Source organism: Syzygium oleosum, unplaced genomic scaffold (genome assembly GCF_021117445.2).
Source record: "Syzygium oleosum isolate NSW1041296 unplaced genomic scaffold, Sole_v2.1 Sole_v2.18, whole genome shotgun sequence".
In the NCBI taxonomy this organism is placed as follows: Eukaryota; Viridiplantae; Streptophyta; class Magnoliopsida; order Myrtales; family Myrtaceae; genus Syzygium; species Syzygium oleosum.
This window is the reverse complement of record NW_026607502.1, coordinates 8,306,731-8,377,058: the sequence shown is the minus strand read 5'-3', so window position 1 is coordinate 8,377,058 and position 70,328 is coordinate 8,306,731. Positions and strand designations below refer to the sequence as shown.

The 70,328-nt window shown below is 38.3% G+C and overlaps 5 protein-coding genes and 1 long non-coding RNA gene across 12 annotated transcripts; 4 read left to right on the top strand and 2 right to left on the bottom strand.

Annotated features, from left to right (window-relative positions):
* Positions 1-10,701: 10,701 nt before the first annotated feature.
* Positions 10,702-12,298, bottom strand: LOC130140422 (uncharacterized). Its single transcript, XR_008818432.1, has 2 exons — positions 12,190-12,298; positions 10,702-11,017 (listed from the first exon to the last, which is right to left on the bottom strand). It is a non-coding gene; the product is annotated as an uncharacterized LOC130140422 (long non-coding RNA).
* Positions 12,299-12,718: 420 nt separating this feature from the next.
* Positions 12,719-20,329, top strand: LOC115689431 (uncharacterized). Of its 3 annotated transcripts, XM_056319771.1 has the most exons (8): positions 12,719-13,007; positions 16,130-16,282; positions 16,412-16,534; positions 16,629-16,722; positions 16,881-16,963; positions 18,602-18,755; positions 19,270-19,501; positions 19,713-19,801. In XM_056319771.1, the coding sequence occupies exons 1-8, from the start codon at positions 12,843-12,845 to the stop codon at positions 19,762-19,764; spliced, it is 1,056 nt and encodes a 351-aa protein (XP_056175746.1). In that variant the 5' UTR covers positions 12,719-12,842; the 3' UTR covers positions 19,765-19,801. The 3 variants fall into 3 exon arrangements, with proteins under 3 accessions (XP_056175746.1, XP_056175747.1, XP_030471316.2); XM_056319772.1 differs by lacking the exon at positions 16,412-16,534 and having other exon boundaries at positions 12,721-13,007; positions 19,790-20,329; XM_030615456.2 differs by lacking the exons at positions 16,412-16,534; positions 19,713-19,801 and having other exon boundaries at positions 12,729-13,007; positions 19,270-19,662.
* Positions 20,330-30,248: 9,919 nt separating this feature from the next.
* LOC115689419 (equilibrative nucleotide transporter 3-like) lies at positions 30,249-33,321 on the bottom strand. Its single transcript, XM_056319594.1, has 10 exons — positions 33,134-33,321; positions 32,979-33,030; positions 32,768-32,872; positions 32,127-32,282; positions 31,854-31,997; positions 31,629-31,734; positions 31,157-31,320; positions 30,907-31,061; positions 30,446-30,704; positions 30,249-30,359 (listed from the first exon to the last, which is right to left on the bottom strand). The coding sequence occupies exons 1-10, from the start codon at positions 33,319-33,321 to the stop codon at positions 30,249-30,251; spliced, it is 1,440 nt and encodes a 479-aa protein (XP_056175569.1).
* A 7,434-nt stretch (positions 33,322-40,755) lies between these two features.
* Positions 40,756-42,442, top strand: LOC115689439 (uncharacterized). Of its 2 annotated transcripts, none has more exons than XM_030615471.2 (2): positions 40,756-40,986; positions 41,948-42,442. In XM_030615471.2, the coding sequence occupies exons 1-2, from the start codon at positions 40,845-40,847 to the stop codon at positions 42,235-42,237; spliced, it is 432 nt and encodes a 143-aa protein (XP_030471331.1). In that variant the 5' UTR covers positions 40,756-40,844; the 3' UTR covers positions 42,238-42,442. The 2 variants fall into 2 exon arrangements, with proteins under 2 accessions (XP_030471331.1, XP_030471330.1); XM_030615470.2 differs by having other exon boundaries at positions 40,760-40,986; positions 41,945-42,442.
* A 7,100-nt stretch (positions 42,443-49,542) lies between these two features.
* Positions 49,543-58,111, top strand: LOC115689420 (alpha N-terminal protein methyltransferase 1). Of its 3 annotated transcripts, none has more exons than XM_030615446.2 (8): positions 49,543-49,857; positions 50,038-50,182; positions 51,265-51,323; positions 51,898-52,014; positions 52,539-52,640; positions 55,902-55,956; positions 57,119-57,216; positions 57,767-58,111. In XM_030615446.2, the coding sequence occupies exons 1-8, from the start codon at positions 49,723-49,725 to the stop codon at positions 57,890-57,892; spliced, it is 837 nt and encodes a 278-aa protein (XP_030471306.1). In that variant the 5' UTR covers positions 49,543-49,722; the 3' UTR covers positions 57,893-58,111. The 3 variants fall into 3 exon arrangements, with proteins under 3 accessions (XP_030471306.1, XP_056175681.1, XP_056175682.1); XM_056319706.1 differs by having other exon boundaries at positions 49,583-49,857; positions 50,038-50,164; XM_056319707.1 differs by having other exon boundaries at positions 49,723-49,857; positions 49,967-50,182.
* A 3,576-nt stretch (positions 58,112-61,687) lies between these two features.
* LOC115689415 (pentatricopeptide repeat-containing protein At5g57250, mitochondrial) lies at positions 61,688-67,605 on the top strand. Of its 2 annotated transcripts, XM_056319625.1 has the most exons (3): positions 61,688-65,183; positions 66,737-66,903; positions 67,299-67,605. In XM_056319625.1, the coding sequence occupies exon 1, from the start codon at positions 61,826-61,828 to the stop codon at positions 65,048-65,050; it is 3,225 nt and encodes a 1,074-aa protein (XP_056175600.1). In that variant the 5' UTR covers positions 61,688-61,825; the 3' UTR covers positions 65,051-65,183; positions 66,737-66,903; positions 67,299-67,605. The 2 variants fall into 2 exon arrangements, with proteins under 2 accessions (XP_056175600.1, XP_030471302.1); XM_030615442.2 differs by lacking the exon at positions 66,737-66,903.
* The last annotated feature ends 2,723 nt before the right edge of the window (positions 67,606-70,328 follow it).

Genomic DNA, 70,328 nt, shown 5'->3' with positions numbered 1-70,328 from the left:
TACTATTATGATCACTGAATCAAGAATATCACTTACGTTCATTTCTCTCGCAATTGTGTGCATGCATCTTATTGTGCTTGAACAAAATACAAACTCCGCGGGCTCAAATCAGAAATCCGTAATGAGAGCACCGGGCATGACTCCGACAATGAGTTGCCCACATTTTTTTAGAATCGCGTGTATGTTGTTTCGAGCATTGATACAGCATCCGACGAAATTGATTGAATGTACTGGCCGAACACTCACAATGGCTCGAGGGCAAGTATTCTCAACGACAAGGTCAGAAACTTGGTGCGAGGGAGTGGGACTCCATTCAACTCATTTAGCCGGTGCCCATAACAGTTTCGATGCTTTTCTTCTAGAGCCTTATGTCATCCCGATGAGCAATTCCATAAAATGGATTCATTCCTAAGGCTCCGTTCGTTTGGCTAAAAATATTCTCCTTTTGGAAAATATTTTTCCGGAAGTCATTTTTCTGGAAAATATTTTCCCGGAACATAATTTTCCGGTGTTCGGCGATCAATATGAAAAAGTTTCGGAAAATATTTTTCGCCGGCGACCGGCGGCGGCGGCCGGGCGCCGCGGCGGCGGCCGGCGGGCGCGCAGCCGGGCGGCGGCGGGCGGCATCCGGCGGCTGGCGGGCGGCGGCGGGCGGCGGCCAACAGCGGTGACCGGCGATCAACTTCCTCTCCCGCGGAAAACATTTTCCCTCTCATGGGCAATTTTGTCTTCAATTTGGGGGAAAATGATTTCCTCAAAACAATGAAGGATTTTGCCCCCGAACACCGGAAAACGCGGAAAATGTTTTCCGGAAAAATATTTTTCCGCAAACGAACACAGCCTAGTCTCGCAAACACGGGCAAGGATAAAAATAATGCACATGGGCCAAGATATTCAGGCCCAATAGGCTCGTTGAGTCAGTATTTCTTTGAATAATGGATCATGAAATGGACCGGGTTGCAATTTCTTCATTGTCGGCCCATTTTGTCTGTGCGACCCGAATTGTCGGCCCAAATTACAACCAACCTTTTTAGTGTTAGTGTGTCTTGCCGCGGTCACCACTCAAAACATCATACTTGACTACTTTGACCGACAAAACATCCAACTTTGCTCCTCCAATCGCTGTTGTCCACCATTTCACTCTGAACACTCGCCACTTGCTCACCGATGAAATGGAATAGCCACGTCAAGAGCCACCACCGGTGAGGGTTACGTTACCGCTCGCTTTAACATTTCGGATCGCCGACATCTTGTAGAATCTGAATGTGTACCTAAGAATCCGACCTCTTAGAAGGAGGAGGAAGCAACAGTTGAGCAGCAAGATGTGTTTTGCTGTGAACGATGCCATGTCAGTGACCTGGACGCTCTCTGGTAGCTCTGCAGGGGATCTAAGAGGATCGATCTAATTCCTCATAGGTTTTGCTCTCATTTTGATTGTTTAATAGAATCAAGAAGGAATATGAATTTATCTTCACTTCAATAGACATTGGTAGTTAAATTCATGATACCAAACCTGCTCTCGGCAATGACTCATGTAGTACAACGAAAATGGAGTTCGAAGCAAACATGGCAGAGCATATCATTACATTGCTATCTTAGATGATTTTTTTTGTCTGTCTCACTCTAACCTTCAATTCACACTCAGACTTTTGTCACGTCTCCTTGCAGAGTGTAAGAGTTGAAACCCACATCTGAAACTAAATGTCCTCATCTATAGCTTCTTGAGAAGGTGGATAATTGAACTCTTCACCTCCTCCTTTCCAAATAAAAAGAATGACCACCGGAGCAAATTTAGTAGTTTCTTGGATGATATTGGAATGTGGGAATTTTAACTCGTGACAATTACATCATAGTTTGGGTTTCATTTCAATTTTTTTTTGCTATTTAATCTCTTGTGGAATATCTCTTGACTTGCTGTAGGATGAAGTGTATCAAAACATGTTGAAGGCCTTGCGAATAATCTTTTGAGGGGTATAAGTGAAAAACTAGCTACCCTAGGGCGTAGTGGCTCTGGCAAGACTCGTATAGTTATCAGGACTCCCAGAGACCCAGGCATGGTATTCTGAGACAGAGTTTTGATCGGTCTAAGAGAGGAATCATTAAGTCCGAGGTAAAATCTGAATATTTCTTATGGGATGTGATAAAGTGGCTTCGAAAATAATCTTTTAAAAATTTTGGTTTTGATCGTCCTGATTGTTCATTCTAGCTAACACAAGATCTTTCCAGGTCATTCTTACTTTCAATGTTTGAGACATGCTCAGGACGAGGCAAAGGTGAGAAGCCGTTTGATTTGTCTAATGGCTCTGAGTTTTCTATGCATCAGTGGACATTGACAGGTGGTGATTGTTGATATTTATTTATGCTTTCAGTAAATTGGCATTTCTTCTTTTCTGCTTAATTTGCAGGTGTTTTTGATAAGATATGATGCCTTAAATTTATCAATTGAAGCAGGTCATCATTACTGACTTGGAACAGGTAGAATCCTTAACAGCCTGTGGAATGTTGAAGCGTGCCACTGCCATAATGATTGTGGCTCATAACACATCATTCATGATTAAAATGTAGTTCATACCAATAAATAGACTCTTCACATTTTGATCCCGTCGAGATTAATGCGAAGTGTGATGTTGCCGTGGTTTCTCTTGAAGGTGTTCCATGTACTTATGAGTGCGCCCTTGGCCTTGAATGCATTTCTACCTAAGGATCGTGACTGTTGACATCTAAATTTTGGCGTATCATTTAGTGTAATTTGTATAGAAAATTAGGGATTAAATTTTTAACCCCTAAACAAAAATATTTAGGTTGCATAACATATAGTTTAAATTCATTTTAGATTTAATTGCATTTTTTGCATCAGATTGGCAGTGGCGAATGAGCTTAAAATTTCATCGAACGAGACTCGGCTCGCTCGGAAGGCAATGGCCGAGAATTACAAGTCAAACGGGCTCGGTTGTTTTAATTTGAGTTTAATTCAGCCCATTATGATTAATTAAATAAAAGCCCAAGTTAAATCAGCCCATTTAAATTAAATTAAATCTAAGCCCAAGCCTAAGCCCATTAGGACTAGAGAGCCCATCTAATTGACCTAGATTAGTATTATATATACATCATTAGGTCAGGATTTTAGGGGGCTCTCACAATTTTCAGAACACGATTTTTGAGAGACACACGTGAGCAAGAGTAAGAGTAAGGGGGAGAGAGAGAAAGGAGCATCGCGGCTGAGTCCCTTCGCGGCTGAGTCTCTTCACGGCCGTCACCCCGCCGAGCTTCACCCTACGCGACGACGGTCCTGCTGCTGCCCGTCGTTGCTGCTTCACGTCTCCACCTGTTGCTCTTGCTGTGACGAGCCTTGCTGAATCACGAAGCAGCAGCCCCGCATCTAACTCTGCCGACGTCTTTGTCCACGGTGTCGCTGGTCTTTCGCTGCACTTGTCGTTTAGCAATACTCCAACGGATCCTGACATTCCCGCTTGGCATCCAACAACGTTTCAACAGCAGAGGCTCCTCCAGACTTGCACCGTTTGAAACCTGTCCTCGCTGCAGCTTGTTCAATCTTTAATTTTGCCAAGGCCACTCACGAATAGCAAATTCCCAGCAAACTTTCAATGGACTCAAGCTTGACCAGACGAAAGCCCACAAATCTATACTGAACTTTCGATCCCAGCAAGCCTTAGACGATTCTCCAGCGTTGTTCCTTGATTCTGTCGTTGCTGTTAAGCAAAACCAAGAGCACTCTTCTGCCGAGTCAAGTACATTGCTGAGGAGTCCTCACTGCGACACCGATGCCGATGAGCTGCTCGTGATCCACCGAGAGAAAGATGCTCGTGATCCACCGCGCGCTCCACCGCGCCCGTCGCCGTACGCCATCGTGAGCCACCGCGCCGACGCCGCGTCGCCCGTCGTCCGAGTCCGCCGCGTCGCCCGTCGTCCGAGTCCGATCCCGATCCGCAAACTCGATCCCGAGTCGATTTGAATTTGGGAATTATCTGCAAATTAGGTAATTCAACATTATCCGATATTTTCAGAATATTTAATTTCCTAATATGGGTGTTTGAATATTTCGTGAATATCATGTGGATATTTAGAAATCTTAGGATAATGTTCGATATATCCGTAATATTTTTAAATATTCAAAATTAGGAAAACTTCCTAATTTAGCAACGTATCTGGACGACTATCCGACCTTATCCCTAAGGTTCGATACGCGGCGATACGGAAAATTATTATCCTATCCATAACCACTTGGGTACGATAATGATTTTTATCCGCTTTCCAAATTTGAATAATCGGCTTTCCGTCGATATTTATAACCCTATAGATATGACCGATAGTTTGATTTTTGTGCCTAATCCGAGTTTGAAACAAATATGGCGGATCCCGTGGACGTTTTGAATGTGGTTGCTATCCTTGTTTATTTAATTGCTTTCCTTTTTCAAATAAACAAAAAATTCAAAAAAATATTAATTAGATTTGAATTAGAGTTTTTGCATGTCTAGGAATCCTAAATATATCTAGAAGATAGAGTAGTTATTTAATTTAAATTAGGACTTGAGATGATTTATTTCCTAGTTTAAATTAAGTAATATTCTAATCTTAATAGATTATTCAGGTTATTTTATTATTTCGAATTTCCATGAAAATCCCAAGAAAAGAAGAATGAATTGTTTTAGGATAGATTAGGATAGATTGTATTCTTAATTTAAGTAATTCATTATTTCGAATTTTAACAAAAATCCTAAAGAGAAATCATGCTAGGGTAGATTAAGTCATCATAGTTTGCATGTTAATTTAGGCACTTTTATTATTCCGAATTTAAATTGAGAAAATACCAAAAATAATCATTCGTCCTGTCATTAGAAATAGGTCACGTCGTCGCACGACATATAGTTTGCATGCTAGGTTGCATTAATCGCATGTCATTTTCGCATGTCATTGCATATAGGCTAGATTTCATTTAAATAAGTGAAAATCCAAAAAAGAAATTGAGTGAATTGCTTGTTAATTAGAAATCATATTAGGGTGTCAATGTGATTTTCTAGCTAACAATGCAGATGCTTACGTTGCTTCCAAGTAAGTAATTCTTCCAAACTTGCAATTTATTTAATGCTTTCTGGGTGTTAAATTGGTGGTTTGCGCACTCGCATGAACACCTCACATGTTAGTAACTAAGTTGAAATGGATCCAAACTGCCTGCCAAAACATTTTTGAAAAGAAAAGGTACCGAAAGGGCGTTAGACCAGATCTAGTGTAATCAAGTCCCCGGGCTTAGAATCTCTGGTTCGTAGGAATAAAACATATCTCCCTATGTTTTATTTAGGTTTCTAATCAACCTACCATAAATTGATTAGTGGCGACTCCGAGCATAAAAACTTTTGCATGTTAAAAACTTAAACTCTAAGTTGCGAATTGGTAGGGCTTGGGAGGGCCCGAGTTAGGCTTAGTCTTAACAATCCATTAGCCTGAGAGAAATTTTAGGTTGCGACAGCGACTCAACTTACTAATTGTCTTTTTGACTCATCTTATGCTTTTTATGGGCAGATAAGTTTAACTAATCAGTTTCTGTGAGGAAACATAAGATAGTAAATAATAAGCATTTGTAGATGTGCACAAGCATGCGATAACACGCACTATGAAGTAGGAGGTCTTAACTTCGATGATTTGACTTTGGCTTATAGGTACATGGTGCCCTGCTATTTTCCTCTTATTTTCAGATTTGTCAACTATTGTAACAATATTAATTTCATCGAACTTGGACCTGCCGTTTCAGGGGCATTGATTTTTGTCACCTCTTTTATGATGAAAGAGTTGCTAGTTGGAACTTGGATATATGCTACTCCACCTGTTAATTATGGCACTTATGTTGCTTTAGTTTGCAGAACTTGTTACACACAGAAGTTCTTCCGTGTTTGTAGCCAATCCCAATGCCTGATAAAGATCCGTAATGTGACATCCTGAAAATTGGTCCATTTGAGATTTATGAAATACTGGATTTTATGAATGTACTCGTAGTTAGTTCTCGCCCGGAACTGATCATTCCTGGGATATTAACCATTAGGGAAAGGCTAATGGGGGATTTAAATTCGTGCGACGAAGAGAAAATTCGATCGTGAATTGATTTTCGACCATAAAATCGCCGAGGTGATATTTGGAGCCACTGTTGGCCGATCTGAGGATAACTAGGGGTTAGTTCGCCACTGTCATAGTAGTGGATCGCGGGTGATTCCGCTGGACCACGAAATGAATTGACGAACGGTCCTGAACTTATACCAAACGATCGTGCCCCTCGGATCTAGTGATTGATCCTCACGATTTAAATGACAACCGAAATCGTCACGAACCGAATGAACTTGCACGTGACTCGATTTATTATCAGTCACGGGTCGAATATGCGAATTTCCCCAACGAGCCACCCGTTAGTTTGAGAAACACTCGAGTTACGTTTAATAAAATTTAATTATTTAATTGAGCCCAAATTGGACATCGGAAAATTAGGAAGTCACAATGGGACGTTAGGACGACGTTGTGGTTGAAACGTGTAATTTTGGATTGTCCCGATTCCTTCAGAAAAATTCGATTTCAATGAGAAATGAGGAAAGTGACCATTTTACCCCTAAGAATTTCTAAAGGGCTAGTTTTATGGAGCAAGGACATTTTGGTAATTTTGCCCCAAAATTTGGAAAAGACACTTTTGCCCTTGGACTTTTTGAGAAATTCCAAGATTACCCTTGGATATTTTGGATGAGATTCGATCTGGGCCGTCGGTTTCAAGATAAGATGGAATCTGGGCCATCGGATGAAAAGTAGAGAGAAGGGCATTTTGGTCATTTGGCAAAAAGTTGGTCAAAGCTTGGTTTTTAAGCCAAGACCTCTCTCTCTCTCTCCTCATTTCCTCTCTCTCTCATCTCACGGCATCTCTCTCCCTCTCCCTCCCCTCGCCGAGCAGTCGCACGCCGGTCACCGCCCGACCGGATCACCACCGCTGTTTGCCGTCGCCACCGCCAAGCCGCGCCGCCGCGCCGATTGCACCCGTTTCACTCTAGCCGCGTGAGTCTAGAGTCGGGTAAGTCGCAATCTAACCCTTGCCTAGGACATCGGGTATTATCGGACTCGTTTAAACACGGTTTAGTGTAGTTTTAGGGGCTGTTCGTGAGTTGGATTAGGGGCCGATTGTGATGGGATTAAGTGCTGGAATTGTGGACTGATCATGGCTGAAAAGTGGGCTGGATTATGGTGATCTAGAGACCAATTTAGGGGCTAGTTAAGGCTGATTTATGAGCTGGGTTAGAGCTAGAACTTGAATTTTTGAAGTTCGGTGTGAATATCGGATTCGCGGTTACTGTACCCGTCCGGTTTGCTATTTTTGTAGAGAATTTTGTGGGCTGAATTTGAGGAAGTTTTATCATGAAAGTTGCTCCCAACATCTTGAAGTATAACATATTTTAAATTTGGAATTTTTGGAGGCCATTTGAGTAGCACGAAAACCCATTTTCAGACCGTATTAGAACTGCCCGGAACACTGTTCATCCCGACCTTCGTGTCTTGTCGAATTTTTATAAAATTTTCCAGATCTATTTTCAACAAAATTCCTACACAAAAATTGTTGGGGACATTTGTGACTGACATATAAAAATTTCAAGGCTTTCCAAGGTGATTTGGGTACTGGATGAGATGCATTTTTATGGTCGGGCGGCCGATCGAGACAAAGTTGATTTTCATCTGACTTCAAGTGACCAAAAGAGGTGTTTACAGTTGAACGGTTTCAAGTTCTCACGAAAAATGTTTATCAAGATGTTTTACGCAACATATCCAAATTTCAGAATTTTTGGAGTTCGTTTACTATTTATTTGAATGGGATTTCGGTCACTGTGTAAACTGCCCAATTTTACCCCGATTCTTTGGATGTTCGTTTTTATGAGCGGAATGGTGGGGGTGTCGAGGTTGAATAGTTGCTGCTCTTGTGACGGGAATTGATCCTGAATGTGTGTTTGTATGTGGATGGTGTGTTTGTAAAGTGGTTGTAGTTGTTGGTTGATTTCGAATGATTGTTGGGCTGAATATTGAGTGGCCGTGTGCCCGTGTGTATGGCCGTGAGGTGTGTGGTGTGATTGCGAAATGAGCTCACGTGTCAAACATGTGTGATTGTGTGGTGTTTGTGTGGCAAGGATGTGCATTTGCGAAGTGAGTGTGAGGCGTGAGATTGTGTGTGGCCGTGTGTACGTGTGGCCGTGTGATACGTGTGAAATGAGTGGAACGAAGGTACGGGAATGTAGGATTGATTGGAAAAGTGATACCCTGAGGCGTGTTCGTTTACGCGGGGTAAGTTCCGTCCTGAGGCGTGTTCGTTTACGCGGACGATGCTGTCCTTGACGAGGTGACGATGCCCCCGACGGGGTGACGATGCCTCGACGAGGTCGAAGACCGTTGGCCTGATGCGTTTTACGCGGGCGCGTAGAGAAGGAAAGTTGAGAATGTAGGATTCCGTCCGAGGCGTGTTCGTTTACGCGGGACGATGCCGTCCCGACGAGGTGACGATGCCGGCCCGACGGGTGACGATGCCGACGAGGTCGAAGACCGTTGGCCGATGCGTTTACGCGGCGCGGTAGTGGTGGAAAAGTTGGGAGTGAGCCGGATTTGGTTTGACGCGTGAGGTTTGTGAAAGTCGACGCATGGCGTGAGTTAGTGTGTGAGTGTGGTTTGCCTCGCGTGATATGGTGCTTTGGATGAGTATGGATATAAATGAATTGGTGTATTATTATTTGACATGCGGGGATGTGTATGATGGATCCCGGTAGGATCGCATGTGATTGTTAGTACGATTGTGTGGATGTTGTTTGTGTGTTGCTTGATTTGGTGTCTGGACTTGGCTGGAATACGTGGTAGCCTAGATAAGGGTTAGGTTGTGTACTTATTGAGAAGTGTTTCATGGTTGTATCAACCAAACCATTTCGATCAACCGCCCGAGCCATGAACCTTCTGCGGCCTCGCCGCCACCGCGTATTTGGGATTGTTATGCATACTTATCATGATGTGGTAGAATTCCGATCGAGTTGAGGCCGATTTGGAGTCGTCGGATGAAGCCGTGCTCGATGAGGATTCGGACGAGGATTCCGAAGGGAGTGAGTCGAGTGGACGCCATCTAGAGGGCGTAGGGATTAGTTGGAGCTGAGGAAGAGTCTGAAAGTGTCCCATTTTGGTGTAGCGTTACCCAGGCTACTAATATTTTATGATATCGATGGTTTGCAGTTTAGTAGTTCAATATGTATATTTTGCTTTGTGGTTTCGGAATTGGCGGTTGTGGCATAAGTTTATGTTGTAATTGATATTGTGCTTAAATTGAGGTATAGTATATGATTTAGTGGTTTGGCAATTTATTCTCCATAGCACCCCAGGTAAATTATGGTTTGGGTGTTTGATGTTTCTGCCGCGATTAAACTCTGATGGGTTCGTTTGGGTCGGCGACGTTTCCTGGGATGTCGCACTAATTCGACCGAAGAGGGATGTCGCGTGCTCGATGGGGTTCGGGACGTGACACGTAATGTGTCTACAAAACATGGTGGAGAAGATCGATCTAATGCTGCCATTATGACAATTGCTGACCTTGTTGGAGCTGAAAGAGAGCTGAAAGAGAGAGAACTGGAAATCAGGTTTTACAGGCTACTACTTTCCTTGGAGCTGAAAGAGAGAGAGAAGATCGATCTAATGCTCAAGGAAATTAGGTTTTACAGGCTACTACTTTCCTTGGAGCTGAAAGAGAGAGAGAAGATCGATCTAATGCTCAAAGAATTGAAAGAGAGAGAACTGGAAATCAGGTTTCACAGGCTACTACTTTCCTAGAAGCTGAAAGAGAGAGAGAAGATCGATCTAATGCTCAAAGAATTGAAAGAGAGAGAACTGGAAATTATTGTACGAAAGATTGTATGTGGGCTTCAAAGAATTGAAAAAGGGTTTTCTAGCAGGCTATGGATGAGTAATTGGATTGGATGGATGCTTCACGAAGACTATAATCAAAGGGTTGTTGCTTTGTGCTCCTGGCAGAGATGGAAATAACCAAATATTTCCATTTGCTTGCTGAAGCTGAGATAAAGTATCTAGGACTTGGTTTCTCAAGCTAGTATTGAAAGACTTGAAAGCGACCAACAAAAAGTAAGATCATGAATAAATTTTATTAAGAGAAGTACTTTCTTGTTCATAGACTGACTAGTTTGCACGTCAATTAGGTGTTGCAGGGCCCTCTTAATGCAGTTTGTAAACTCTCTTCGCAAGCAGAGCATGGGAATAGTGCTCAGCACATTTATGCTAAATGGAAAAAAACTATATAAGGCAGAAACCTTATGAGTTGCTTCTGGATTGCTGCATACTTGACATATAAGGCCGATTTCAACACGGCACCAAAAGATATGAAGGAGGAGTTTGTTCATGCATGTGAAGACTTCATGAGACAATGTCCGAAGAACTTTCATAACATTTACCAAATCTGGACAATTGCGATCTGGACAATTGCGATGCATCGATAACAATTTGAGCACGTTCAATGCATAATAAATAAATATATATATATATGCAAAGAAAGGGAACGTCCCATTGTTAATATGTTAGAGGTCATAAGAAAATCACTTATGGTGAAAATGTACGAGAAAAGTTAATTGATGGTGGGTTCAAGAGATGAAATTTGTCCAAGAATCAAAGTGAAGATTGAGGAGGAAAAAAAATGAAGTCTAGGTTTTGCTTCCACATTTGAGGTTGAAGTAAACGATGACATGTTTGTGGTTGATATGAGCGAGAATACATGTACTTGCAAACAATGGGATTGGATACCGAGTAGCCATGCTATCTCTTGCATCAATTACATGAAGTGTAACATAAATAATTACGTAGCCGATTGTTTCAAGAAAGATACTCATAAACGTTGCTACCAATTTGCATTACGAGCCTTGAATCGAAAGAAAATGTGGCCAGTGATCAATGAAGCCTTTATAGCCACCACCATCTAAAAAGCTTCAAAGGGTGCCACAGATCACTGCAAACATCAACATGGTGTCACAATTAAAAAAAAACCAAATCTGAATGATACTAGCAGACAAGATGCAGACAATAGCAAAAACCAACTGCCAATGCAAATGCCTCAACATGTCTTTGCCTGTACAGACAACGCCACGAAACACATTTAGCACAGTTTGAATTGTTTCGATGTCCAAAATTCATTTTATTTGTTTCCTCATTTGCCATGCACACCCATAAGACAAGAAGCGCAAGCAACGCTACTTGGTGCAAAGAACCAGAAAAGCCGTGAACAACGATGCGCTCGACAAGAAAATCGCTACCCGAGACATAGGAGCAGAAGAGTGAATCGATAAACAATAAGCACCAAATCAAATGCGCTGACTCATTAATAATTCATCTATTGCAGACAACCAATCAAATGCAATAACTCATAACCATGACGTCCCATAACGACCAATGTAAAATCTCCTTCCGTGATTTCTAGTTCTCGAAGAAGTGTGGCGGTTCACGTACCGACCATGTTTGCATAATAGGAGATGAACTTCATTGATAGAGTTGGAGGAGAATGTGCTTCTCTTCACAACATTTTCAATTGAAGCCATGGAAAATCCTAATTTGGTAATTTGGATGAGATATAAAGTGTGAGAGCTCTAACTATTTCGCCATCAAACGAATAGAAAAGCAAATGATCTTCCCCTCCTCAAAATACTATTTTGCCCCACACGAACTTACATTACAAGAGAAACGTATTTCTATACACGTGCTAGCAAACATGAAAGACAATCATACGAGTAGGAAATTAGGAATGGTAAGAGAAAACACACAATTCGTAAACAAAAAATTGGACTCTCACAAACAACTAGCAAATCTGAAACACAAAGTCATAAAACACAAAAGGACATGACCAAGATGGTGTTTTCCTTTGGCATTTCACACTATAATGGTATTTTGCCTTAAATTCCGTAACCTCACCGGTCAGATCAAGCATAAAGAGTCCGACAAACAAACTCAAGAAAAAATTTTTTATAAAAAATGAGAAGACTACTGGAGACCTGTGAGGAAAATCGAAGAAGATCGATATGTGATTTTCTAATTATTTCTGAAAGAATGAGCCTCAGCACTGTCCTAAAGCAATAGGGAGAAAGAGAAAGAAAGTAAAGATTACCAGAGAAGATCGACAAGGATTACCAAACATTTGGAGGAAGACCGATGAAGATAATTGGAGATTTAGGATTTTTCTAATCATTTTTGAAGAATGAGCAGCACTGAAGAGAAAGAAAAAGGAATAAGAAGAAGAGAGAGAGAGTGAGTGAGAGTGGAGTAGTCCACATCATCTTAGTAGGTTGCATGTAATTCTATATCACCAACTAAAAGGAAAAATTTCCGTGTCATCTGATTAGGCCACATGTAATTTCATATTAGCTACTAAATGGAAAAATTTGATGTAAACCAGCATATACCAATTTACGATTTTTGGTGGTATCAATTTGAAATCTTATGATACATGGAAATTGCTTAAAATTGGTAATGTTAGATAACATTATCACGAGCTCTGACTTTTGAAATTGACATCACGATGAATTTTCACTATTTGTGCATTGACTCAATGCACGGGCATCCAACTTACACGTGAGACAGAACTTTGAATGAATGGTGGAAGCTTTCGAAATCAAACGGGGGGAGTTTCTTCGTGGACAGTACGTGGATGAAGCTGAGCCATTTCTTTCATCCTGCTTGAACTTGTTCGTTTCACAACCCCCAACTCTTCCTCAACAACGACAGAGCCTACCCTGCTATGAGCCTCCGGGAGAGAGAAAGGGAGGGAGTGGAGTCCGTAGAGAATGAAACCGCTTGCGTTTGCCAAGCACGCATCTATGGCATTTTCCCGTTGTCTTCGCCCGGTGCTGTCGGCAACGATTCGATCTTCTTCTTCTTCTGATGCTGTGAAATGGGATGGTGGGGTTTCCATGGTGCAGGGCGCCTCCAGGGGAATCGGGCTTGAATTCGTGAGCATTTTTTCTTCTTCTAGTTGTGCAATGTAGCTTATAATTGGATGGTTTCTGATTGATTGGGGTCTTCATTTTTATTGGGTTTCGCCTCAGTTCTTTATTCTTGCCCTTGATTCGTTATACGACGTGCTATCTCGTCGGAATTTCTCATTTGTGTGATATATAATTCTGGTTAATCTTCTGGGTTCGCTGACGCTTGTGTAAGTGCAAGTTCACTGCTGGATCAAGTCGTGGGGAACTATCTTAAGTTTCGGAAATGATAGCGGTGGAGAGACCTTGTTAGTGGTTTGGCAGTGCATAGGGTAGGAGATAGGATTATTCGATTGTTCGGGGCAATGACATAATGAGGCAAGAAGATTTTGAGTTTAAATGAGTATCTCTTCTTTTCATGTTTTCGTGGACAGGACATACATGATTAAAGCAAATACCTTCTTGAACTTCTACAGAAGGCTACAAAAATTGGATGCATAACGAAAGTCGGGAAGAAGAGATACAAAATAATCAGTCTTGCAAAGCCCTTTGTGCGTTTTTGCATCTAGAGGGTTGTACATTGTTACTTTATCATCACTACTTCACACATTTCTCATCATGAATCGGAAGACATAATTATCGCCTTTTAAAAACAACAGAAATAACAGAATAATTACCTCTTCCAATGCTTGTTGAGTTTACATGTCTAGAGGGATTATGACAGTGCTTCTTCACTATATATGCTTCGAAAGATTTTCATTTTTTTGGAGGGGGGTGGGGGTGTTCAAAGCAATGGAGCAGCTACTGCTAACTAACATGTCGATCCATATTAATCAAATGTGTTTTCTCTTAAAGTACATTACATCTTGTTTTGAAGCATCTGCTATCTTTTCGTCAATATGAGCTTTTCAAACTATTGCTTTTGCGATATTTGTGGGTCAAAGTTTGTGAATTACGATGGCTAGAAGGCCCAAATCCAAGGTTTCATCCAGCAGATAAATTTTCTTAGATGTATAATCAGATAAAATGTTTTTAAAGTTGAGTTGGCAATTTTCCTAGCCACTTATAACGTAGGCTGTGGTCAAATTATCCTCTGCAAAAAAAAAAAAAAAAAAACGAGAGCTTCGTATTGTGGTTTCTCTTTTAGTTTGGAGTCTTCTTTGGCTTCTTTGGCTGTCATGGCAACAGCTCTTGTAATAATTTTCTTCCATTCGGAGACTATCAGCATGGCAAAGTACAGCTAGGTGATTATGGATTTATGTTTCTGTACTTGCATTATGGCATGTGCAACTTAGCTGCACAGTACTTGCACCAACGGTGTATAGGTACATCAATAACATGTGCAACTTCATTTACATCTTAAGGGCCTATTTGATAGAAATGAAAATAAGTACCTTATATTTGTGTCCTAAAATTGTGACGCTTGATTCCCTTAAATGTTGAAAAAAGAAAACAAACTTTCGCCTGGTTAAATGTTGAAAGTGATTAGTTTTTACTAAACATGGATGTGGATATAAGCAACGAGTTTTAGATATATAATTTGTAGCTAAGTCTCACAATCTTACTTATCAAAATAGAAGTTGGCCAACTGTGGTTGAGTCCTACTTTGGATGAGGTGCACAAATGAGGTGATATATCAATCCGGGTTCCACAAAGTGAAAGCCTTCTAGACTCTCTTTTGTCGTGCTAACTCTATATGAACTGTCATCTCTATTTGTTGTCTTCCATCTGGACTTTCCTTTTTTGCATTCTGAGCTCTCTACCTACTCTCGAATTCCTCGCTCTACTTATGTGAGTATAGTCTCGCAATCTTTCTCCTTGAAAAGAGTAAGCCTGCGGTGCCCGAATTCCACACCAGATGGGTGTTAAAAATTGAGGTGTTATATAAACCTGGTTCCAGGAAAGTGAAAGAATTAAGTATCCATTCTCACATCTATCCCTCATCTTCTAGTAAGCTTAGTTACACTATCGTATTTATCAAGATAAATTTACCATTCTAAGTGTCATCAAATGTGTTTCTGTTGATCAAATTAAGTAATCCCTTCCCTTATTTACATGCTTGGTGTACATTTTTTTTATAACTAAACTTAACCTTTTAAGTAAACGCTAGTTAGTATCATCAGACTCGGTCAATCTTAGTAAGTGCTGGTTTTTTCTTTAATTCAGCACTTAATTGAGCTAATTAAAAAGACAAAGTCTCTGCCTTTTATAACTCATTCAAATTGTTATACCAACCCTTATATTGATCATGTCGCTCTATTTGGCATGTTTCTTCTATTAGTGATATAATAGAGGTGCCTAAAAATAGGTAATTGGTAATTCACCTGACACCTATGAGATCCAAACTTTAGAATTTCTTTTTTTCTTTTAATTGTATGTTGATTTAGGTTTTTCTGTGCTGCATGTTAATGTGATTTGCACGGGTATGTTATCCCATGTGCAAGTAAGCAATTTGTCGTGGCTATCAGCAACGTGTAATATAGGCACTCTTGTGCTATACACATACGAAATCAGTGTTCAATTGTCACATTGTTAGTTTCGAGAAAAGAGTCTGAACTCTTGTGGCGGGCCTTCATGATTACAGGCATCATTGCCATCATCAGTTGCAAAAGAAATTACAAGAATGTCACCTGTTAACTTCTTCCATGGTACTCTGTTCTTTCACAATTCTTCAATTCGGTTTCTTCAAGTAGTCTACCCTGGTGATGCATAGCCAAACCAAACAACATAAGAAAGTCCTTGAACAATACTTGCTGTTCTTGCACTTTTTTTTGCTTTCTTATTTGCAGATAGATCCTACAGCTTCAACAGTTGACCTTACTGAAATGTTGATCCACTGCTTCATCTTGAACAACATTAATCTTGTTTCTCCAGATTTAGCTTTACTCAGATCCAAGTCCTCTTGATTTAATCCATTATTTTGCTGCCACCCTACGAAACCATTTGCACCGTCAATTAACAGAGGTGTAAATTAAAATGCTACAGCTATGAACACTGTCTTTCGATATATTGATTCATTTAGAAGTTATACCGATTTGATTTTCTGTTTCCTCTTATCTTCAAGTTGAGTGGAATTTTCAAATCTGCTGCAGCAGATCATTTGACTTAGCCTGTACAGGACTTTATTAATTTTGTTCCTGCTTCATTAGGTAGAGCAGCTGCTGCAAAAAAGTGAAAAAGGGCATGTCATTGCTACATGTCGCAAACCTAACGAGGCATCAGGGCTTCTTTCGCTCAAAAATATGTTTGCTGAACGCCTTAGCATTCTGCCGCTGGACGTGACCAATGAAAGTACCATAGAGGTCATTTTTCTCCATCTCAGCGTTAATTTCTCAGTGCAGCTTTGAAAAAATAAATCTGGGAGGTTTTGTCGATTATTGCAAGCATTTTGTAATTAGGTGTCTCGTTTTTTATTTTTGGGTCAAAATTAGGTGTCTCGTTCAGAGAAAATCAAAATCAATAAAGACTGTGATTCTTTGTTTCCCGGTTTCGAGGGCAAAGAAGTAAAGAAAGTTGTACCTTACCAATATCATATATCACGACAATCTGTGGAGGTCTTTTGGCATTGTGAACTGCAATTATATAAACTAATGAAGGAGCTGCTCATATGTATTCGACAGATTCATCTGACACAAAATTACTTTTTAGGCATCTGCAAAGTCCATAAGAGATAGATATGGCTCCTTGAACCTTCTGGTTAATGCATCTGGAATACTTTCAATACCTGATGTGCTCCAACCAGGTAAAGCGATCTAGACCAATTCGCTTTAGACTTATAAGCTCCTTGAAATTGAACAGCCTTGAGCTCAATGTATGCAGTGAGGATGGCTTACTTTATCGACCTCCCCCTTTTGCTGTTTTATGACTTATTAAATTTTTATTCATTGTTTTTCAGTGCAGAAACGACACTCCTCAAAGTAGAGAAGTCATCGTTGCTGAGCACGTATGAGGTCAATGCTGTGGGCCCTATCCTTGTCATCAAGGTACTTTTTTTGGGCTTTTACATTTGCCATTTTTTGGCTAATGAGTTGGCTTGACATTCTTAAGATATTCAAGTCATTGGGCCTCTAATTTCTCAAGGCATTTCTTTTCGTGGTGATGTTTGAATATTTCATCATGTGCTAATCATTTGATTAAAATGAATTGCTAGAGGGGCTGGTATCACTGGTTCACATATTGCCTTTGTTTTGTGGGTCTGAAATAGAAGACTTACATAGAATCTTCTGAAGTTACTGATAAATGTCAATGCATTTTAACCCATGCCCGACCGTCTTTACTTTTCTAGCATTACTTGTTCTTCAATCTAAGTTGGAGCTGTCCAATTCTTGGCCGTTACGTGTATACTCTTATAGTTTGCAACTGTCCGAACTCCTAGTTTCTTCAGACAATCAACCTAGCAATACTTAAGCACTTACAGCATTGTTTGCGGTTATTTGCAAAATATACGATGACACTGCACCTGCTGAAAAATGAGAATGTTGAAACTGCTATTTTCAACCTTCCCATTCAGGTGTATCTTCCTCTTTGTTTAGATAGAGTAAGTTATGCACGTGGCATGTCAAAGGACATGGTTTGAAGGTGACACTGGAAAGTGAACAAGTTGGATAGAGGTTTAACACTTTCTATAGTTTAACGTAGGCTCATTTCTATGTCTGAGAGTTTATTTATTTATTTTTCAAGTAATTATGGTGGGTCTTGTTTTTTCGAAAAAATCATTAAAGGTCTTGTTCACAGCCTTCAGGCTTCCGTTGGTCCCAAACTATGGCAACTGGGAATTGTCTTAATCAAGTTGCAGAAAATTCTCAAAATAATTAAAAACCTCTTTTCAGTTGGCAATGGAAGCACGTAGCCAATTCCATAGTAAACAACAGTTAGTAAAGTAAAACAATTCAAAGATAGAATATTCAGACTAGATATATAAAAGCTTGGACTTCCAAACTATGTCTCCATATAGTGGTTCTGGCCCAAATGTGGTTGTATCCCTTATTTACATCAACTGTCTTTTTGCTAAGGAAAGGAAACTGGGGATTCAGTCAACGGTAACAAAAGAACGTCCCTTGTACAGGCAAAACTTCTCTAGTTTCTCATAGAGTTCTACCTACTCATATTAATGTAAGAAGAATAAACCTCTGCAGTAACAAAACTTCCCTTGTACGGACAGAACTTCTCTAGTTTCTCATAGAGTTCTATCTTCTCTAGTTTCTGATGTTATGAACTTCAATGCTTTCCACTCTTTCGGAAATGCAAGGGCTCTGATGTTATTTAGTTAAAACTTGGGGAATTGTCAAAGTAATGTACTCCAAATTTTTATTTTCTTATGTCTTAAATGAGACTTTCATGCCACAATGTGTTTATTGAATGGAGCGTTACAACATTGACTCCCAATGGTGGGGCCATTCTGTACAATTGAAAGTTTGAGGGGTTGATTTTAGAAGTTAATCTTGTGATACGCAGAAATGACTGGATTCAAGGTCAAAGCCAATGAGTTTTCCTTTAAAACTGTGGCCACAAATAAAAATGTGTATCCTTCTCGATAAGAGAGTCAATCAGATGAGGTATCAGTTTGATGTCATGGTGAACTTCAATTATGTATCACTAACCCATATAATATGCCCTAGCAGCACATGTGGCCCCTTCTAAAGGCTGGTGGAGGCACTGGTACTGATAGAGATGTTGCTGTTGTGGCCAATATCAGTGCCCGGGTGGGTTCAATTGGGGACAATCGCCTTGGTGGGTGGCACTCTTATCGATCCTCCAAAGCCGCATTGAATCAGCGTAAAGTTTCTTCCTTTTCTGGCCTTCATGAAAGCACTGAAGTTTGTTTAGACAATTGGCTAATATGGTCTGAGGAAAATTGTCTAAACATCCGGTGTACTTTGGGGCATTTGCGAGCGATGTCCTGTGCTCTAGTTTTAGGAAGTTTAGGCCGTCTACTTTTTGTATGTGTAAAATAACCCTTCCTTTCATCTTTCTTTAGGTTTCTAATAGTAATCATCCTGTGGCTGACCTTAGAGCAGCCAGATGATGAGTCTGAGAATACCGACAGAAGATGAACAGAAACACTCTTTTCACTTCATGCTCTAAAATGCTGAAGTTAAAGTATGATAAATCACTTGGCTGAGTGAACCCAAAATCCAAGTGTCTGCACATTTTAGCGTATGGTTGGTATGCCCTGTTCTTTTGGCCAAAATGGTGTGTAGATCTACGCCCACTTTTCATAGAACTCTACAGAGAGGCAATCAATGTTCTTGTTTTTGCATGTTCCTAAACATCGAGTTGATTCTCGCAGTGACAAAAACAGTATCAGTAGAGTTTGCACGTAAGAAGGATCCGGTTATCTGCATTTTGCTGCACCCTGGCACAGTGGACACAGATCTCTCGAAGCCCTTTCAGAGAAATGTTCCTGAAGGCAAGCTTTTCACCAAGGAGTATTCGGTGCCGAAGCTCTTGGGAATTATCGACCACGCAACGATTCAAGACAATGGCAAGTTTTTCGCCTGGGATGGTCAAGAAATCCCATGGTAGGCTATACAATTACATTGCTTAATTGTTTATCTATCTTTTGAGAGAGAGTCTCCCTCTCCAAGGACATTTTCTCCTTCTGTTCTTTACTGTGATGATACTGTTCTCGTACCCTTTTTGGACAGGCGAATTTTTCGATAAGATTTTTTTTGTTCTTTTACTATAGGAGTTACTTATATTGCATCGTGAACCTTCCTGACTCTGTTGCAGTAGAGGAGCCTTGTTAGCTTCATTGTTAGTTGCTATATTGCAATTCATCTGACCTTTTAATTCCTTCTCCTTTGGAGGAAACCTGGGTCGCCGCCCGCCTGCGGGCAAGTGTGTTATTATCGAAACAGCAGCTCAATTCGTGTTCACTCAGGTTTCTTCTTCATTGATTCTGCAGTCCTTACAGCTGTTGTTGCCTCGATCGGAAGGTGTTGCAAAAAAGCTTCTCAAAGAACCGATAAAGAGACATGAGAAATATGGAGTCAATATTTTCTCTGAACTTCTTGGATTTGATCGAGCCAACATGTTTATCTTCCCCGTTCTTGTTCTTCTTCTTCTATCCACCCCTCAGTTATTCTCTCTCGAGTTTGACAGTTCGAAATCTATAATGGTCGGATTTTTGAAGAAGAATGCTTGTGACGAACTGGCCACGGTTCTTGGATGCGTCGCTCTTATGAGGTAGTGGAAGGGTGGTTCCGGACTTCTGTGAGATAGATTTTAGTTTACGGTTTCAGCTTAAGTACCTTTAATCGTTTTCTTATTTCCAAAAGGGCCGTGTTTTTTCCATTCCTAATTTGGTTAGAATAGTCCTCAACAAAGTATTATGACCATTTCACCCATTGTGGTCCCGCCTTTCATCTTAAACTTTCCCTTGGTGTATTTTTTTTCTTTTTTGGGGGGTCCTACTTTCATTCTTCTTCATCCCATCTTTCAGCATCTTTCTCTCTTTCTCTCTCTTGTAGAGAAAATGCCATCATAATCACCTTCGTAAAAGCATATAACTCATTCGAATGACGTTTTCTCGGTCTAATTGGTGGCCATGCAACATATGGAAGCCCTTCTCTATTCAAAACCAACCCAATATGATACAAAGGAGGGATCCAACTAGACTTTGCACTGACACCCAGACTTTACAATGTAATATAAAATATTGCAATTGACGTGCCCATTGGTTTTCCACTTTATCAAGAACTGGAAACAAAATGGTAAAAAGTTACCATAAACCTATTGAAATGAGAAGAAAATTGAAATTTATTAGATAAAAACCCTTCATTCTTTACTGAATGCGAATTATAACTAGACCAATATTATGGGAAGATATCAAAATGTGCATCTTGAAATTATTTCTGCCAAACAGATTGCAAGAGAGAAAGAGGTCGACGGAAACAGTCCGGGGAAATTTTCAATGAAAAGAATACTAAAAAAATCAAATACATGCTCTATCAGTAAGTTCAATCGGTAGAAGCTAATGGGATGATAAACCTTTTTCACTTGGTGAAAGCAAAACTCTTTAGGTTCGGACAAGACCCGCTTTTCTTCTTTCCAATCTTTTCCACAAAATTTCGAAAATTTCAACTAACAAAATCCCTAGAAGGAGAGAAACTTAGCAATGCCAAAAGGCCTCACTAAAGATCCTCAAAAGCATAAACTTTAATCAGATTCAACAGTAAACAAAAAATGAATCAATACGCACTTTTCTTAAACAAAAAAAAAAGAGATAAAAGAAGAAAAATCACCTTGAAACTTTATTGACCTGGACCCATCACAAGGAAAATTATTTAACATTAACCAACACTCCGAATTTAATCAATTCATCTAGCACCCACCATGAAAAACAATGCAAAAACCATCTCAAACATCAAAAAATAGGAAGTAAACGGAGAGAGAAACAGAGAAGGACCAAGATGAAGGAAAGTGAGACCTGCAAAAGAAGAAACCAAAAAGAGGACACAAAGAAAATGTAGAGGATGTCGAAAGGTGGGATCCATAATGGATAAAATGGTTATAACATTTTGTTGGGAGTGTTTTAGCCAAATTAGGAGTGGAAAAAGCGCGACCCTTTTCACAATCCAATAATTTAAAACATAAGGGGCAAGTAGGTAATTTAGGGTAAGGCACCAATGGGAAAGCCTCGACAGTGCACGAGTCAAACCAAGACTAATCAAATTATAATAAAATTTAGATTATGTTTGTTACGTGAAAAATGAATGATTTATAAAATATTTTCTTAAAAAGAATCCCATATATCTCATGTAATAATTAATCAATGAAATATATTTTCATTATCGACTATAATTTATGTTTAAACATTTACGTGTACAATGAAATTTTTTTTCGTTCATTCATTTATTAAGCAATACGAGAGATTTTTTTTGGAAATGTTTTCTAATTATTTTTCGCTAAACAAACGAAGTCTAAAAGTTTGATGTTAATGGGACAATTCTGGCTATTTGTATTTATGGTTTAGTCGAGCGAGTGAGGTGAGATTTTGTAATCAAGTAGTTTTTTTTTTAATAATTCTTCTCCTTTTTTGTCCAAGGATAATCATTCTCTTCTTTTTCATAATTCATAAACTGTAGGAAAAAAATTTCCATTTTGCTTAACGACGCCTCATATTCATTTCTGCTTACTCGATGCCTCATATCAGTGTTGATTTTTTTTCCTAAATTTGTATTGACGTAAAAGAATCGTGTCGAATGTAGATTTACCCAAAAATATCATTTAAAATCCAAACATAAGACATGTAAGGTGACTTACAAAGTAGCATGCAAGATTGCAAGAAATGTATTTAGATATTTATAAATGCATCTAAATGAGATACATCATGTCTTTTATTTTTTGGTATAAAGAGAGACATCATGTTGACATAATATATGCAAACATTTTCAAATAAGCTTTGAATGAATATTTAACATGACTAACAACGAATTTGACCACAATTGTAAATTCGCAAAGGAAAAAACCACCAAAATCCCAAACTATGTCACCTGTGACACATTTACCCCGAACTTTTTTGTGACACCAAAAACCCCAAACTATGCTATTTATGACACATTTACCCCAATGTACTTTAGTCCATGGGCATTTACGTCTTTTTTGCTTTTCTTTTTCCTTTCCAACAGGCGGCCCTCGCCGCGCACGGGCCGAGGCGGTCGCCATGCACAGGGCAGCGAGGCGGCCCTTGCTCGGGCGGCGACCCTCGCCGGCGTCGGGCGGGCGGCCTCAGCGGAAGGAAAAAAAAAAAAAGCAAAAACAAAGCTTGCCCATGGACTAAAACATTGAGGAATAAATGTAAATAACGTAGTTTGGGGTTTTTGGTGTCACAAAAAGTTCAGGTAAATGTCGCGGTGGTAGTTTGAGGTTTTGGTGGTCTTTCCCCTGGCAAAATATGGTTTGGTTTGTCACTTCAACTGAGCCAAAATAGCCGAAGCTTCTTTGAAACAAACTACTAATTTGAATAGTGTTTGAGCTCATTCAGTTTCGATGCTTTCTTCTCAAGCATTACGTTGTCCCGACGAGCAACACGTAAAATGTATTTATCCCTGGTCCCACAAACACGAGCAAGGGTGAAAATAGTGTACATGGGCAAAGATATTCAGGCCCAATAGGCTCGTTTAGTCAGTATTTCTTCGGATAATGGGCCATGAAATGAACCGGGTTGCAATTTCTTCATTGTCGGCCCATTTTGTCTGTTTGACCTGAGTTGTCGGCCCAAATTACAACTAACTTTTTAGTGCCATTGTGTCTTGTCGCGCTCAAAACACCATCCTCGACAAAACATCCAACTTCGATTTCACTCTAAAGAGTATCGCCGCCTGAAATGGAATATCCACGTGAAAAGCCACCACAGGTTACGATGCCCTCACCGCTGAGCGAGGTTCGTGCTACCAACGACCACTGTTGGCTTCGACATTTTGGAGAAACATCAGTTAGACATCTTGTAGAATGTGAAGGTGTACCCCGAATACGACCACTCAACGTGAGGAAGAAGTAGCAGCTGCACAGCAAGATCTGTATCGCTGTGAACGATGCCACGTCGGTGACCTTGATGCTATAGGGGTCTAGGAGGATCGAACCCAAGGTCTACAGGTTTTATTCTCGCCCGATTCCTAGCAGGTCTTGCTCTCATTTGATTTTTGGCTAGAATCACGAAAGAAATATGAATTTGTCTTCACTTCAATAGACGTACGTAGTTGAATTCATGATACTGAACTTGCTCATTGGAGTTCGAAACATGACAGAGCAGATCATTACATTGCTCACTGCATTCCTGTAATCTTGGAAGATATTAGGAATGTGGGAATTTTAACCTCTCACAATTACAGAATAGTTTGGGTTTTATTTGAATTTTTTTCTGTTTTATTAATCTTTTGTGAATTATCTCTTGACTTGCTGTAGGATGAAGTGTATGAAAGCATGGTGAAGCCCTTGTGGATGATTTTTTTGAGGGGTATAACTGAAAAACTGGCTGCCTGCCTGGGGCCTAGTGACTCTGGCAAGACTCATACAGTTTTTGGCACTCCTAGAGACCAGGCATGGTTTGGTGAGACAGATTTTTGTGCAATGAGGAATGATTAAGTCCCAGAGGTAAAATTTTAAATTTTTTTTCTGGGTTTCGATAAAGTGGTTTCAAAAATAATCTTTTAAAAAGTTTGGTTTTGATTGTCCAGAGCATGGTTGTTGATTCTGGCTAACACAAGATCTTTCAGGTCATTCTTACTTTCAATGTTTGAGATAGGCTCAGATAAGGCAAGGGGCAAAGGCGTTTGATTTTTCTAATAGCTCCCAGCTTTCTATGCAACAAGGGACTCTAAAAGGTCTCGAGGGTGATTGTTGATAGTTATTTATGCTTTCAGTAAATTGGCATTACTTATTTTCTGCTTAACTTGTATGTGTTATTGATAAGATGTGACGATTTATGTTTATCAATTGAAGGAGGTCAACTTAGAACAGGCAGAGTCCTTCATAGCCTGAAGCGTGCCACTGCCTTGACGAACACAAATAGTCAATCAAGGTGAATGCGAAGACCTCTCACTTTCAATACCAAAGGATGATCTATTTTGGGGTCTTCTGTGAAGAACAACTGATGTTTATAGTAATGCATATATGGCCACATTTGGTTTGCTTGATGAAGATATTTTATGAGTTACTAAGAGATAAGAACAAATAACCATGGTTAAAATAGTGATGACCTTGGTTAAAAGTGTAAAGAAAGAGATAAGTATTCCAATTCAAAAGCCACAAGTGCCTTAACGTGAGTAGCTTAAAAGGAGATATTTGATTCAAAAGAGAGAGCTTCATCGGCCAAGTAAAATGCAGAAATAAGCTTTTTCTAAATCGGTGATTTTTCAACCAAAAAAAAAAAATCGGTGATTTTATTGAATATGAATTTTGGTCAACTTGTTATCAGTGTCGGTATCTCGAAAAGAAAATGTTAACCTTTTTTCTGCCTCAATTATTGACTTAACTATGGCGCTTGACAATAAAGTAAAAGTATACCTTTTCTGTTTTAGCTTAGATTTAATTCTGAATGAGAGATCATATTTGAGTGAACAGAAAAAATTCAATGTTGTTTGGTGTTAGATTAATAATATGTTAAAGGATAATCAAAAAAATAAATTTCGAGAGAAAGTGCAAATTTATAAAAATTACATGGGCTCCATCTTAGCGTTTCATCCGGGAATTAGCCGAATTCCAATCAAAGCGCATCGATACCAAAAAAATATAATATTTCATACTTGAAATCAAAGTACAATAACCTATTTGCAAAATCCACTTTTAAGTGACCATAACTGAAGTTTATTCCTTAACTTTATTTTGCTTTTACGATTATATTTAATTTCCAAATAGTAATTAGATTATTCAAATATTAGTAAAATGAAATAACTCGATGATGTTCAAAGTTTTAACTAAAAATTATGATACAAAAATTACCAAAAGAAAAAACTAAATAAAAAGTTAAGATTGAAGCATAATTTTAAAGTAGGTGCATAAAAAAGAGAAACAAGTCGCTTTTCCAAAAAAAACCTTTGTTTTCCCTTTAAATTCAGTACGAGTAATTCGGTCATACATAAAGGAAATCATCAAATTTCGTTTGTGAATAACTCGATGTTAAGTGGATGCATCTCCGATTTTTGTCAAATGGGATCCTCCACCTTCCGAGTGGATTCAACTGAATATTTATGGGCCTTTAAAGGCAACCCAAGACTTGTTGGAGCAATGTGCTTATTCATAAGTGAAATGGGTGACTGGTTTGGTGGTTTTGCCTCATTTGTACGAATATGTTTGTCGACACGAGCAAAACTTTGGGTTTTGTAGTTGGGACTCAACTTCGCAAAACAACTTGGTTTTCATAAGATCATCAACGAGATTGACTTTAAAGCCTTCACTGATGTTTTTAGTCCATAATTTATGATTGATAATGCTGGTTTTGTTTTGCTTAAAGATATCATAAAATTGCTGTGCCATCACTTCGAGTTTAAAGCAAAACATAACTTTCGGTAAAGAAATCGTTTTGTTGATTAGTTTGCTAAACTTGGAGTTGATAAGTGCTTGGATACTAGATTCTTTTCATTACCTCATAGAGAGTTACTCCGTGTTTTATTATGTGATAAAATCGGAATAGTAGATTTACGAAGTTAAATTTTTGTATTCGACTTTAGCTATTTCCATACAAAAATAATAATAATAAGGACAAAACTTTAATGCATTGAATTAAATGACACAAAGAGATAATCAATGATTAGGTAGAAAGATATGGAGGAAAAATGAAAAAAAGAGAGAATGCCAAGAAAATGTCATACCGAATTGATACGATGAAAACAATACCGACCTACCTAACTAAAGCTTGTTGAAGAGCCATCGAAGCATAGATATTCATGCATCAAGAGACTCCTTGTAGACACCTAATATCGTTACCGAGGTTTGACCAAATTTGGACGAAAAGTCAACCTCATCAAAATTTCGATCGAATGGTACAATGGATCGTGCTCTGTGAGAGCTTTCCAAACGACACCCAATTTGACCAAATCAGACAATCAATTTGTCGAATATTGCAACTTTTAACTGGGAAGCCCAATCTTGAGAGTTTGGAAAAATCAGCTTTTAGCAATGGTTGATGAGATCACGTCAACCTGGTCAGACAATCGGTTTGTCGAATATTGCAACTTTTAATCGGGAAGCCCACTCTTGAGAGTTTGGAAAATCAGCTTTTAGCAATGGTTGATGAGATCACTGTCAACATGATCGCAAGCTTTCCAAGGCCTCAAGAATCACTTCTATCGTAGTTTTCTCCAAGGAAATATCATAACTTTTCTTGAGGCCCGGCCTGCGCAGGCATGGGTTCATTTCACATCATTTCTCTTATAGCATTCATCATTCCCCTCAAAATGTGCATCGTTTTCCTTTTGAGGCAAGATTTGCCAATAAATAGGCTTCAAGTTTCTCATTTCAAGCAGGGTTCAAGTTTCATCAAAATTCTCTCTTCTTGGTTTGTAGTGCTTGTTTTGCAAATGTTGAAGCTCTCCCGGTCAAGGTACGCTTCGGTCTCTCTCCTTAAAATTAGAAAATTTGCATGCATAGGTCATAAATAATATGTTGAAATAGTATTCAAATAGCATTTTTATGCTGCTGAAAAGAATTCAAATATTTATCAGAAAATAGGTCGTTATTCTGTTGAAATTGTGTGTATTTGTCGAAAATACGCTAACCCTAGGTTCTCATATAGAAGGAAATGGGCCGAAGGGTCCAAAGTGGAGGAGTCCCTTGAGGGTTGTCTATCCGTGAACACACCATGCATATATGGCTGTTTTACTATGTACGGTTAAAATTAAAAAATTCATGCCATGATTTTAAAGTAGTGAATTTGTATGTCTTGCGATTTGAATGCTTTGCACGCTGATTGATTTTGATTGGGTTTGAATACAAATACCAATTGCAATAGAATAATATGTTGAACGATTTGCAATATATCTTCTCGTAAATATGCATGAATAAATACTCAAAATTCATTCTAATTTGAAATTGCAAGCTGCCTTCGAATTACTTGTGGTATTGGTAGAATTGCATAAATTAAGCCCTGAATGAGACTACATGTTATGATTGTACAATGCACGCTGATGTGACAAAATCGCATGCATGTTGTCCACGAAGGAGAGGTCAGAGCATGTTGTAGAGAGAGAGAGCATTACTGCAATTCTTGAATGATGAATCCTCTAATGTCGTCCTTGCAAGCCATGTGTGGATCAAGTGCCATAAGGGCACGGTTTAGGGCCAAATGGCCCACGTCATAAGATGGAGGAACATTAGTAGAAGGGAAAATTCCAAATAAAAGCTTGAAGTGTCATCATTTTCTTAAATAAGGATATAACGTGAACCTTGTTTCAACTAAGGGTCTAAAATGCTCTTATTTTCTCAAATAAGGGTTTGAAGTGAACGTTCTACCAAATAAGAGCTTAAAGTGATCATGTCAGTCTCAAAGAAGGGGTTGACCTCACCGGCTGATCAAAGGTATTTTCGTTATTTGACTTTTCTTATTATTAATTTTCCTTTTTTTCTTTCTTTTTTCCTTTTTTTGTTTTTCTTTTCTTTTATTTTCGCCGATGGCCAGTCTCAGGCAATGGCCGGCCACTGACAAGGCAACCCTTGCTAGTGGCCAGCGAGGGCTTGCAGGCCCTTTGCTAACTCCGTCTAATTTGACTAACGAAAAATGCTGATATTTTATCCCTCCCACGGCGTCCTGCGTGGCATTAAGATTAACTCAAGCATTAAAACGACGTCGTTTTGATCAAAATCTTAATTTAGACACAAAATATTAATTAAATTAGGTTATAATATCCAAAATTTTTCTATAAAAAAGACAAACTCAAAAGAAAAAAGGCTGAAACTTTAAAAAAAAGAATACACACAAAAAAAAGAAAAAATCCAGGCAATCCACCTCAATTTTTTATTTTTTTAAAAAATTTAGTTTTCTTAATTATTAATCTAATTTAACTAAAATTGAAGTTAAAATTGTCTTTGGACAATAATGCTCTTAACCGGCCGGAGAATTTAGCTGGCCGGCGAGGTCAGGCCCTTATTTAAAATTGTCATGTCTACTTTAGGCCCTTATTTAAATCAGCTATGGCCACTTCATGCCTTTTTTTAAAACAAAATCCACTTTAAGCCCTCATTTGAGAAAATAAGGATGCTTCGTTCCCTTATTTGGAACTTTCCCTTAGTAAAACTGCCCGTAACTTACATTTGGATCTATAGGTCAAGAAGAAGTTTTTGGTGTTCTTGAAGCCCATAAAGTTCTCGAGATATGCTTCCAATGTGTCTAGATGTAACAAGCTATAGAGAGAGATGGTTCGATTGAAATGGCATGAGTTCCACGTGCTCTTGCAACACTTCCTAATGTTATCTTTCGCACACATTCGACTTGGGAACATTTTTCCGTTACTTGTGTGCAAAGACGGAAAAAGTATAAAAAAAGTCATGAACCTATTGCATTTTATCTTAAACATTTCAATTAGATCAATTTAGTCCTAAACCTTTTTACATCTTGCCAATTGAATCAATATGGCCAATTTTGACTGGAAATCACTGACATGGATGATGGCCATCTTACATGGCATAGTTGACACTGACTTGGATAATTTTTATAATTTTTTAAAAAATTGAATATCTAGTTATAATTTATTACTTTTTTCTTTTTCTTTTTCTTTCATTACCTTACGGCCTCAAATCTCACTATGTATTTTGGCCGAGAGGACTCAAAGTGATTCATTACTATGTATTTTGGCCGAGAGGACTCAAAGTGATTCATTCTCATTAAAAAGCTCCATCACTTGTACTTGTTATCAACTGCGACATTTTCCAAATCCTTCTTGTGCAAACTCAACCAGTAATCGTGATCAAGTTTCTCTTGTCGACAAGGTGATCTCTTTCCCGGTTATACCCTATTTTGATGAAGAAAAAAATCGAATGATATGTTCTAGATCAGGATAGAATCGATTCTATTCAAGTGTGTTACCAATTAGATACGTCTTAGGCTGATTTTGTTTGGATGCAATTTTTACTTTGACGGCCGGCGTCCACGTCAGTTATTTCGAGCCAAAATTAGCCGAATGGACTCAATTGGCAAATTGTCAAAAGGTTTAGGACTCAATTGGTAAACTTGAAAGTTTTAGGACTAAATTGGCAAAAGTGCAATAGGTTTGGGACTTTTTGGATAATTTTCCCTAAATACGTACCATTTACTTATGCCCCGTTGTTATTTTTGTTACATGGCAGAGGGTTATCTGCATCTTTATCTGCAATTTTGAGTCCAAAAACGAGAGGGGTGGCATTTCAAGATCGTAGACTTTTCTTTTTATCACCACTGTAGTTTTCTGCTGAAAGTTGAAGGTTTCAGCACCGAGCATATACATTGCTTGTCATGCTATATAACAAATTCTTTTGTCCCGCATTTTTATTTTATTTTTCGTGCCGATGCAAAACAAATAACGAACATTCGAAGTTCTACGAAAGTTAGCCTACAGAACACCCCCATATCGAATTAGATCAATTTGGTTCCAGTAGACAATAAGCTAGAATGTATAAACTTTTTCTGTTCATATGCGATTCATCTCAACTATAGGACAACTAAGAACGTTTGAAAAGTTTGTCATACATTGCATCTCCAAGTTCAAAGCACCTATAAAAATTTGAAAGATACCTCAACTGAGGCTTTCAAAGATAAGTACCACAATGTAGTGAGACTCAAGCGGTGACTGCTCTCTAAAACTTGCCGTTGCCTGTGATCCACAACCAGCCCAGAGCAACTCCCGAAAATATCCCACCCAAGAGAAAAAGCACAAGCAAGTTGCCCAAGGCATTTTGCTCTGGTCCCTGAAAAAACAAATCACCTCATGGTACATAGAAATTTTGCTCTAATTAACACAACTTCGACAAAAGAGATGATGTTCAAGTCAAACCTTGTATCCTTTGGGTGCTATTGTCATAACACAGACAGTGAGATAACCATTGCTCAAGCCCAAGAATGAAATGAGCATTATCATCCACCCCTGATCGCCATACTTTGCCGTGAAGTAGAATGCAGGGACAAGCAAGAAACGGGCAAGAATCGCGATCATGAGGCTCTTTCGGGACTCTAATTTGAGCCAGCCAATAAGGGGAATGTATCGAGATATGAGATCCCATACATTGTACATAACAATCAAAACCAACGGATACCTGAAACAAAACCGTTGAAGCAAGATCATAGCACACAAACCTTTGCAGAAGGTGACATACATAGTATATGATATGCATACAAGCAGCAGAAGTATATGATATTATCTTATAAATATAAGACCATCTTAAAAATATAAGATTATCTTGAGAAGTGTAACATTTACTTGAAGTAGAGAAATTGGCTTCTCTTATCAATACTCACCATGATCCCAACTGGTCTGTTCCGGTATTCTCATAGAGAAAGCCTGGGAAGATTGTAAATGTCAAAACATATATAAGATATATATCAATGGCATAATCTTTATTCTGAAACAACAGTTGTTTGTTGCTCAATCGATCTTCTTTAGAGTCTCCATCCTGCCAAAATTTCAAAATTTTCAAGGTTTCAGTTACATTAAAAGGAACACAAATTTTGCAACTACAATAGAGAAAGTTCCACTGCTACAATGCACCTGTGTTTGGATTCCAGCGGCAACAAGATCAGCTGAGACAGTTTTAGACCCTTCCGAGGCTGCCTTGGAGCGGTAGTACTTCACAACTGGAATCTTAGCGAACCAAGTCGCATACAAAATGATGCAGATGAACTCGAAGAATGTGGAGATTGCCAGAAACAACACTGAAAAACAAGTTTAAGATTCATGAGAAGAGTTCTACATATTGCTTTCACTTGACAAAGCTAATTATTGCACCACGATCTTTTCATGTGTATATGTAGGGCACGACATAGGAAGCTGGATTTTACCTACTTACCAATAATACCTTAAAATTTGAGATGAAACCATGTTATGACATAAAACTTAAGTCACTGTGCCACAGATGACTATTAAGACATACTAGACTTGTTTGACTGTTAAAGTTCCTTTAACAACAAGGGATAAATCTGGAAATTGAGAAGTTTTTTTATGACGACAAAGAATTACATACTAGCTCCCTTGCGAAGACCGTCATGAGCCTTCTCAAAGGCTGCTTTTGTGATCAGCCTCATACCAGATGTTAGAGCTCCTGATGCAGCTAAACCAGCAAAATACGACTGCACAAATGAAAATCCACCATAATTTGAGGAAGAAAGACCATGATCTGACTCGAAAGATATCTTTTAGGATATAAGTTGCGAAAAGAATGAAATAAAAACCGTAGGAGACCGCCCACCTGCATGAATTCAGGACACATGAAAGACAGATCGCCGACCATACCACCCTCAACATGGGCATCGGCCACTCCAAAACAAGCAACGAGCACACATAGACCGAAATAAGGCCCAACTCCCCCTTTCCCTGATGTTGCAAAGTCCAACTATCATGTGAGAAATTCAGCAATGGAGTTCATGTAAGATACTAGAATTAAGGGATAATAACTTAAATCAGACAAATGCACTAATAGGAGCATCGTGAATAGAGATATTTATGCCTTCGGATAACTTACAACTATGAGAAAGAGTGTACTTAGAGTGAAAAGAATGTATCCAGCTACATTCCTCTTTCTTGTATCGACTCTGGATTCGTGGTATGCTAAGATAGCCATCGTCCCAATTGCAAATGGTTGATAAATAAGGGTCAGCACTCTTGAAGGATGGTAATTCTTCAGCCAACACAAAACATATAATTAGTATAGCGCAATCAACCTGTGACTTCACATTACCATGAGCAAATTACGAGCCCAAATAAGAATAAGAGAAGAAAAGATATTGAAAGACTAGTAAATAGTTTGCGAATCCTAAAAGCACTTCTTAGATGATTATTTTAAGAACTCATCCGGATGTCACACACACAGCATAGTAATGGCAACCATATAGCAACAAACTCCTCCTGCGATGAAGAAAATGAACCATAGCCAAGATGACAATAATGAGAGTTTTGTACAACAGATCCACTTGACTAGCAAAATTCATTGGACACACTTGTTTTCTAGTCAGACAGAACTCAAACAGAGTCAAGACTCTTCCATATCAATATGAGACAGCTAAAGAGAACAAAGAGTTTACTAAATACAGAACATGAAACAGAGAAATTAGGGTATTTGCTTAAAAAATTGTGGGAAATTGGGAATAAACCCCAATTGATTACCGGGAACACTTCATAGTAATAATCTCCAATAGTCAGTACACTGTTCCAAGACACAAGAGTCCCAAGTCCAAGGAGCCAACAGAACACCATGGCCTTGAACTTCCCCTGAAAATTTTGGGAAATTGACTCTAAAATGTCATTAGTACCCCTGTACCGGTATTCCTGATAAAACCTTCAAGCAACACAAAAACAAGCGAATTGAGACAGAAACCTCAAGCCTAACTGGAACCCCAGTTTCATTAGCTTTGGTCATAGTTGCTTCCCTGCAAAACTCACCAAAGCAAACAAACTCAGCTCACAAAATATTTACTTTTGAGTCTGGTCAATCAAAAACTTAGGACGTAAGAGAAATTGTACAATGATTACTCAGGGTGCGAGATGGCTACACCGAACAGAAACAAAGACAAAATAAAGAATACTTGTTTCTCTGTATCAAGAAGAGCGCAGAGAAAGAGAAACTCAAGATGCAGAGACCCTTTATCTTGGTGATGCAAACTAGTGTGGGTTATTGAAGAATTAGGAGAAAATCTCAAAGGGAATTGTTTTATTTCCATGTATTTTATATCCTTTTATTTCTAAATCCTCATAATTAGGAAGTAGATCACTAGAATTATGAAGTAAATCATTACAATTAGGAAGTAGGAAATCTTTTATTATTTTTGCTCATAGTTTCTTGCTATCTTCTAGCTATCCTAGGCCCTATTTTATGTAATGTTCTCTATAAGAATTATGAAAATAAGAAATAAGAAGAAACCATTTTTCTTCTTAGAAATTTGCATGGTATCAGAGCTGAGGTTTTGAATCCGGCTCTTACTATGGTGAAAATGGCAATGACCGGATTCAAAAACTCTTCTTTAGGCGTCATGCCAAAGAGCAAATCAACCGATATCTCTGCACAACCGAGAAGTGTAGGAGAACAATTCTCCCAGAACTCCAACTTGCTATTAAGAGTTCACCGATTAAATGGCCAAAATTATCAAGAGTGGGCACAATCGGTGAAACTAGCAATTGATGGCAAAGGGAAGCTAGGTCACTTGACAGGTGAGGTGAAGGAACCGGTAGAAAGCAATCTGTCTTGGAAGACTCGGAGATCCGAGAAATCCGTCTTGGAAGACTTGAAGATCCGAGAACTCTTTAGTGATTACTGGCTAATCAATTCTATGGACCTGACAATTGGAATACTGCACCTATTCCTACTCCTATTCCTTCCGACTGCTAAAGACGTGTGGCACGTTGTGAGAGAAACATATCATGATTTGGAAAATTCTTCCCAAATATTTGAACTAAAGACAAATCTATGGAAATCAAGGCTAGGAGATCGTAGAGTCACTGTTTACTACAATGAAATGGTGACCTTTGTGGCAGGAATTAGATCATTGCTATAATGATAAATGGCAAAGTCCAGCTGATTGCAAGAGACAAATGAAAAGAGAAGAAAATGATAAAGTATACATGTTTCCAACAGGCCTTAATCGAAGCTTGGATGAGGTGAGAGGCAGAGTCCTTGGTCGAAAACCTCTACCATCCATCCATGAGGTTTTCTCTGAAGTTAGAAGGAGGAATCTCGGAGGCGAATCATGCTATGTGATTTGGAAACAAGTGTCAGCTCTATATCCAAAAATTCTGTACTGTATCTCAGGGGCTTGATTTTGAGGAAGACAGGAGGAAGAAACCATGGTGTGAACATTGCAAGAAACCATGGCATACCAAAGAGACTTGTTGGACATAATTGGAAGAAAGAGGGTTGGAAGAAAAGAAGCAATAGCGATAGTCGTGCGTTCCATGCAACAAATGAGGAAGAGCAAATCAAGTTAGATTCAGCTCCATTGACAAAGGAACAATTAGAGCACCTGTACAAAGTACAAACTCCTTCAACCTCCACAACCTTCTTTAAATCCATCCTGTTCTTTAGCCCAAAAAGGTAATTATCTTTCTACTGCTTTCCTCATAGAAAATCCACACCAAATTACTCCATGGATTCTCGATTTAGGAGCAACCGATCATATATCAGGTTATTCAAAACTCTTTTCTACCTATAGTTCATGTATAGGAAATAAAAAAATCAAAATTGTAGATGGTTCTCTTTTGGCTGCCTTCGAATTACTTGTGGTATTGGTAGAATTCCATAAAATTCAATCGTGAATGAGACTACATGTTATGAAGAAGTTTTTTAGTTCTTCAAGCCCATATAGGGCCCGCATGGTTCGGCTTTTCAAATGCAACTTGGGGAATGCAAATACCTTTAGGTGAAAGCCACTTAGGAAAATGCAAGTGGTGTTTGGTAAAAAAAAATTTGTGAAGCTACTTTGACCTAAGTAGTGGTTGGTAAATTTTTTTTTGCAAAGGGCTTTGGCAATTTTTATTTTTAATATTCCGGTTTTGCCCCTATTACTATTCATCTTCTTCACCGGCGAGGGTGGCCGGCGAGGGTGGCCGGCAATAAATTTGAGTGAGGGCAATTTGGGAAGGAAAAATAGACTTCGGCATTTCACAAATGCTGAAAGCCCAAAGTTGGTCTGAACCAGCTTTGGGCTTTCAGCATTCCAATGGCATTCCAAATGCTGGCTTTCGGCTTTTCGAGTCCGGAAAGCCGAACCAACGGTTCAGCATTTTGGGAAGGGGCTTTCGAGCCCGAAAGCCCCTTCCTAAAGCTGAACCAAACGGGGATAGTTCTCGGATGGATATGCTTTGAATGTGTTTTAAATATAACAAGCCACAGAGGGAGATAGTTCGATTGAAATGGCATGACTTCCACGTGCTCTTGCAAACACTTCCTAATGTTGTCTTCCATGCATATTCGAATTGGGAACATTTTGTCTAGTACTTTGAGTGAAGATGGGAAAAGTATCAAAAAAGTCATGAACGTATTGCATTGCGTCCTAAACCTTTCAATTGGAACAATTTAGTCATAAACCATTTCACTTTTTGCCAGTTGAGTCCATTCAATTAATTTTGACCGGAAATCGCTAACATGGATGCCGGCCATCCTATATGGCATGGCCGATACTAATGTGAATAATTTTTACAATTTAAAAAAAATGAATTTTTACTTTCGAAGCCAGTGGTTTGTGATATCGTCGATTTGAAATGAAAACAATGAAAGTACAAAAAGAAGTTATTATATCAATTCGGCCTAACTTGCTTACACTATATATTAATACATTTGCACCTGAGACCCAAACTTTATAGTTATACCATTAGTAAGGAAATATTTATCGTGATAATAAATTGCTTGAGAAAAATTATTAATTTCAAAATGAAATCATATATTTTCTACAATAATTTATTATCAAAAGAATCACTTTCCATAAAGTTCTCATGGAAACTATATATACTTTAGAAGCCAATGGTATGTGCTATCTTCGATTTGAAATGAAAATAATGAAAGTACAAAAAGAAGTTACTACATCAATTCGACGTAACTCGCTTATACTATAGATAAATACATTTGCACCCATGAGCCGAACTTTATAGCTATATCAGTAGTAAGGAAATATTTCTTGTAATAATAAATTGCTCGAGATAAATTAGTAATTTCAAAATGAAATCACATATTTTCTACATTAATTTCAAATCAAAAGAATCACTTTCCTTAAAGTTCACATGGAAAATATATTTACTTTCGAAGCCAATGATTTGTGATATCATCGATTTGAAATGAAAACAATGAAAGTACAAAAAGAAGTTATTAAATCAACTCGGGTTTGACTCGCTTACACTATATATGAATACATTTGCACCCACGACCCAAACTTTATAGCTATACCAGTACTAAGGAAATATTGATCATGATACTAAATTGCTCGAGATGAATTAATAATTTCAAAATGAAATCATATATTTTCTACAATAATTTCCAATCAAAAGAATCACTTTCCATAAAGTTTGCCTGGAAAATATTTACTATAGAAGCCAATGGTATGTGATATCTTCGATTTAAAATGAAAATAATGAAAGTGCAAAAAAAAGTTACTACATCAACTCGTCCTAACTCGCTTACACTATATATGAATACATTTGCACCCGCGACCCAAACTTTATAGCTATATCAGTGGCAAGGAAATATTTATCATAATAATAAATTGCTTGAGATAAATTAATACTTTCAAAATGAAATCAATTTTTTTCTACAATATATTAAGTAATACAAATTGAATAAAAGGCCCATATTCAATCGAATTGTTTAATGAGATTCATTCACCGGTGAAATTAATATAAATATAACAAATTGATGCTGGCACATGGCGCATGGGGGAGGGAGATATGGTGTTGGAGGGAGTATTGGTGTATTACTTTCAAATAAGCTTTTTCTTCTCTAGTTGAAGTAAATAATTCTAAATTGGTGATTTATTGAATGTGAGTTTTGGTCAACTTGTGATCAGTGTTAGTATCTTAAAAAGAAATTGTTAACCTTTCTCGGCCACAATTATCGACTTAACTATGGCGCTTGACAATAAAGTAAAAGTGTACTTTTTCTGTTTTAGCTTAGATTTAATTTTGAATTAGAGATCATATTTGAGTAATCAGAAAAATATCAATGTTGTTTGGTGTTAGAGTGATAATATGTTAAAGGATAATAATAAAAAATTCAAGAGAAAATGCAAATTTATAACAATTATGTGAGCTCCATATCTCAGCGTTTATTTAGGGAATTAGCCGAATTCCAATCAAAGTGCATCAATACCCAAAAAAATGGAATATTTCATGCTTGAAATCAAATTACAACGACCTATTTGCACAATCCACTAATTTAAGTGACCATAATTGAAGTTTATTCCTTAACTTTATTTTGCTTGAAATCAAATTACAATTAAACTGAATACCGATGGGCCTTTAAAGGCAACCCATGACTGGTTAGAGCAAGGGGTTTATTCATCACCAAAAAGGGTGATTGGCGTTGTGGTTTGCTGCATTCGTAGGATTATATTTGTCAACACGAGCATGGGTTTTGTAGTTGGGACTCAACTTCGCAAAACAACTTGGCTTTCATAAGATCATCAATGAGATTGACTCTAAAGTCATCATTGATCTTGTTAGTTCAGAATTTATGATTGATAATGCTGGTCTTGTTTTGCTTAGAGATATCATAAAACTGCTGCATTATCACTTTGAGTTTGAAGTGCAACTAACTTTCGGGAAAGAAATTGCTGTATTGATTAGTTTCTAAACTTGGAGGTGATAAGCGCTTGGATGCCAAATTCTTTTCATTACCTCATAGAGAGTTATCTCATGTTTTATTACGTGATAAAATAGAAATAATAGATTTACGCGTTACATCTTTGTATTCGATTTTAGCCTTTTTCCATACAAAAATAATAATAAAAACAAAACTTTAATGCATTGAATTAAATGATACAAAGAGATAATCTATGATTAGGTGAAAAGATATGGAGGAAAAATTTTAAAAAGAAAGAGAGAATGCCAATAAAATATCGGACCGAATTGACATGATGCAAAACAATACCGACCTACCCAACTAAAGCTTGTTTTTTTTTTTTTGGACGTATAACTAAAGCTTGTTGTAGAGCCATCGAAGTGTAGATATTATTGCCCTTCCCATGTTTCCACTTCGAAAGAAATTGATTAAAGCTTGAGACTTGATGTCCTTGGGAAAATTGTCAAATAAATCATAAACCTATTGCACTTTTGCCAATTTAGTTATAAATCTTTCAATTATACCATTTGAGTCCTAAAACTTTTCACTACTTCCCAATTAAGTCCATCTAGCCAATTTTGATCGGATTCGTTGACGTGAATGCCAGCTGTCCCATGTTACACGGCCGGCGACTTAGATTATTTTTAATTTTAATTTTTTATTAATTTTTTCCTTGTTTTTTTCTTTTTTTCTTCTTTTTTTTCAATTTCTTTTCCTTTTTCCCTTCTTCCCTCACGTCGGCTGGGGCGAGCAGAAGCAGAAACGATCGAGCGGCGAAGGGGAGGAAGAAAAGAAAAAAAAAGAAGAAAAAAAAAGAGGAGAGAAGGGGGCAAAAGGGACGCGCGGGCAGCGGGGAGGTGACGGGCGCAGAGGAGCCTAGTGTGAGAGCCCAAAGTCAAACGTGCTATCATAGGCAAGCTCCAACGGCTACATTGATCGAATCGAAAAGATTAATAATGAAAGTACAAAAAGAAGTTACTACATCATTATTAATATAAATACTATATAGAAATACATTTACACCCGCAACCTTGAACTCTATAGCTATACTAGTAGGAAGGAAATATTTATTGTGATAATAAATTGCTTGAGAAAAAATAATAATTTCAAAATGAAAAAATATATTTTCTACAATAATTTCCGATCAAAAGAATCACTTTCCATAAAGTTCGCATGGAAAATATATTTACTTTAGAAGCCAATGGTATGTGATATCTTTGATTTGAAATCAAAATAACGAAAGTACAAAAAGAAGTTACTACGTTAACTCGGCCTAACTCCCTTACAGTACATATAAATACATTTGCACCCGTGACCCGAACTTTATAGCTATACCAGCAGTAAGAAAATATTTGTAATGATGATAATTGCTTGAGATAAATTAATAATCTCAAAATGAAATCACATAATTTCTACAATAATTTCCAATCAAAAGAATCACTTTCCATAAAGTTCTCATGGAAAAATATATATACTTAAGAAGCCAATGGTATGTGATATCTTCGATCTAAAATGAAAATAACGAAAGTACAAAAAGAAGTTACTACATCAACTCGGCCTAACTCGCTTACACTATATATAGTTGCATTTGCACCCCCACAACCCAAACTTTGTAGCTATATCAATAGTAAGGAAATATTTATCGTATAGTAAATTTCTCGAGAAAAATTAATTATTTTCAAAATGAAACCACATATTTTCTACAATATAAGAACTAATACAAATGTTTATTAGATCTGCAAATGCATTGGTACGTTCATCAACAATATGCATGGGTACGTTCTCAACAACTGTGAACAAGTGTAACCTTATACGATGTGATTTCAAATCTTGACCAGAGTGACATATCCTACGACATTACATATACGTATTATCTTTGCAAATGAAAGGTAACCGCCCCGACATTATCACAAATGTGAGAGAGCTTTGTCTACCTTCCAATTCTCCCTGGAAACCGGCTGACTTGTGTATCCGGTTTTCATGGATACTAGTGATCCTAAAAATGCCAGGGGTTATCAAAGCGGCAAAGGTTTAAATGGAAAAAAAAAAAAACGCCTAGCTGGCCAAACAAAAAAATAAAGTACAGAATAACAAGAGAAAAAAAAAAGACGAAATAAGTAATCAAAACTTTGATATATTAATTTTTTTAAAATAAATGACGTAATATAAATTTTTTTTTACCGATGATACCGGAATCGTGTCAAACTACTTTACTCGATTTTTATATTCTATATGGAGATATTACAATTATGTAAATAGATTTCATAATTTTAACGAACCCAAGTTGGCACTAGATACGTCATTGATTTTGCACCGACTAGCATGATGCATTTTAGAGTCGTGAACGTAAAATAAAAAGGATCAAATTTTGCGAGTTTATGATGTCAGAGTACGAACCGAATACAAAGCATTGCAAAATATATTTCCCTTTGTTTTATGATATTTTATAAAGATTTATTATGTTTGATCGTAATCAAGTACACATGGTGTCACGAAAATGCAATTAAATTACCAAGCTTTGGTTAATTTTTACAATCAACAAGCATATTCTCATATTCTCATATTAGTTTATTTGAAAGTGAGGTTATTCTTGACAAAAAAAATTTGTTTTGGTTGGAAAAGTGAGGCTATTGTTTGTTAGCCTATCATAAATTTTTTTTCTTTTTTTTTTATTCAGACGGATAATTTCGTCCGTTGAACAAAAAAGTTCGTATTGTCTAAATTGGGCCTACGAGTAGGCCCGTGTCGCTTATTGGGCCTTTTTTTCGGCCCACGTATCGCCCGAATCGGCCCAGCGTAGAATATCGCGCCTTCCCCACGCGGATGATCTCCCGAGTTTTTCGTCGCTTCCCGTTCCTCCCATTTTCAACGAGGATCGAGCTCGCTCCCTAGGGTTTCTGATCGCACCGCACCATACCATCCATGGCGAACGCCGCTAAGTCGGAGGGGCTTCGGAACCTGCGCGATGCCGTCGGTCTCAAGAGCAGGGTCGGCCGGATTCTGGCGTCGATCGGCAGGTTCGCCGTCGATTCCGCCGTCCTCGAGTCCCTCGGGGGCATCAATGGTTCTTCCCCCTTCGCCCTTCAATCGCTGATTTTTCGTTCTTAGATGATGGCTTGGCGTCATGCGGTCTCTGTGTGTCTGTGTTGCATGATGATTCGTGGAAGAATTTGATTAGGCAACTTAGGTATTGTAGTCGGCTGCTTTTGATTTTCACTTGCCTGAACAGAGGAGGGTCGAGGTAAGAAGCATGCTATATGACTCTAGGAGTGGCGCTCGTGGTGGAGAATGTGGAATCGTGTGTTGGGGTTGATGACTCGAATTGGGTTTTTTTTTCAGTGTTCCAGTGGATTGCTGTCTGAAGCCGTTTTTCGCGCTCGAAGATATGTTGGTCTTCTTTCCCTGGAGTTTAAATTAGAAGTTAGAATCCGGAACCCGCCACCGATGTTGCGTCAAAAATTTGAGTGATTCTCCGTGTTTGGCATTTCGAATCTTGTGATGTCCATTTCCTTTTTGTCTAAGTAAAGCTGGAGCCTGTATCTTTGTGGTTTCGGATTTGGTTCGCTAGTCGCCCGTCTGCTAATCGATGACGGTGTTTCAGTTATTTCACTTTTTTTTCATTTCCGGTTGGCATGAAATTCCGGTTACTTGGTGGATGTTGCTTGCTTTGCGTAGTTTTGAGTTGCACAGTAAACTTGAATGAGGCAAAAACAAGGTATTGAAATAAGGATGAACTTGGATTGGATGGTCCATGAGCAGTAGTGTACATATGAAACAACATTAGGGCTTTTGCCAAATTTGTGCTGGTCAATGATCTCTATGCTGCATCACGCGAGACGCACAGTTATAATAGTCGCATTTGTTTGAATTTCCTTGCTTGTAAGAGCTGTTCAAACCACTTCCACAGGTGTGGATTTTATTGGCCCTTCTTGAATTGCTTGTCCTTTGTTATCCAATGCATGTATCATCACTTCGATGTCACAATTGTTTGAGCTTCAATTTATGTCCATTTGTTCCTACAGCAGGAAAGAAGAAGGCAACTAAGTTAATGCAGGAAGGCCTGAAAGATCAAGCGCATTGTCTCTCACTTAATGACGATAACGGACCTGGAGATCTCAAAGTTGGGCTGAATGACATACATGAAATTATGGAGAAAGGGGAAGAAGGATCAAATAAAGTGACGCAAGAGCACGAGAGGTCGGCCAAATCTGTTATAGGGTCGGGAGCTTCAAAGAAGACGCCGAACGAAGGAGCCAAACCGATAGATCTCCCGAGAGCCACGGAAAAGAAACCCTTTATTCGCTCGCGATTATGAAATGGTATTAAATACTATGTGATAGGGTCGGGGAGATTTTCAAGTGGTTGGAAATGCTTGTTGCCCTGTTCCTTAATTGCATCATGCTGGATCAGATCGTTTCGCTGTAAACTTCTCTATATGTTTGTATTTTCACTTCTTCAGCATGTACACAAGTAAACTTGGCCCCTAGCAAGGAAGAAGATCCCCTATCTTAGTGTATTAACTAGCCAATTGTCCCCCGGATTGCTTGATTAGAGGGAAAAAAGAAAAGAGAAACCGCGAAAAATAATATTTTTAAAGTATACTTAATTATTTTAATTTTTTGTGTATATATTATTTTGCGTCGCTTGTATTCTTTCACGGTATATTTTTGGTTTTTTAACGGTTTAAATGTCGAAAGGAGACAATTTATTTGACATGGTATATTTAAAAGTCAAGAGATGACACTCCTTTTTATTATTTCTTTGGACTGTTAAGCTTGTTATTCTACCTGTTGTCTTGTCTTCGATCGTTACTTGTTTGATGTGGTTACATTAACTCATGATTTTTTTGTACAAAGACAAATTTACATGCGAGTAGGAGTGTTTTAATAGGCCATACATATATTTTGTTAACTCGTATCTTAACAGTTTAGATGTTTAGGAAAATTATTATTAATGTTTTCATGAGTCTCCGGATAGCCAAGTTTTTCTTCTTGTGCCCCTAGATTATCAAAAATAAAAGTGAAAAAAATATATTGTTGGTCAAAATGTAAATTTAAATATCATTGAGGACTTACTTCGACAATGATATAGATATAAGATTGAACTTACTTTGAAATTTTATTTCTTAGATGTTTAACTTAACACCTTGTTAATTGCTTCTATCATTTTTCTTACAGTCCTTGCGTATATACCTCTTGTTTGTTTACACATGTTATACCAATTTGTAGTTGACATAATTTGTCACTTGGACCGACTTTTCAAATAGTACAATTACCTGCAACTTCAATTACATAACATCAAGATAAGATGTATTAAATCATAAAATTAAAACCTTTGATTATATGGTATTGTTCTTGGTATTACAATCGTCATGCTTGTTTAAGTGAAGATTAACTCATGTCTTTCGTATCTCTAATTCTAACTTAGATCACTTTTTCTTTTTTTTAGGAGAATATGAGACAAAAATAACAATTGAAGGGCATTTCTATGTTAACTTAAATAATCAGATATATAAATGAGTTTGATAAAATTCATATTAGGCTTTTAGGGAAAATTTCAAATATAACTTCGAGGTGGAGTCGTTTTCTCAAATAAGAGCCTTAGTGGACTCTATCTCAAATAAAAGTTTGAAGTTGCTAACTTTAGTCTCAAATAAATATCCAAACTCGCTAGCTAGCGTCGACTTATTCTGGCGATTAGAGTTTGGGCAATTTTGTCCACAAATTGTAATGGGGTAAAAAGTCGGTAAATCCTAAGAACTAAAGATCCCAAATTGAAATCTAGGGCTCTTCATGGATTTCTTTCTTTCCACGTTGCTCTTTGTCGCAACCCTACCCGACACGGTCGGGGAGACGTGTTTATAGATAATGTTCAAAAGGTGAGCAGATTGCCCTTGATTAGACACGGACTCTCCCAATCTCTTACCTTGCGCAACGTTGGGGTTCATTGTAAGTTCCAATTAATCCTAAATATGTGAATTGGGAGTCGCTACTAGCCTATTATTGGGTTTGCCAAAAACCAAGTGAGGCACGAAAAGATACCTCACTTCCTGTACAAGCTGATTTTTTAGGTTCAAGGACTTGATTACATTAATAGTTCCTATTAGTGTCCTTTTGGTACCTCTAACTTGATTGGATGTTTGTCTAAGTGATCAAACGGTCTTGTTTACCAATTATGAGTCCTAGAGGTCGTTTAAGTTGCTAAGTGTTCATCAAATGGTTTTTAGGGGTTTATTATGATCCTAAGATTTGTCTTAACCGTTCTAACAAGGATAAGAACAACAAATGTAGGAAAAAATATGGGAATTAAACACTCAAGTATTGAAAAGACTTAAAGTAAAGGTGCGGAAATGGAAACCCGATACATCCTCCGATTAGAGCAAGCCATTATTTCCCTTCAATGCTATAATCTTGCTCGTCCGTTTCCTGAGCCATCAGCATCAACCAAGATTACTCCCTCTTCTAAGAAGTGTTCACGTAGATCATAGGGATGTATGTTTTGAAATCCTTGTTGGAAGTTCCTTTTGTTTTTTCTTTGGATGTTAGTTGTGCTACTGCCTCTTCTGCTCGAATGAAAGAATGAATTATTTGCTACTTCTCATGCGCTTTAATTATTATCATCTTTGATGCTAACAAAAAAGGGGAGAGTATGCGATGTGTTGATTATGATTATGATTATGATCTTCCGAGTTCATAAATGTTAGACATATATGTTGGAGCGAGCACGATTGATGATTATTAGCTTTTCGGCTAAGATGTCAGACAACTACGTTAGGCGATGCTGTGACACAGTTATTTTTTCAATGCAAATTCTTATATTTGTCTATTAAGATGAAACTATTTAAGAAGTATGTTGTCTCTTGATGCCTATCTCAGATTGAATTTCATATTTGCATTCATCTGACCATGCTCATTGTAGATCTCAAGGGACTTAGAATCATGACTGACCCTCACAAAGAAAAATCTACGAATAACCAATCTCATTTTATTTTAACCGTAACAATCTTCATTCTTATTTACTGCACATATGTGGGTCAGTTTTGTCATCATAAAAAAGGGGAAAATTGTTGGTAAAATATTCCTATGAAATTTTGATGATTCCAAAACTGCCTTTGGTACTAATATCTATCATGATAACTGCCGATGGTAAGATAGCTTTATTGATGTCAATGATTTCTTTGTATTAGCAAAGATGAGAACTAGGCTGTGATGCTTAAGGTGAAAAAGTACCAGAGTGGTAAGTCATTGTGACTTAGAGTTACTTATATCAAGCTAGTGTTCTTGAAAGTCTTTTAGAATTGATAAAAGAGGAAGGATCATTGATCCTATTATCACGTGTCATTTCATTAGTATGGTCATTGAAGATCGTCATTCAACTCGCTCACAATTTGCACGTGCTAATGATGAAAATTGGATTGTGCTGATGAGGAGTTAACATTGCTAATTGTGAGATAAGCAACTGAAGATGACCACTGATGGTGTAAAGAATAGTTGGTACATGCCTAGATTTCGTAGCTGAAAAACCAAGAAATATTTCGGAAAAGCAGCTGACAGGTTCCGCTTCAATGAAGCTACAGATGCAACAAAATCCATTTAAGGAAACCTGCCAAAGTTAGATGAAATGATTGTATGGGTGGTTCCGATTCTGGCGAAGGTCTCCGACATCTCTCAAACGGCTAGTTGGATCTCTTTGAAGGTCTCCAACAGTTGGATTAAAGACTTTTATAAATAAGAATTAGCGAAGCTTAGAAGAGGTTGGATTTGAGAATTGCTGTAGTTATACTCTAAGCTAGAAATCCTCTCTGTTTATATCTCTTTGTAAAGGTTTGGCTTTGTAATAGCAATTGGTCAAATGCACAAGCGCAAATGCAATGACTGTGTCCTCTTAGTGTGATATATTTTGTGAAAAGAACAACACTTGCCAGTTATAACTTATAGTGCTGATTATTACAGGAATCAAACATGTTAAGTTGTCAGCTGGAGAGTGGACGTAAGCTTGGGTATAAAGCTAAATCACTATATATTGTTATGTGATTTATCTTTAGTGTTCATCATCTACTTAATCTGTTCACTATCATCACATAAACTAGTCAACACTCTCACCATTTGGTATGCTGATTACTAGATTATTTCACGAAAGATTTCCAGTATCACTACTCAACCTATTCAACCTCCCCCTTTTAGGTTGTGTTGCTAGCCTCAACAAATGGTATTAGAGAGTCATTGCTTGTTATTTGAAGTGCTTTACTTCTAAGCACAAAGATCTTTTGAATGGCTAACCTTGGTAGCTTTCCTGCTTTTGATTCTCATGCACCAAACAAGCTTCTATATTTTGATGGAACCAACTACGAATACTGGAAGCAGCGCATGCAAGCATATATTGAAGCGACTGACCTACTCATGTGGGAAGTCATAGTCAATGGACCCGTGGTACCTACATGAGCTCTTGGTCAACAACAACAACGCGAAAACCAACCACCAGTTGACAATTGTTGCTGCTGCTGCAGCTCAACTCAAGGAACCTCATAGAAGACAAGCACATAATGCTAAAGCAAAGCATTTGATTTACTGCACTCTCTCTCCTTCAAAGTTTAATAGAATTTCTTCTTGTGTTATAGCAACAGAAATCTGGGATCAAATTCAAGTTACAATTGAAGGAAAAGATCGTGTGCGAGAAAGAAAGATGAATATCCTTCTCGGAAACTACGAGATAAAGTCCGATGAGACCCTCACTCAAATGTTTACAAAATTCACCGAAATCGTTATTAGTCTTGCCAATCAAGGAAAGATCTTTATTGACGCAGAGAAAGTGAACAAACTCCTAAAAGCATTACCGAAGGAGTGGAGCCATGTGAAGACTTCGGTTCGGGAAATAATGAGAACTCAAGTAGTTAAAGTAGTAAGTGCCGTTTATACTTAGACACTTCTTCCCAAAGCTTGTGCTACTTATACTCAAGAGGATAGATATCATTATCACACATCTAAGCTCAAACTATAATACCGATACACTTCTCAAGAGATTACATTTTAAGTACACTCAGAAGAACAATATAAACATATAAAGCTTTCTCTGTCCATTGAGTAAGTATAGATCTCATTATCACACATCTAGTCACTCTTGATCTCTTGCTTCTTCGTCGTTTTTTGATCTCCTTTTATACTTCTCAATATCCAATCTTCCCGTTTGACAATCTTTACAAGAATCAATCTCTAAGCTATCCGTTAGACAATTGTTTAGCAAATCAATTGAGCCGTTGAAGTTAGTCAATCAATGTGAGTTTCCGGAGATTTGGCCGTCCATACAATCAAATCTTCTGGTCTCCATAAACAGAGTAGCTCGAACTATCGCAATAAATTTGTCTCCTGAATGATTGGTAATCAATCAAGATATCACGCGTAATTAGGATCTTTCATGTAGATTTATAACAAGATTGATAATCAATCAACATCTTCATTTAGGAATCCAAGCCATAAAACTAGCTGCCATAAATGTCCAGATAAAAATCATCTTGAGCTATTTTTATCCAGATTTCTAGAGCAAGTGATAAAACTGTTGGGCAGGTAATATAGGTACTTTGCTTATATAAGCAATTTGCGGTTATATCTGGTCTCCTGATGATATCAGTTTCTATTTATATTAGGTTTCCGGTGATACTGTACCGCATTTCATTTGGCAACTTGATTACGATAGTAATATAGATGTGTCGTCCTGTTCATCTTGGTACATATAAGTCTTTTGACTTCCTCTAGACTTGTTCAACCTTATAGGTTCTTCCGATCTTCACGAATCTACTTTGTATATCAGCATTTCGCGGTAATAAAATGGTCCCTTGATGATATCAGTTTTTGGTTATATTAGGTTTCCCGGAGATATTGTACTGCATTTCATTTGGCAACTTGAGTATGATAGTGATAAAGATCTATTGTCCTGTTCATCTTGGTACTTATAAGTCTATCCACGTTCCTCTAGACTTGTTCACTCTTATAGGTTCTTCCGGTCTTCACGAATCTTTTTGCTATGTACATCTAAGTCCCTTTAAAGCGAATACTACTTGAAATATAGACAAGATTTGCATTTATCAAGCACGTAAGATATTCATGAATTGTTCTATCAACTTCAAAATATTATAGGAGATTTTTTCAACACTTTGAATAAGGCTAATGGCTCGAACCGCTGCATTTAGTATTAGAGCAGGTTCCTAGATTTGTATATGCTGATGCCATCCGCTACCAGGTTTCAATGGTGGTCAAAACATTTTTTTTTGGTTTTGAGCGGTAGAAAAGACGAAAGATGTATTATTGTTGAGCAAGCATAGGCCATTCGCATAAACCTAGAGAGAGGCAACGATGGGCATGCGAGGAAGTGACAGTGAGTAGCGCATTTTGTTGAGCAAGCATTGGTCATTCATGTGATGCGTAGGGTGATGCAGCGATAGTTAGGAGAATATAAGGAAGCGACAGAAAAGCCGGCTATGAGAGCATTGCGGAAATCCAATGGGGAATGTCACGCTCCGACTTTTCCTCATTCCATGAAGGCATGGAATTGAGCTCCGAATACCGGGAGAAGCATGAGGATGCAACATGAATGATGCAACTGATTTGTAGATGTGAGGTTAAGAGAGTTTGTGCGAGGCCCGACCCATAATCTGGCCTCCACGGCGAAGGACAAGGCAGAATTTGTTATCAACATTTCAGTTCAATGGCTCACTTAATTATAAGATTTGGCTCGACATCAGTAAATATTCGGGTGGCACCATAGACGCACTCCAAATTATAATTATAATCATTCACCAATTCAATCCTATTTTGCTTTTTTGGGAAAAGAAATGAGAATCATGACTCCGTTTGTCTCGTAGAAAATAAGTTCCGGGAAAATATTTTCCGGATTTTCCGGTATTCAGTTAATTTCCGTAATGGAAAAAATACCTTCGAAAGTAGGGAAAATATTATCAGCTTTTTAGAAAGGGGAAAACATTTTTAATCCTCTTTCTTTCATTGGGAAGACTGTGTAAAAAGTTTTGGATCGAATTGGCGAAAATGCAATAGCTTTAACACTCTTTGGACAATTTTCCCTTCTTTCACCTATAGACCAAACAATTTCTTTCACCAAACACATTTTCCTTTTATTTATTTTTCTTTTTGAAAAAATTCAAGTTTTTAATTATTTTTTGCATTTTTATTTTTCTTTTCTTTGCTTTTCTTTTTGCTTTTTCCTTGGCTGGTCACCGGCTTGTGGCAAGGTGGGCGAGCTCGAGCTTGAGCCCCGTTGGATCTAACAAGCTGGGTGAGGCTCGAGCCTCAGGCGAGCTCGACCTCGCCTGTGGTCAGTTGCCGGTCATCGCTAGCAACCAGCTGAGGAAGAAGCAAAAAGAAAAAGGAAAAAAGGGAAAAAAAGAAAAAGGAAAAGAAAAAGAAAAAGAAAAGGACTTAGTAAAATTCGAATTTTTTGGTAATTTTCACTAGAAAATCAAATGACATACTAATAAATGGCGAAAAATATTTTCTAATTCATTTTTCAGGTTTTAGCTGAATACTAAAAAATATTGTCATTTTTTTGGAAAATATTTTTAAAAAACGCTATATTTTCAAAGAAACGAGCAGAGCCCATGAGCTGGAATTGATCCCCATTGGAGGCGCAGGTGTCGATTGGGGTCCAACCCAGTTGCACTCGCAGCCCGACCGTATCTCCTCCACAACCCCGGTTTCAAGTCTCCGCGAAACCCCTGTTTCGTCGCTCTCCTCTGCGAAGCGCCGCGAGCAAGCCCGCAGCTTCGACAGAGAAGCCGAGAGCGAGCGCGATAATGGAGGCCAGCGGGTTCGATTCCGAGGGACGAGAGTTCAGCAACGCCGAGGAGATGTGGAGGGAAGCGATCGGCAAAGAAGGAGACGTTCACAAGCGGAAGGAGTGGTACCGCCAAGGCGTTGGCTATTGGGAAGTACGCGACTTTCCCATCACCCTCTTCCTCTTTCTTTTTCCCCCGTTTTGCTCTGTTTTGCTTCTCGCTTTGCCCAGTTGAGGTTGTGTTCCTTTTGTGTGCTTACAAGCGAAGTCTGTAATTCCATGGAGTTATTGCTGAATAATGATTATGGGGGTCTTTCTTGTGCCTCAAGAGAAGGGTGTGGAGGCAACTACAGATGGAGTGTTGGGAGGATATGCACACGTTAATGACGCTGACGTAAAGGGCAGTGAAGCTTTTCTCAAAATGATTTTGGCCGAACGTTTCCCGGGTGGTGGAAGAGGCCGTAATCTTGTTGCCCTCGGTTGGTATTCTCCCTCTGTGTGTGCAGGCGTGGGCTTCTGGGTGTGCGCTTGCTTGCTTTTTCTTTTTTTTTTTTTTTGTGTGTGTGTGTGAATAGGACTAATTCGACTGAGACATTGAAGAGATTGATAATTCTTAGATTACGGTTACAATGTGATTGCACCTTGATGATTGTGTGGAGAATTGTTCTCCCCCATATCTAGTTTCTTTCTATACAACAGCTTCGAGCTCTCAATCTTGAGCCATGGGTAAGAAGTCAACTTCCCAAGTCGCATGCCAGTTCTCCATTGTAGTAATCAGCACCGTAACTATCTTGCTCCTCGCTTGTGTAGGAAAAAAAAAACCAGGAAATTAATCTCTGAATACAGTGTCATGAAACCTTCTGTCATCACCCGACAGAGTTTTCCTACCATTTTCCTCTCTAATAGCGTCCTGATATGGAAGTCATCTACATCCCCTCCCTGCCTTACAAGGCTTTACTGAAAGGCCTCCGTTAGAAATTGATTGTTTTAAAATATTCTTATTAGACCGGCGAACTGTCAGATTAGAGCAACCTTTTCTGTATGTTCCTAAGTCTTTTTGCCACTGAGATAGGGGTTGGACACAAAGAGAGGAAGTCAAATGGAAGAACAGAAAGCATGCTATTGAACAGCGTATGTCTACCTCCCGTTTGATGAAGAAGCCTTCTTTTGCCCACTTAAACTCTTCTTAAAGCTCCAGATAATCCACTTTGGCTTTGTATGACTATGCGGGCCCAATGGCAAATCTTGTGGCACAATTTGACTTTTCTCTAACACGTTCACGTGAAACTTTGTAAAATATATGATTCTGCAGCCACTGGACATTAACCATGACCAATTAATCAGCATGTTGTCGACAACATCTGGAATGCTTCGGTTATCATATATGGAGAGTCAATTGGCAACATATTTGTTGCATTATACTTATTTTGACATAAATCTATATTAACAATATCTTGTGTTTGTTTGGTTTTTGTTAATTCATGGATTTGACTCTTCATAAGTACCAGTCAGCTGGTTTCTCTTTTCAGAATCTCTTCACCAATACGGACAACTCTTGCAGATTGTGGTTCTGGCATTGGAAGAGTCACCAAGAATCTTTTAATCAGGTTCTTTGCTGAGGTAAAGTTGTATTTTCCTTGTTGCTCTGGCCAGCAAACTTGCTTTAGCTCTAGCTACAAAAATGACTTGTAAGACTGGAAACTCAGCATTGTTATTCCCTTCTACTTGAAGAACAATATACCAGGAAATGTCTCACATTTCGTGTTTTTAGCAGTTGGGTTGAGTGTGATACTTGTTTAAGGAGTCCAGGCCTATATTTATCTAGCCATGGCAGGTTGTTGTCTTTTTCTTTGACCTCCTAGTCTTTCATTGCTTCAACCCCTAATCCTGACACATCAATGTCCATTTTTGTTTCATAACTAGGGCAAAATCTATCTTGTTCTTTCCTTTCTTGTAGATTGGCGTCAACTGTATTTCTACAACTACATAACTTAATTTTTAATGACTATTTTCTGGGTGTTAAGACAGAGGATCGCTTTCTGCTGCTCGGTAGTTAACATATTCATTGCGAAACCTTGTTTATAGTGTTCACCACAACATTTGATGTATTGTTGGGCCAAATTGACACTTGTTGGTGGAGAGAAGTGTCAGCTCTTCAAATGTTGTTATATTATTCTTTTCGTCCGGGACGTAGGTTGATCTCCTTGAGCCTGTATCGCACTTCCTAGAAGCTGCCCGTGAAAGTTTGGTTCCTGAAAGCGGTTCAGCAATCGAGAACAAGGCCACTAATTTCTTTTGTGTCCCCCTTCAGGTGAGTAATATTGGACATTCAAAATGTACCTAATTGGTCCTCACATTGTAAACTATCAATATATATGATTCCATGATATCATCTTTAGAATTTTAGGACTATATTAAATGTTATACTGATTATAAGGTCATTCTGTTTATCAGGGAATAGCTACAGACTATGGTTACATGAACACAATAGCATACATTATGATTTTGCATTGATGTGGTACCCCTTTGTTTTTCTTTTACAAATATAAAATATTTTATTTTTTTCATTCAAAGGAGAAATTAAGTTATCTGGGTTATAGGTTTCATATATCTGAAAGTCTAGATGTTTCAAGGATTTTAAACTGGGATTATTGACTAGTTGCCTTAAATTTGATCCACAGGCTGCCTGTTTGCTTGCAGATTTGCAAATGCATGTATATAATGTCTTCTAGAAATGTTTGCTTTGTCCCACTGGATTGCTATACTTTCACTTGTACAAGTAGTATGTAAGTGGTGTACTTATTTCATGTTGAAACTCATTTGTTTATGTTTTAGGAATTCACACCTGATGTAGGACGATATGATGTCATGTGGATTCAGTGGTGCATTGGCCATCTTGCAGATGATGACTTTATATCGTTCTTTATGAGAGCCAAAGTAAGTCAACTATTGTCCCCTTAAGAAAACAGTGTAAAACTGCTTCAGGTTCTAAGAAACCTAGAAATGTGAAGCATGATCAAAATCTTTAATTTGATACTGATGTATATTGGAGTTCCAACTGGAGATAGGCCTAGGACAGTATAGTGTCTGCTATCATTGCTGTAGCAGTAGTCTTTCTGAGGTTCAGCTGTTGTTGTAAAAGACAATTGGCTGCTATTATTGTGAAAATTCCTTGGAGGTTGGACTGCTGCTCAAAATGTCTGATGAGCTTCGGGGGTTGCTGTTGGTGTCAGGTGTTTTAGAGCATAAAAGTTAATGAATTTTTTATTTGCTAGTTATTATTCCTGGAATGAGTATTTATTTGGTGAAATGACACTATTGGTCCCTATATCTTTGCTCGAAATTCAAAAGCATCCCTCCACTTTTTTTTTCCAAAATGGTTCCTGTACTTTTTAACATGTGCCACCGTCCGTCCTTGCACTGGTCTGGTGACTGATTTTGCTAACATGTTGACTCTTTAAAAAATTGTTGACGTGGGCTTTTTTTTTTAAAGCTGACCTGGTTTTTGTGGACTTCTTTGCATTTATTCAAAACTCTCTCTCTCTGACCTTGCCATACCAATGAAAAAAAAAATCAGGCTGTAACCTGCATGCCATAGGCAATGCCTGCAACCACCGCTTGGTGATCGCACCCCTCGGGTGATCCCATCATGTGGTGGTGCTGGATCTGCTCCGTTCTTGTTGTGCATGTGTTGCTGGAGTTGAGACCACAGTCGCGGGGGTCACCAAAACACCGTTGATAGGGGCTACACCTTGACTGTGGTCACTCTTGACAGGCAACCATCGCGTCATGGGGGCTCTATCTGTCGTGGCGGTCTCATGCGACCACTGTGACAGACACAAAGACAATCATTGTGGTGGTTGCTGCAAACAGACGACCTTGACATTGGTGGTTGCCGTCGAGTGGGCAGGGACCACTCGTTTTTTTATGTGTGTGTGTGTGTGTGTGTGTGTGTGTGTATTGGGCGGGGGTGGTGGTGGTGGTGGTTTGATTGTATAATCACCAAGTGATCTATCCACTTGTTTTTTTATGTGACTTTTCATTGAACTTTTTGTCCTTATTTTTTCATTTTTCTCACATAATTTTTTTCCATTTTTTTTATTATAATGACAAGATCAGCAACATCATTAAAAACACGACATTTGTTCTCAGATTGCCACCTTAACTTTCCGATTGCCAACTCAGTTTCTGTGGCGGCTGAATTTAACCGAAGGACTAATAGTGACATTTTTTAAAATGCGTAGGGATCATTTTGTACAAAAAAGAAACAGAGGGACGGTTCTGAATTTCAGGCAAAAGTACAGAGATCATTAATGTCTTTCACATATTTATTTGTGGCTTAAATTCTTTTATAGCATTTGCATTGTCAAATATTTTCGTCTTGAGAGGCATGCAAGGGGAAGAAGGTAGATAGTCACCTGGTCAATTATTTGTCCCTTGTTCCTAAAGTTGAGAAACAAAAGATAAAATTTGAGAAGAAGATGGAGAAGCAAAGCAGTAATGAGCTGCTTTGTTAGATTTTTTTTTTCTTACTTCGAGCTTTTTCTCTGTGTGTAAATACTTTTAGGCCATGTTTGGTTCTCATGAGAAATCGATTATTGGAAGAATTGAAATGCAAAGATTGAGATTATTGCATTTGAAAGAAATTTCAACATGGAATCGAATTGCTCTTTAAATTAGATTCTTCAAAAAAAAAATAGAATCACATCTCCTACTAATAGTTAGTGTTGGGATTCCAATTCCACCTTAACCATTGTCAATCACCCTAAAACCATGGAACTGTAACCCCCATCATCTCCTACTTCACCCAACATGCTGCTGCCATCGCCTCTACTGCCGTGTGAGCTCACTTGCACATGTCTTTCTCTCTTTCTTGCTCTGAAACTTGCTAAAGACTGGTAAGTTCACTCAATTCACTGCACATCTCTCTCTCTCTCTCTCTCTCTCTCTCTGTTGCTCAAGCAAGACTCCAAGGCCATGGAGGTCTTGGGCCTTGCGCAACAACGCAAGGTAAGTGACCTTCGGCATAGAGAATCAACAGAGGTTGCGACCTCTATGGGCCGGGTTGCAAGCTCCGCGTGGAGAGAGAGAGAGAGAGAGAGAGAGGTGCAATGGACGACTTGAGCAGGCAAGAGATTGATGTCATTGGTCGATGGAGGGGTGACAGCGAGGGATTGTGATGGCAACAGGTGGGGGTGGCTTTGTGACAACAGATGTGCTGTGTGTGGTTGGGTGGGGAAGAACGTAGAAGACCAGAAAGGGAAAAAGAGGAAAAGAAAAGAAGAGACTAAAGAAAAGAGATAAAAAGAACAAGAAATGAATAATTCTCTGCCATTGGGTGTTCAATGACTGAGATGTGTTTTCTTCTAAAGACCTAAATTTTTGTGTCATCCCAACAATCGAAAAAGAATTCAATTCTATGAAATGGAAATACTTGGTTTGAGGATCCACTTATGGATTGCTTGTCAATGGAACCAAACGAGGCCTTATATATCTGTTAAACTATGCCTGACCTTTTTTAGCTGCTCATAAGCAGTAATTGTGCTGCAGATGCTCTGAGAAAGGAATAGATAAAAAAAAAGTAAAAGAAAAGATTCAATTAAGAATGAGAAGTTGAGGAAAGAAGAGACAAGACTAAAGTGGAGCAAAGGACTCTCTATTCTCTTGATTTCTAATATGTTTGATCCGTGCTTTTCCCCTGGCACTAACTTGCTACCCTTGTCAGGACAATACCAAATCCTCCCCATAATTGGTCATAAAATGACTCAAATTGCTATAGTTAATGGAATCTGTAGCAAGAAATTCTAGTTAACATTGATTCTTCACCAATGTTAGATTTATGGCATCCGTGCTTTAATCTGAACTATTATATTCCCTTCAGTGGCTGGTCTATATAATATCACTCTTAAGGCCTTATTTTTTTTCTGTTACGTTATTCTAAGGCCTTCATGACTCCATATTCATACACTTTCCATGATCATTTCAGCCATACAATGGTAATTTGCCATTGTATCAACATTATCAGTTATCGACCAATCAAATAGCCTTCTTTTCTAGAATATCTAACCAAACTAATTTGCCTTGAAATGGCATATAGGTACCTGATAAGTGGCGACATTTTATGGAGTGTCTTTGGGTTTCCCTTTCTGCTACTTTGCTTTTATGAATGACTCATGTCTTCAGCAAAATATATTTCAGGCTGGCCTCAAACCTGGTGGGCTTTTCGTCCTGAAGGAGAATATTGCTAGAAGTGGTACTTATTTCATCTTTCATACTCTACTCTCAGTGATGATGAATTTATGGTTAGACCTGATAATATAAGATGATACGGTTAACTCAAACATGCAGACCTTAACTTTCCAGAAAAGTCAACAATATGAGGACAGGAACCAGTACTAAAAAGGAAAACTTTAATCGATATGCTATTCTAGTAAGCTTAATTTTGTTTGTTCATATGTTTGAATCAGGGAGTTTGTGATATAAATTACAGAAGTTAATATACGCATGCACTGAGTCAGGCTCAGGACAGTTTCTTGCTGGAACTATGCCATATTTGCATCTTGGGGTCATTAGAAGTTTGTTATGAATGGAGTTGATATATAGTATTCTTACATGTTATTATATGAAAATAATGACCCTTTCCACATTTTCCAGACTTTCAGAGTCAGTAACTATGATAATCTATGAAATCATACTTTTTGAATCAATTATACGAGAATAAGGGAAAGAATGGTAATTTGAAAAGAATGGGTATCTTATAAATGATAATGAACAATCAAGTGTATAATTTAGCATGTTGAAAGAGTCGATGATGCATTCCAATAAGTAGGCTAGAGAGTTAAAAGTAGTTCAGGACAGCACGTCAGACTGAGGTTTTTTACTACCTTCCAAGCGCATAGATATCTGAATGTCTAAAATATTGTACTTGGCAGAATGTTTTGGTATACCAGGCTAAAACTCTTTCAAGTATCCACAAAAGTCCCGACATTTATGATAATTGAGAAGAGCATAGTGTCTACCAGTACTTCATCATCGGTATCATTCAATTTTGATGTATGAGATTAAAATATATTAGAGAAAAAGTTGATGATAGAGAAAGTCAAATCATGTCTAACAGGTGTTCAAGAGTGGGTATGATTCTGTTAAGAGAAAGTCAATTCATATCATACGATTTTTTTTTAAGACAACAAAAACGAAGATGCAATTGCTTGCTATTTGGGCGTTGAGAAAAACAATGGCTTTGGCTATGCATTAAGGTTCATTGAAAGAGGATCTACGGATTCCCACAAAATAGAAAAGAAGGATTACTTGAGGACTCTTCAAATAAATAGCCTGATGTTGGTTCACATCAAATTTTTTCTACTTATTTTCCCAATAGCATTCGAGATTCATGAGCCAGACTTTTCTGTATGCAGGATTTGTGTTAGACAAGGAAGATCGAAGCATCACTAGGTCCGATACGTACTTTAAGGAGCTCTTCCACCGGTGTGGATTGCATATGTTCAAATCAAAGGTTTCAGTCCTCCTAATACATACTTAATCTATGTTTCCTCGTGGTAAAATCCTACATAACAAGCATCTCTGTTGCATTGACCAATGAGCATCATTGTTTCTGCCAATGTGAATAGTAAAAACTGTATTTCCTTCCACTTGATTTTCTGCAACAATATATAAGACTTTGCAAGAACTTTTCGGAAATTCATCAGGTGGGGATAGCTAATGAATTACTCAGCATGAGATTGATGAATTGTGGTATTCGTTAGGCTCATAACAGCATTCCTACACACTGACACCCTCTAAACCTTATATTGGATCAAAGGATTTCATTTGAATCAGCATTTGTATTTACTTGAACTTAATCTGGAAAATGATATTTTTGGGAAGTGACGAATTTGCGATTTCTTAATGCAACTTTACTGTTCAAAATATCAAACATCTAGAAGAATTCTACTGGTTCTTCTCTGTTATGTAGCCTGATTGTATTACATGGAGCTTAGCTATTCCATGCATTTTATTGTCGATTCCCTTACGAACTACAGCCTGAATCCATTGAATCGTTACAGGACCAGAAGGGATTACCTCAGGAATTATTCGCGGTGAAGATGTATGCTTTAACCCCTGATGCACCTAAACGAGTTCACAATACCAGAGCCAAAGCGCAACCCAATAGGCCCGGCATCATCAAATGAGTAATTGCTTCATGGATTTCATTATCAGAGGAGGTCTGGTGGATGGTTCTTGGGGTCACCTGGACTACCCTCAGAATGTTGTGAGATGCTTATCTGTTCTTTGATGTGTGCTGTGCTTTGAGCGTTTGAATGAGCGTCATCTCTGCGCATTTTGCTCATTTGTTGTCACATTGTTTTTCAATGTATTGAACGGAAGGTGAATAAATTTTTTTTTTTGCTGTTCAATAGGCCGCTCTCTTTGTATCCTTTCTTTGCAATTTTAGCCAGCGAAAACAATTTATTGTCTGTTATTACTGATGTATGACAATTTAATAGTTATTGTTTTTTTGGGTCAAATTTTAAGGGTTATTGACATACCATAAAGTAAACTAAAAATCTCAAGAAAATGCCCACTCAATCAAAAATTAAATCAAAGACCATTACATCTTGATGCCCACAGGAGAGTGACATATATAATATTTTCATTCAATCAGATTATGATTCTTTAAGGGTTCATTTGAAAAATATATTTTTTAAAATGGTCGTTTATATTGCTTGAAATAATTAGTTAATAGAAAATATTTTTATTGTCAATAATAATTTTTGTTTAAATATTTTCATGGATGAAGAAAACTTTTTTCGTTCGTTCATTTTTATAAACATTATAAGCGATTAATTTTAGGAAAAAAATATTTTCTAAATTTTTTATTTTTTGCAAAATAAATAGAGGCTAATTTCGGCGTGTTTTTATAGTAATAAATCAATTATGAAAGAATCGCCCTCCCTCTTGCACCCTCCAAAAAAATATAGTAATCACTATTATATAGAAAGTCATCCCATCGTTAGTTACAAGCCTAAACATTTCTTTCTAAAAAAAAGTTCCATCAAAATCCATGTCAGATATTAAGATGAATTGCAATAGTGAAATTTATGTCATTTAGTTTACATTTTTGTTCTTACAAAAATTTGTTTAGATGGGGAGTTTTAAAGTCTTTTCAATATTCAAAAGAAGCGGAAATCGTAGTTTTGGCATTTGAAATGAGTGATTTCTCTCACTAGAACTTCTAATGTTGTCATTAGTAATTATTTAATAATGCTATAATTTTACCCAAGTGTTCGATAGTTTCATTGAGGTCAATTACTTTCATCACTAGTTATAAATTGTTTTTATACTATGTAACTCGACAATTCTATCGTTTAGTAATGTATAACGATATTTTATTTCCTCAACAGGTTATATCTTATGGAAACTGTTCTTGATTATCGTAATTTGTCTGAAGTCGTAATTTCAACTAAACCTATAGCAAGTACTTTTCTGATTCGAGTAGTAATTTAGCTATAGAGTTCGTAAGATGAAAATGCTATCTCATAATAATTAACTAATACCACAGTAACTAATCTCAAATTTTTTCAAGCCATAGAGCCTACAATTAGTAGTTGTTGACCTCAATAATTGCAAATAACCTTCAAGTCCATATGAATTACAATTAGGACTCTAATTTTACTAATAAAAAATTACCTCAAGTTCTCATATGGTTCTAACGATAATAACTTCACTCAAGAAACAGTAAACAATATGTCTTTATCGTAAATTTCTTCTTCTCCACTCTCAGTAAATTTACCTAACAACGGCAATGTTCCTTTTAAGTTCGTAAATTAATTGAACCTATCTTAAGTAATTATTCTCGACTGTCAAGACTATCCTTAATTTAATTATGAAATTTACAGTCCTTAAATATCAGTAATTACCAATTTAACAAGTACATATTTTCTGACTTTAGATTCAAAGAATTTTGTATGCGGGGCTAGTCCCAGTAAAAAATAGGAAAAATGACATAAATTGTGTCTGAACTTTGACCTAATGTGTAATATGATTCCTCAACTTTTAATTTGTTCAATATGGTCTTATGAATTTTAGCTCAATATGCAATGTTGTCCATAAACTTTTAAATTGTTCAATATGGTCCCATGGACATTTAATACATATTCAATTTAGTTTTTGAAAATATTTAATGCTGTCCTTGAATTTGAATTATTGGAAGGACAATATTAAAATTCAGGGGTTAAATTGAACATGTATCAAAAGTTAAAGACCGAGTTAAACAAATTAAAAGTTTACGGATCACATTACATATCGGGTAAAGTTCAAGATCAACATTAAATAAATTAAAAGTTCATGAATCATATTACACATTGAATTAAATTTTATTGACCATTTATGTTATTATCCCATAGCCTACTGGACCTTACATTTTCTTGTTAGGGAGTATTCCACGTGCGAATATTTGGATTCTTAGGCTTCATTCGTTTGGCGGAAAATATTCTCCTTTTGGAAAATATTTTCCCGGAACATAATTTTCCGGTGTTCGGCGACCAATATGAAAAAGTTTCGGAAAATATTTTTCGCCGGCGACCGGCGGCGGCCGGCAACCGGCGGCGGCCGGCAACCGGCGGCCGACGACCGATGGCGGTAACCTCGTGGCCGGGCGACCGCGGCGGCCGACGACCGACGGCCAACGCCCCAAGCGCCCGGTGGCGGCGGTAAGGCGACCATGCGCGGCGGCGGCAAATGGCGACCGGGCGGCCGGCGACTCCATGCAGGCGCGGCCGGCGACCTTAGTGAAGAAGAAGAAGAAGCTCTGGAAAATGATTTTCGCTTTTGAAGAAGCGGAAGTCATTTTCCATAGACTTAGGCTATTTTGTGAGCGGGGAAGGAAAATATTTTCCCACGGAAAACGTTTTCCGCCCCCCGAACACCGGAAAACCCGGAAAATATTTTCCGAAAGAATATTTTCCGCTAAACGAACGGAGCCTTAGGGTTCGTTTGTTTTGAGGAAAATGTACCAACTCTGGAAAATACTTTCAAAGAAGGTAACTTTATTTTTTGGTGTTTGGCTAAAACTTAAAAAGACTTGAAAAATATTTTCAATCGTTTAGTAAGGAAACTCTAACGGGAAAAATTATCAAAAAATTCGTATTTTTTAAAAATTATTTTTATATATTTTTCTTTTTTTTTTCTTCCTTGGTCAGTCGCTGGCCATGACCGGCCATAGGTGAGTTCCAGCCTCGTCCAACGCCACGAGGCTCAAGCTCGCTCGTCTAGCGAGGCTCGAGGCTTGCCACTAGAGGCAGTGAGCTCCCTCGATTTGGCAAGGCCCAAGCTCACCGGGCGGCGACTGGTTGAGAAAGAAGCAAAAAGAAAAAAAGAAAGGAAAGAAAAAGAAAAGAAAAGATAAAAATTAAAAATAATAAAATTTTTCATTTAAAAAAAATGAAAAAGTAAAAATTTCGATTTATTTATAAAAATTAAAAATTCGAATTTTTTTAGAAAAATATTTTTATAGGAGCAAATGTTTCATTAACCGAACCTAAGCCCGAGTGTCGAGGACCATACATAGCCTTTGCGGACCTAGATTAGAGCTTGAGCATAGGGAACCCGAGCATGGCCTTTATGGACTCGAGTTCGTATGCCTGAGTTATGGGTACGAGCACCAAGGGTTCGGGCCTTGCCTTCATGGACCCGGGAGTGGGCAAAGGGGGACCGGGCCCGGGACACCGAGGTGCTGAGTCTGGCCTCGATGGACTTGAGCCTAGCCGCCCAAGGCCTTGGGATTTTTGTGTCCAAATGTAAAGTTTCGAATCCAAGCTCCTACCGATAGCTAATCATATTTCCAAAAATTTTCCCGAATTTAAACTTTGATAGGAAATTTTTTTCGTCGAGTAGGAAAATATTTTCCATTGATTCAAACCAAATGTTAAAAAATGAGAAAAAAAAAATATTTTTTTCAAAACAGACGGAGCTGGATCTCGTCAATTTCATTAGATTCAGAGACTCAGTTGTCTTTACTAGTTCTCGTCTGTAGGGGGCTCTTCGTGTTTCTATCGGCCAAATCCGTCAGCCTTGATGGTGTCCGCGAGCAGCTCCGCAACACCATCATTCCCTGGATTCTCTCCATGTCCCCGACCAAGCTTTCCCGTTCCTTCTCTTCCTTTCGCTCCAACAAGAGAGCATGCAATGCTTCGTCCGTCCAGACTCTTCTCAAGAGAGGGTTCACCCCCGCCATCAAGCACTTCAACCTCCACCTCCTCTTCCTCTCTCGATCCCACAAATTCGACTCCATCGTCCACCTCTTGTCTCAGCTGGAGCAAAACAATGTCCACCCCAACTCGCGCACTCACTCCATCTTCACGCGGGCTCTTCTCGAACTCCGCAAATTCGAGGAAGCAGAGCGGTTCATGAGGTCTCCGACGGCCAGGGCTTCGAATTTTGCCAAGAACCGCATCTGGGACTCTATAATTCAAGGCTACTGTGTCCATCGCGAGGACCCGGAAAGAGCATTGTCAGTTTTTCGTGACTGCTTGAGTGGGTGTCGTGTCTTGCCTTCTTCCTATACTGTTTGTTCTTTAATTCATGGGTTTAGCTCTCGCGGGATGATGGGAAGAGCGATTGAGGTCATGGAGTTGATGGCGGACGAAAAGATGGAATACCCTTTTAATAATTTCGTTTGTAGTTCTGTTATTGCTGGGTTTTGCAGAATAGGGAAACCAGAACTTGGCGTTGAGTTCTTTGAGAAGGCCAAGATTTCGGGGGCTTTACGTCCCAATCTAGTCACTTACACTGCCCTTGTACATGCTCTTTGTAAGTTAGGTAGGGTTGACAAGGTCGGCAATTTATTTCGTGCGATGGAGGAGGAGGGTCTGGCTTTTGATGTCGTGTTTTTTACTTGTTGGGTCTGGGGTTATCTCAAGGAAGGTTTTGTAATGGAGGCTTTTAGGAAGAATAGTGAAATGTTAGAGAAAGGAATTGGTGCAGATACTGTTAGCTATACCGTCCTTATGGAGGGATTTTCTCGAGAAGAAACTGCAGAAAAGGCGGTTGGATTTTTGTCGAAGATGAGAAACGAAGGATTGAAACCCAACCTAGTTACTTACACCGTGGTGATATTGGGACTTTGCCGGAAAGGAAAACTGGAAGAAGCATATAACATTTTTAAGACTATTGAAGATATAGGGATGGTTGCAGATGAACTTCTGTATGCAACTTTGATAGATGTTGCTTGTAGGAAAGGTGATTTTGATCTTGTTCTTGATTTGCTGAGTGACATGGATCGGAAGAGGATTAGTCCGGGTGTCGTTACGTACAATACTGTTGTGAACGGACTGTGCAAATCTGAGAGAACATGCGAGGCGGATAAATTCTCCAAGGGAGTTGTGGCAGATGTTGTTACATACAGTACCTTGTTGCATGGGTACATTGGAGAAGAGAATGTCGAGGGAGTACTAGATATAAGGCGGAGGTTTGAAGAAGCTGGATTTTCTATGGACATTGTCATGTGTAACATACTAATTAAGGCGTCATTCATGGTGGGAGCATTTGAAGATGCTCATGCACTCTATAAGAGAATGGCAAATATGAATTTAACTGCTGATTCCATTACGTACTGTACGCTAATTGATGGATTCTGTAAACTAGGAAGAATAGATGAGGCGCTAGAGATATTTGATGATTTCAGGGAGACATCAATTTCTTCTGTTGCATGTTACAACTGTATCCTCCAGGGCCTGTGCAGGGAAGCCATGATTGATATGGCCATTGATGTATTTCTTGAACTTATTGAAAAGGATTTGCCCGCAGACACATGCATTTGTAAGGTATTGATTAAGGCAGCTTTTAGAGACCAAAATGCCGATGGCGTCTTAAATTTGGTTGTCAGAATTGAGAAACTACCCTTGGAAATACACGATAAGGTATGTAACGAGGCTATCTGCTTTTTGTGCAAAAAAGGTTTTTCAGAGTCCGCGTTGGAGATTTACATGTTGATGAGAAGGAATGGCTCACTCATTACAAGCAAGTCTTACTTTTTAATGCTCAAAGGACTTATAGACGGGAAGAAACACATGATTGAGCCTTTTCTGTGTAAATTTGTTAAAGAATATGGAAGTGGTGACCCTAAAGTGGGAAAAACAATAGCACGATATCTAAGCTTGAAGGATGTCAACAGGGCCCTTCAATTTGTCAACAAGATGAAGGAGGGAAAGTCAATTGTCACCTTAACTACATCTGTATTTAAGATACTTATACAGGATGACAGAGTTTTAGATGCATATAAGCTACTCATGGATGCGATAGATCATGTTCCTATGGATGTGGTTGATTATTCAATCATGGTCAATGGTCTCTGCAAGCGAGGATATATTAACCAGGCACTTGATCTTTGCTCTTTCATTAAGAAGAAGGGGATAGCCCTCAACGTTGTCTCTTACAATTCAGTCATTAACGGGTTGTGCCGCCAGGGTCGATTAATGGAAGCATTTCGGCTCTGTGATTCTCTAGAGAAAGTTGGTCTGGTTCCATCTGAGATCACATATGGTACACTAATTGATGCTCTATGCAGGGAGCAATTTCTGACTGATGCTCAACTACTTTTCCAGAAAATGATCCGTAAGGGGCTCGAACCTGGTACTCATGTTTACAACTCATTAATTGATAGCTATTCTAAGATTGGTATGTTGGACAATGCATTGCAGCTTCTCCATGAAATGGAGATGAAAGGCCTTAAGGTGGATGCATTCACTGTAAGTGCCGTGATTAATGGTTTTTGCCGAAGTGGGGATATGGAAGGGGCTCTCACCCTTTTTTCTGAGTTCAAGAATAAAGCTATCTTACCTGATCTGTTGGGTTTTCAGTATCTGCTAAGAGGTCTGAGTGCCAAGGGAAGGATGGAAGAGGCAAGGAATGTGTTGAGAGAAATGCTTCAGTCTCAGCCTATAGTGGAGCTGATAGACAAAGTTGACTCTGAGTTTGAAACGGAATCGAACAATTTTCTTGTGCTTTTATGTGAGCAAGGGAATATAAAAGAAGCTATTACTCTCCTCGATGAAATTGGCAACATGTATCATCCTATTCAGAAATTCCATGCTGATTTTAATGAGTTGGCAAAACCAAACATGCGTTATGAGGGAGAGGGATTTAAAACAGATGTTGCAAGGTCTATGACAGACCTTGGTAATAAAGGTCTGGAAATTTGGCCATTGGAAGTGAAGAATGTGGAGGATGCTATGAGGGCGACGAAAGCTAAGCTTAATGATTTTGAATCTTTCTATTCCCTGGTTGCTTCACTATGTTCAAGTGGGGAGGTAGAAAAGGTCAACCTGCTTCTGAAAGGATTTGTTTGCTAATGCAGAAGAAAACTAATTTTGCTCCAACGTTATTAGCTTGAGTATTGCTTGCTCTCTCTGATTCATGATGGCTCACTTCCAGGCATTAATAGCAGATATAGCTTCATAGGATCAATAGACATTTGGTCAACAGGTTTGTCTATGTCGCCATTGCTCTTTACGTCTTCCTGCCCCTGCTTGCTTGCTTGTCTTTGTGAACCTTTCGGCTGCATTCGTTTTCCATGATCTTATGATGTTGATATCTTTAGCTCCAATTGTGTGTATGGGTGCCATCCAAGATTGCCATATGATTCTCAAAGTTATCTTTTTCATTTGCTAGTCGTTTCTTTCTTTCTTTTTTTTTTTTGAATAGATAGATAGTCTTTTCTATTCTTTTGTCCCTTTTGTTGCCTGTTTTATCATATGTATCTTGTGTGTATTGTCATTGATAAAATTTGCAAGTGGCGTGTACATTTTTTGAATATTTTCAAACTTTTTAACAGTGTCATTGCTGATTGTCTGCTCTCTGGCTTGTGCTTGACTAACTATTATCTCCTTCTATGATTAGAAACTTTGCTGGGTCAAGATGCTCTATCATCTTAGACCTGTATAGTGAGAACTACAAAAAACTGAGATAACAGTCATTAATGACAGTTGTGAATGCGATTGAACAAGTGAAAGGATGTTCTGCAACTTCCTCTCTGTTTCTATAGAGCCTTGGGGCAATCAATCGGAGACAACTCCAAGGAAAACTTGTTGAAAAGATATAGAATTCGGTTTCGGACACTTTGATTTTTTTAAAAACTCTACTAATTTCGGTCAAGGAGCGTTTTCTTGTTTATATTAACTACCTGTTGCTGCATCATTCACAGTGTGGTAAAGAGATTTGAGTTCATGTTGTTCTTTTCATTGGAAGCAAGTTTCTTAAATGCAAAAATTATTGAAGCTTAACCTTCAGAGAAAGAATTTAGATGTACTTTCGGAATCTAATTTTGTTTTTTTTTTTAAAGTTAATTGTGCTTATTTACAGCTCTCAGAAATCCGAGCTTGTGAAGGTGTATTCTCTGATCCACATATTTTAAAAAATGGAAGTAATTCACCTGACTTACGATGGACCAGGTTAATTTAAGTCCTGTTGCTGTTCTCCTTGTCAAATAGCTGTTGTTGTTGACTACCTTTGAGAACAGTTCTGTTTTTCAGATTCTATACTTATCCTTTATGATGAACAAATCATCAATTGTTCTTTCTGAAGAAGCCATGAAATTTTTTCTCTTTTATGGGTACTGACTGGTCCAACGATATGAACAAAGGGAATAGGGAAAGTAGGAGGATTTTTTGGTAGACAATATTAAGGATTTAGACCATAATTTTGCTTTTCAAGATTAATTCTGAATATGAAAAGGGCAACATTTGCAGGCTTAAATAGGAAGATTACAATAATTAGGGTTGAGTGCTTTTAGGGTTTAATGGTTTAGAACCATTTAACTAGTAAGTAGGACATGTGGTTGTTTTATTAGACAATGACGATCATTATTTCTTCATTTTATTCAATAATGGTCTTACCCGCACGTAATGCTTCTGTCTCTCCAATGCGACCATAGTCAGGGTGAATGTGGTTTATTCCTGATTTCTATCGAATGGTAGCTTTTGTGTCTGGGTAATTTAAATACCTGCATGAGTGAAAAGCTGTATGTTATCCATTACCAGATAGCAGTTGAGGTCACCTCTTTAGGAATTATGAGCTAAAGAAGATGGTAGATCAGGATTATCGTGCTTATATCCAGAGGATGAAGTTACTTTTGGACACCTGCACTCTAAGGACAATCTTCTCATGGTGTTCATTGGGGACTGCTGGGTGTTCCATGGGCATCCATGTAGCTGGATCCTGCACTTGTGCTTTTCAGATATCATAAAAAAAATTATTGTGGTGCCTTGGACATCCATACAGACAAAGCAAATGTCATGTATAAGGAATATTTACAATATAGGTCTTCATTTATTTGAATGACTGAGCATTGAGTGGTATAGCTCCAACGTATTTCTTCGGAATGTTATTCATCTTGCAATTGCTGAATGTGAACTTGAGGTGATAGATTTAAATACTTGTGAGGCAAGGACTTTGTGTGTCGTTTTCTAATAAAAGAAATCACTTATCACTTTTACTGCCATCTTTCTTGAATTACATTGACAATGCACAATATCTCGGCATTTCTTACATGTGAAGTTCATCAGATGCATTGGCCTTAAATTTCACTTTTTCCTTCGACAGGGATGCACCAATTCTTGGTGCCATTGGCATATGTTCTTCATGTGGACGTTGAATGTCTCTCTCGAGCGAGAGGGCTTCGCGGAGAGAACTCCGTTAACAAGTTTGATGAGTTATCGTTTCATAAAACGGTCTTATCCTTAATTTTGATATTCAAGAAGTTCTTTGATACCTTCGGAGACCTGAATTTATGGAGGAAATACATCCAAGGTGCGGAGTATTAATGAATTTAATTCTGGCCTGCCTCCTGTAATTGAGGCTTCAGCCGCTTTGTACCATCTGCTATCTACTGTTGATTCATTTCTCTACAGTCACCTTGTGAATAGGGATGGGCTCCGGACAGGCCCGGGGAACGTGCGGCAAGGAACTTACCCCTCAGTGCCCTGCGCCCCGTTCCCTGCTTTCTTACCACAAATTCACCTCTAATGGGGCGGGGCACCCTGGGGCATGGGGAATCCATGCCCATGCCCATCCCTATCAATGAGCTGGGGTTTGAGCCACAATACTTTGCACTTCACTGGTTACGTGTTTATTTGGTCATAACTTTACACTTCAAGACCATTTGGCAATCTTGGATGAGTTTTTGCACAAAACAATGGTAAAGTAGACCCAAGTGCTGAAGATGACAAAGGATCTACCTTCAAGATTCTCAGTTCAGCACGGGAGCACTTATTGCTAGTATTGCTGTTTCTATGATACTTTGCTTGAGATCTTCCCTGCTTGTGGATGAGAATGCTATTTTCTCTCTCCAGAGCTTACTGAAGTTGCCCTTGATCTAAAGAAACTAACAGACAGCACGAAGTCACTGCAGGTGTTGGCTCTGGAAGTTAATACTTCTAGAGCTTTCTTTGCCCATAGGGGCTTTTGTCTGAAGGGAGCAAATAGTGAGTAGAGGCCATAGCATGTCATCTGGCTTTGAATCTCCTAGAACTTCATCGATATTGGTACCTGATAGCCACTGGGAAAATATGTTGAGAAATCTGCACAAAAAAGAACTTAAGTGGGGAAGTTCACAGAAACAAGTTTTGACCGAGAAAAAGGGATGGTCTGAGAAAGCGAAACTGAGTCTCTCCAGAACGGAGTCTTATTCATCTCCAGCTAAGGCTGAGAACATTGAAAGGTCACTAGGGCATCTGTAAAGCATAGGTTTTCAGAAAATTTTGTCGAGGCAGCTTGGCAAAGATGAAGGTGCTGAGGAGATGAGCAGCCATCAAAACATAGGTCAGAAGGATCAGAAGTTCTTATGTCTTTAATTGCATGGATAAGAGACATTCAAGTGTGAATTCTGGGAGCGAAGAGAAGTCCTCCTGACCCAGCTAGTCCCTTATTAGCAGTATTCTAGACCATGGGTAGGACCAGGAGAAAAGCAGTTTTAGCTTATCCGTGGATGAACACGATGATCAGATGCAAAGTATGAACCGGACAGTGAATGATTCACTGCCTCCTGCTTCTTCGATGTTCCTGGCAAGACCTCTCTAATACTGAACTGGATAACGATTCAGCAGGAAAAGTCGTGCATGACCTCATGACTTAGCCAAAGACCGATGATGATTTTTATGTCTGTTAATTGTATGGAATTTCTTTTATGGTTAGACCTGTTTACTGTTAATGACATTCCATGGAACTTTCTTGCAGAAAAAAAATTATAGAAACAAGTGTAATTTGGCACTCCAACAATCAATGAAAGTGGGAGCGTGAAAATTCAAGTGAATATGAATTCTCGAACATGGAGATTAGTTTAAGCATGTTAAAGGAGTTGTTGATAACATGACATTATAGTATGCTAGATGGTTAAAAATATCTCTAATTGTCCAAATTTCGTACTTGACGCATCATAAACGATTACTCGAGGAATTGGCAGATGTCTCAACATTCAACTTGAGGAAAGAATACCAGTAGTTCATGGCTGGTATCATATGATTTTTCATCTGCAAATCTAATTGTCCTAGTGACAAATTTGATGGAGAATACTTAATTACATGTTACAGGTGTTCAAGGAAAAGGTACGGTTCTGTCGAGAGAAAAGAAAAGGATCAGATGCAATTCGCTTGCTGATTAGGTTGGAGAGGAGTAATGGATTTGGCAGGTATCCGTAATTGTTTCCCAGAAAATAGATGTTGAAAGTGAATAATATTTTCACCCATTTCCTCACCTGCTATGAAGTTTCAGACTCTGCAAGTAGCATTCGAAAAATTCATCTGCTAGACGATTGCTCAGCAATGCGGTTGCCGAATCATGGTATTAGTCGAGCTTGTAACGTTCCTATGGCTGAATTTCCCTACTGGACTCTGGATAATGGTTTCTCGAGGTGTCATTTGAATAAGCATTTTAGCTAGTGTAGAATCTGGAAGTGAGATTATAGGTTGTCTTCTTTTGAAGAATCTGGAAGTGAGATTATAGATTGTCTTCTTTTGAAGCGACAACGAAAGTTCATTTTTTCATGTGGCACCAATGTGCCATCTTGTGTCCTTTCGTTGCATTCTTGCTTCTCACAGTTTATTGTCCCTCTTCTTTAGGTAAGTGAGGGATTAAAAGGAGAAATTACACCGTATCTCTCGATTTGCTCTTGGGGCATTGTGCCATCTCATTTGGGTTGAACGGAATAATATCCTTTTCAGAAATAGCACCCTTTTTATGCCTGCTCTCCGCAATCATCTTGCCAAGGTAGTTAGAGACAAAGGCCTTTCTCTCAAGCCGGTTCAAGACAATCCTCGGAACAGAAGGATTCAAGCCAGTTGGGGCATATCTGATTCTATATTCAGCTGACCCTCTTTTGTAGTCTTTGTTGGTGTTTTATGTTGGCTGCCGGGTAGCCTTCTCTGTATAGCGCTTCTTGTGCTTCCTTTGTTTGCTGCAACACCTTTCTACCTGTCGGGACACCTTTGTCTCTTCAGGTACGAGGTTTTTGTGTTCGGCCTCACTTGCTGTAAAATGCGCGTTGAAAAGTTATATACTACTTACTTTAACCCAAAAAAAAAGAGGAGAAATTACACAAATGATTCTTGCACTGTTAGCCCTAATTTTTTTTAAATC

What these genes read in the sequence shown, in the direction of transcription:
- LOC115689431 (XM_056319771.1), top strand. Translation starts at nt 12,843, where the DNA reads ATGAAACCGCTTGCGTTTGCCAAGCACGCATCTATGGCATTTTCCCGT. An exon ending in TATCACGACAATCTGTGGAG is followed by an intron (nt 16,535 to 16,628) that starts GTCTTTTGGCAT and finishes ATTACTTTTTAG; the next exon opens with GCATCTGCAAAGTCCATAAG. An exon ending in GCCCTATCCTTGTCATCAAG is followed by an intron (nt 16,964 to 18,601) that starts GTACTTTTTTTG and finishes ATGCCCTAGCAG; the next exon opens with CACATGTGGCCCCTTCTAAA.
- LOC115689419 (XM_056319594.1), bottom strand. Translation starts at nt 33,321, where the DNA reads ATGGAAATAAAACAATTCCCTTTGAGATTTTCTCCTAATTCTTCAATA. An exon ending in GTAGCCATCTCGCACCCTGA is followed by an intron (nt 33,031 to 33,133) that starts GTAATCATTGTA and finishes TGAGTTTTGCAG; the next exon opens with GGAAGCAACTATGACCAAAG. An exon ending in ACAGACCAGTTGGGATCATG is followed by an intron (nt 30,705 to 30,906) that starts GTGAGTATTGAT and finishes GTTTTGTTTCAG; the next exon opens with GTATCCGTTGGTTTTGATTG.
- LOC115689439 (XM_030615470.2), top strand. Translation starts at nt 40,845, where the DNA reads ATGGCGAACGCCGCTAAGTCGGAGGGGCTTCGGAACCTGCGCGATGCC. An exon ending in GTCCCTCGGGGGCATCAATG is followed by an intron (nt 40,987 to 41,944) that starts GTTCTTCCCCCT and finishes TTGTTCCTACAG; the next exon opens with CAGGAAAGAAGAAGGCAACT.
- LOC115689420 (XM_030615446.2), top strand. Translation starts at nt 49,723, where the DNA reads ATGGAGGCCAGCGGGTTCGATTCCGAGGGACGAGAGTTCAGCAACGCC. An exon ending in AAGGCGTTGGCTATTGGGAA is followed by an intron (nt 49,858 to 50,037) that starts GTACGCGACTTT and finishes CCTCAAGAGAAG; the next exon opens with GGTGTGGAGGCAACTACAGA. An exon ending in CGTTCTTTATGAGAGCCAAA is followed by an intron (nt 52,641 to 55,901) that starts GTAAGTCAACTA and finishes AATATATTTCAG; the next exon opens with GCTGGCCTCAAACCTGGTGG.
- LOC115689415 (XM_030615442.2), top strand. Translation starts at nt 61,826, where the DNA reads ATGTCCCCGACCAAGCTTTCCCGTTCCTTCTCTTCCTTTCGCTCCAAC.